Source organism: Pelobates fuscus, chromosome 1, assembly GCF_036172605.1.
Source record: "Pelobates fuscus isolate aPelFus1 chromosome 1, aPelFus1.pri, whole genome shotgun sequence".
In the NCBI taxonomy this organism is placed as follows: Eukaryota; Metazoa; Chordata; class Amphibia; order Anura; family Pelobatidae; genus Pelobates; species Pelobates fuscus.
The window spans coordinates 81240241-81312329 of record NC_086317.1 but is presented as its reverse complement, the minus strand read 5'-3'; the positions used below and the strand labels follow the sequence as shown (position 1 = coordinate 81312329).

The 72089-nt window shown below is 41.2% G+C and overlaps 1 protein-coding gene across 1 annotated transcript; it reads left to right on the top strand.

Annotated features, from left to right (window-relative positions):
• The first annotated feature begins 39089 nt into the window (after positions 1-39089).
• Positions 39090-70343, top strand: PRPF8 (pre-mRNA processing factor 8). Its single transcript, XM_063449930.1, has 43 exons — positions 39090-39191; positions 41840-41950; positions 42468-42636; positions 47857-48021; positions 49358-49576; positions 50516-50728; positions 50807-50932; positions 51043-51148; positions 51272-51462; positions 51546-51665; positions 51746-51935; positions 52628-52747; positions 52941-53075; positions 53168-53297; positions 53448-53644; positions 53882-54088; positions 54165-54328; positions 54690-54816; positions 54901-55093; positions 55688-55875; positions 56515-56753; positions 56997-57143; positions 57689-57899; positions 57989-58105; positions 58217-58464; positions 58986-59165; positions 59243-59378; positions 59465-59634; positions 60050-60179; positions 60273-60419; positions 60888-61048; positions 61352-61543; positions 61650-61887; positions 62265-62393; positions 63176-63289; positions 63426-63599; positions 64013-64206; positions 64463-64702; positions 65550-65691; positions 65974-66114; positions 68096-68235; positions 68424-68626; positions 69948-70343. Exons 2-43 carry the CDS (start codon positions 41851-41853, stop codon positions 70100-70102), a joined length of 7008 nt encoding a protein of 2335 aa, XP_063306000.1. The 5' UTR covers positions 39090-39191; positions 41840-41850; the 3' UTR covers positions 70103-70343.
• Positions 70344-72089: the final 1746 nt, after the last annotated feature.

The following is a 72089-nucleotide window of genomic DNA, read 5'->3' as shown; positions in this document are numbered from 1 at the left end:
GTTCTTCGGATCCCAGGTTTGACGCCATGGAACATAGGATGGATCAGATGGCTTTGGCACTACAGGCACTTTTGTCTCGTGCTAGTAATCCACCTGAGGAGACACGTACTCCTTCTATCTCTCCTGCAGTCTCAGGTCTAGAGGTAGCCACTGTAGGTGCTTCTTCCCGTATTACCCCACCAGTACGTTATGGCGGGTCACCGGAGAAGTGTCGTGGCTTTCTAAACCAGATTAGCATCCATTTCGAATTACAACCCCGCTCTTATCCTACAGATAGAGCAAAGGTTGGATTTATTATTACTCTGCTCATTGAAAAAGCTTTGAGATGGGCCAATCCTTTATGGGAGAATGATAACCCACTAGTCTATAATTATAATGCCTTTGTAGCTGCGTTTAGAAGAACTTTTGACCCTCCTGGCAGAAAGGTCAATGCAGCTAGATTAATGTTGCGCCTTAAACAGGACAATCGAACACTTGTGGATTATGCACTAGAGTTCAGATCCCTGGCGGCAGAAGTTAAGTGGAACGAACAGGCTTATATAGATGTGTTTTTGAATGGGTTATCAGATGTAATTCTTGACGAGGTCGCTACTAGAGAACTCCCTGAAAATTTGGAGGATTTAATTTCTTTTATATCTCGTATTGATGAACGCTTAAGAGAGAGGCAGAACACTCGAGATAGGACCCGTAGACCCTCCTTTAAACTAGCGCCTACCTTTCAAATCTCTGAGTTCGAAGACTTACGTATTCCTGAACCTATGCAGATAGGCAGTACTCATCTCACTGAAAGGGAGAGACAGTACAGGAGAAGGGAGGGTTTATGTATGTATTGTGGAGTCAGGGGTCATTTACGCCTAAATTGTCCCAATCGTTCGGGAAACGCTCGCACCTAAGTTCCTCTAGAGGACAGGCCTTGGGTGTTTCTACTTTGTCCTCTATTCACAACTACAAGGAGCTCAGGCTTGTGTTACCCGTTTCTTTAAAGTGGGAGAAGGGAGTAGTTAAGACTATGGCACTAATCGATTCTGGAGCTGCTGAGAGCTTTATAGATCAGGGTTTTGCTGCCAAGCATGCTATTCCATCCCAGTTAAAAGAGACACCTCTGGCTGTCGAGGCCATCGATGGTAGACCGTTACTTGAGCCTGTTATTTTCCATGAGACCATACCGATTAACTTGACTGTTGGCATTCTGCATAAAGAGGATATATCCTTAATGCTCATTTCTTCTCCGTCTATTCCCATAGTCCTGGGGTACTCCTGGCTGAGGAGACACAACCCTATTATTAATTGGGAATCAGGGGAGATAGTTTCGTGGGGAGAGAATTGTCAAGAAAAATGCTTGCGGAAGGTCTTACCTCTTGGATTAACTAATACATCGAATACCTCTGACAATCCTACAGAGACACAAATTCCGCCTCAGTATCTAGATTTAAAGGCAGTATTTGACAAAAAGAAAGCCGATACCTTACCCCCACACAGGTCCTTTGATTGCAAAATTAACCTACTCCCTGGTACCATGCCTCCCAGAGGTCATGTATACCCATTATCTATAAAGGAGAACTCAGTCCTAGAGGAATATATTCACGAGAACTTAGACAAGGGATTCATCAGGAGGTCCTCCTCCCCTGCCGGGGCTGGATTTTTTTTTGTTAAAAAGAAAGATGGTTCTTTGAGACCTTGTATTGATTATCGAGGCTTGAATAAGATAACCATTAAAAATGCCTACCCGATTCCCTTGATCACCGAACTCTTCGATCGTTTGAAGGGCTCTACAATTTTCACCAAGTTAGACCTCAGAGGGGCATATAACTTGGTGAGAATCCAGCAGGGACATGAGTGGATGACGGCATTCAATACTCGATATGGCCACTATGAATATACTGTCATGCCTTTTGGGTTATGCAATGCGCCAGCGGTATTCCAAGATCTGATTAATGAGGTTCTTAGGGAATTTCAGCAAGAGTGCGTCATTGTATACCTAGATGATATACTCATTCATTCTAGTGACATTGAGATTCATCACAAGCAAGTCAGGAGGGTTTTGCACAAGCTTCTCCAGCATGGCTTGTACTGCAAGTTGGAGAAATGTAGCTTTGATCAAACCCAGGTAACCTTTCTCGGCTATGTGATCTCTGGGGAGGGATTTAAGATGGATCCGGATAAGCTCCAATCCATTCTAGAGTGGCCTTTACCCACAGGTCTTAAAGCCATACAGAGATTTATTGGTTTTTCCAATTATTATAGGCGCTTTATTAAGGGCTATTCTTCCATTATTGCACCTATCACTAACATGACCAAACAGGGGGCTGACACTAAGAATTGGACTACTGAAGCTCTCCTTGCGTTCAAGACTCTCAAGGAGCTTTTCGCTTCCGCTCCCATTTTAGTTCACCCTGACACTTCTCTGCCTTTTTTGCTCGAGGTAGACGCATCAGAGACTGGTTTAGGTGCTGTTCTATCTCAAAGGTTGGGTGTTGATAAACCATTACATCCATGTGGATTTTTCTCTAAAAAATTGACCGGTACTGAAAGCAGGTATGACATTGGTGACAGAGAATTACTAGCGGTTATCAAGGCTTTGAAAGAATGGAGACATTTATTGGAAGGTACATTACATCCTGTTACCATCCTGACAGACCACAAGAACTTGTCCTATATCGGAGAGGCCAAGCGTCTGTCCTCCAGGCAGGCTCGTTGGTCGTTGTTTCTTACCCATTTCAATTACGTTCTGACTTACAGACCTGGGTCAAAGAATTCTAAAGCCGATGCGCTATCTCGCCAATATGAACCCTCTGCTTCAGTTGAACCACTTTTGTCTTCCATTGTACCCAAATGCAATATTATTGCTAATACCAGTCTCAAAATTCATTCTCCGCTACTTGACCAGATCTTGAAGTCACAACATCTAGCTCCCGGAAACACTCCTGAGGGAAGAAACTTTGTTCCTCCTGAACTTCAACTGGAGCTCTTACAATGTTTTCATGAAAGTAAAATAGCTGGTCATCCTGGTATTCGCAAGACATACTCTCTGATATCCAAGGATTTCTGGTGGCCTTCACTTCGAAAGGATATTGAGGAGTTCGTCGCAGCTTGTGAGACTTGTGCCAAGACTAAACTACCTCATGCATCCCCATGTGGCCTATTACACCCCTTGGACATTCCTGAGAAACCTTGGTCCTGTTTGTCCATAGACTTTATCGTTGATTTGCCTGCTTCCAAAAGACAGACTGTTATTCTCACGGTGGTGGATAGATTTACTAAGATGGCCCATTTCGTGCCATTACCTAAACTTCCGACTTCTCCTGAATTGGCGGAGATTTTTGCGAGAGAAGTTTTTCGCCTACATGGGATTCCTTCAGAGATTGTTTCTGATAGAGGTTCTCAATTTGTCTCACGTTTCTGGAGATCCTTTTGTTCTCAAATGGGCATCAAATTGAACTTTTCCTCTGCCTATCACCCTCAGTCTAACGGAGCTGCTGAACGTACTAATCAAAAGATCGAACAGTATCTGCGTTGCTTTGTTTCCGAACACCAGGACGATTGGGTCGGTCTGATTCCTTGGGCGGAGTTCGCACACAATAACCTTGTTTGCGATTCAACTCGCTCTAGCCCTTTCTTCATGAACTATGGCTTTCATCCTTCGATTTTTCCTTCGGTTTCCTCTTCTCAGGGGATACCGTCGGTTGATGATCATGTCGCCAACCTGAAGAAATTATGGGATCAGACTCGACAAATTCTATTACATAGTTCCTCGCTGTTCAAGAAACACGCTGACAAACATAGAAGAGCGGCTCCTGTTTTTGTTCCTGGAGATAGGGTATGGTTGAGTACTAAGAATATTCGCCTAAAAGTTCCGTCCATGAAATTTGCTCCTCGCTACATAGGTCCTTACAGGGTTCTCACTCGTATCAATCCGGTTGCGTATCGCCTTGCTCTGCCACCTGCCTTACGCATTCCTAACTCTTTTCATGTCTCCTTGTTGAAACCCCTCATTTGCAACAAATTCTCCTCTAAGGTCCCCTCGCCTCGTCCTGTTCAGGTGGAGGGTCGGGAGGAGTACGAGGTCAGCTCCATCATTGACTCCAGAATTTCAAGGGGAAAATTGCAATATCTGGTCAACTGGAGGGGATATGGTCCTGAGGAGAGGAGTTGGGTACCTCAGGAGGACGTCCATGCTTCTCGCCTTCGCAGAGCATTTCACCTCCGCTTCCCATCTCGCCCCGGTTCATTCCGCCCGGTGGGCGTATCTGAGAGGGGGGGTACTGTCAGGGTACCTGAGGCCTCTACCTCTAAGGGAGGTAGAGACTTGGTGGTGTATCCGTCCAGGCGAGCTGTTTCCTCCGTTCCTCGCGGTTCATCCAGTCACTTAAACACCGGCCGCGAGGAATCCACGTCCTTTTCTAGCAGGACGCTCAATACGTGACGTCATGACGCTAGCACGAGCAATCTGTCACTCAAGTGTCCGATATCCAATCGGTACTTGTCAGAGGCGTGATTTCCATCCAGAGCCAGGGTATTTAAGCTTACTCCTTACTTCAGCTCATTGCCCTGTCGTGGTTCTAGCTTGTCTAGTCACTCAGTGCTCTGGTATTCTAGTTTGCTCTTTTGGTTTTGACTCGGCTCGTTGTACTACCCTGTTTCTCTGTTATCCCTTGACCCGGCTTGTCTCTCGCTTATCTGTCTTCCCGTTCCCTCGACCTCGGCTTGTCTCTCACTATTCTTTACTCTCGGTACGTTAGTCCGGCCATTCTAAGGCCCGGTATACGTACCTTTCCACTCTTTGTACTCTGCGTGTTGGATCCCTGTCCCGATCCTGACAACAAGTTCAAGTACAACCTTTCACCTATCTCAAGCACATGCACAATGGGAGGAAGTGAAATACGTTCATTTCCACCCAGAGCTCAAAGGAAGCAGAGTGGGAATAGAGGAACAGCTCAGCCCAACTTGGAGCCAACATTGTATGCTCTCTGGACCACAAGGAAGCCATACTCCTTACGAAAGGTAATCAAAAAGGATGGTGGTTAAAACATTAACTTTCTGTATGTTTCTGTCAGTTTTTATATATGTATGTCTAAGTGGCAGTGTATGTATGTGCATGGCTGTCAGAATGTGTATGTTTGTCAGTGTGTCTGTCTGTCTGTCTGTCTGTCTGGTAGTGTGTATTGGTATATATGTGTGTGTGTGTGTGTGTGTGTGTGTGTGTGTGTCAGTAAGTATCCCTGTGTTTGGCAGTTTGTTTCTGGATGCATGTGTTTATCTGTGAGTATGTCTGGAATGTATATATGTGCGTCATTGGTATCAATGTGTTAGGATGCATGTGTGGGAATATAGGTGGGGGCCCAGCCCCTGGGTTTTAAAGGTACCACAAGTGTGCTGATGTCACCCCTGCCTACAGGGCAGCCAATGGAGAAATTTTAGACATGCCAATTTTAAAACGTTGACACATGACATAATATGCCATGCCTTGTTCAGCTGCACATCCAGTCGTCAATAAAGGGGGAGAATGGGAACTGCAGATATAATGACAGACACATCTTTTTTTATAACACATACTTATCAGTAGTTCTTACATTTTCAGAAGAACATAACCCTCATAAATATGCACGTACATAGCGGCATACAAATCCAAATACACAATTATTTACTTATAGGCTCATACCCTCACACATGCATTTATAAATATAGAGGCACGCATACCAGCACAGTACATATGTACATATACAGTACATATGTATAAACTGTTATATTAAAAATATAAATCCACACATTTGGGTATTTATTCACTAACATTGAATTTTTGTGAATTGAAAAGCAGATTAGAACATTTAGGCTAAAATAAGTGTAGCGGAGCTCCAATACCTAGCATAGATATCTCCGCTGTATAATCATTGTAGCTGAAGAAGCAGTAAAATATCCAAGACAAAATCCCCCAGCAACTGGACTACACACAGTTCAGGGAGTCAACTGAGCTTTATTTCACCACACACGGTTTTTATGCACTGACCCCTACATGGGGTCTCTCATACAACATTTCAGGGGTTCCCCTCCCAAGACCTCTGAGAAATAATTGCATGAGAAAAACTCTTTAATTTAATTATCTCTCAGGTACAGAAAAATCTCTAATCATTCCAAACACCCCACAAACACATTTGAATATTTCAGAACCCCACAACAGGTTCATCATCGAATAGCTGGGATCTGAGCGCACACTTTGCCAAAATATCACTCAGGTCCCTTCATTGGTTTCTTTCCCTTAGATCTACCACAGGAGCGCAGTGGGTGGGAAGGCAAAACAGATCAAGTGCCGATACGCAAGGTAGAAGCATGAGAGTCTTCTCCCACTGTGTCTCTCGTCTGGGTGAAGTGTCACAGCAAGGGTGCATAATTCATTGTTGCACTATGGAATATTGTCATTTAAGGTAATTTGTGTAGTGCATAAATGAACTAGCTGCTTGGTAGAGGTGGTCTTGTCAATTTCTGAAGGGGTTAATTTGATTGTATGGGAGGTCAGAGCTTACAACCCAAGTTCCCCTTTGAAGCTGGGACCCCAACAGAGCTATTCTGTAAGGTTCAAGAAGTCACACATAAGTAACCTGGAAGTCTGGTCTCAGTACAAACCAACTCCTTCACTTGCCATACGTATTGATTGCCCTTTAGATAAGGACAGAGGCGGCTCTAGACTTTTGGAGGCCTTAGGCGAAAATCAAATAAGAGGCCCCCCCCCCACGCGCGCTAAAAATAAAAATAATAAGCAGGCGATATTAAAATTAACTGTATAAATTGCATATTTTAAGGCAAACATTAATAAACCTCATAATCTCACTATTCACAAACTTATTTTTGTTATTAAATTATTCTACAAAATACCTATACACAAACATTGGGTATATATATAAAAGGTTTGTGGCTGACTACTTAGTTATTCTTGTTGATGTCTCCTAAAAATGAAATAAAGTTGTCAACAGAGTATTAAAAGAACACTACAGTATCAGGAACACAAATGTGTTTTCCTGACCCTACTGTGTTGAACTATTTAGTTTAGGATCCGCCCAATTGGCTAACATAATCTAAACTGATGATCTCAGTCAATCACAATGCTTTCCCATTGGATTGGCTAAGATCTTCAATTTTGATGTCAGCCAAGGAGTCAAGTCAGGGGCGACTGCCATGGTTAAATATCATCTCCTAATAGAGCGTGCAGGTGCTGAACGTCAGTGCAGCACTAACCCAGAAAGTACTTGTACTGTCAGACTAAGGAGTAGTCATTGGAGGTGCTCCTCGGTTGTAATGTAAACACTGCCATTTCTCTGAAAAGGCAGTGTTTACATGAAAATGCCTGCAGGGATAAAGGGACCTTTCCTTTATTTTCCATGAGCTCTCTTTCCCTTCCCATTTAATTTATTTTCCATGTGCTCTTTCCCTTCCCATTTAATTTATCTTCCATGTGCTCTTTCCCTTCCCATTTAATTTATCTTCCATGTGCTCTTTCCCTTCTCCTGTCATTTATTTTCCATGGTCTCTTTCCCTTCTCCTTTTTTATTTTCCATGGTCTCTTTCCCTTCCCCTTTAATTTATTTTCCATGTGCTCTTTCCCTTCTCCTTTAATTTATTTTCCATGTGTTCTTTCCCCTCCCCTTTAATTTATTTTCCTTTGCTCTCCTTCTTTCCCTTCCCCTTTAATTTATTTTCCATGTGCTCTTTCCCCTCCCCTTTAATTTATTTTCCTTTGCTCTCCTTCTTCCCTTCCCCTTTAATTTATTTTCCTTTGCTCTCCTTCTTCCCTTCCCCTTTAATTTATTTTCCATGTGCTCTTTCCCTTCTCCTTTAATTTATTTTCCATGTGCTCTTTTCCTTCTCCTTTAATTTATTTTCCATGTGCTCTTTCCCTTCCCCTTTAATTTATTTTCCTTTGCTCTCCTTCTTCCCTTCTCCTTTAATTTATTTTCCTTTGCTCTCCTTCTTCCCTTCTCCTTTAATTTATTTTCCTTTGCTCTCCTTCTTCCCTTCTCCTTTAATTTATTTTCCTTTGCTCTCCTTCTTCCCTTCTCCTTTAATTTATTTTCCTTTGCTCTCCTTCTTCCCTTCTCCTTTAATTTATTTTCCTTTGCTCTCCTTCTTCCCTTCTCCTTTAATTTAGTTTTCTTTGCTCTCCTTCTTCCCTTCTCCTTTAATATATTTTCCTTTGCTCTCCTTCTTCCCTTCTCCTTTAATATATTTTCCTTTGCTCTCCTTCTTCCCTTCGCCTTTAATATATTTTCCTTTGCTCTCCTTCTTCCCTTCTCCTTTAATTTATTTTCCTTTGCTCTCCTTCTTCCCTTCTCCTTTAATTTATTTTCCTTTGCTCTCCTTCTTCCCTTCTCCTTTAATTTATTTTCCTTTGCTCTCCTTCTTCCCTTCTCCTTTAATTTAGTTTTCTTTGCTCTCCTTCTTCCCTTCTCCTTTAATTTATTTTCCTTTGCTCTCCTTCTTCCCTTCTCCTTTAATTTATTTTCCTTTGCTCTCCTTCTTCCCTTCCCCTTTAATTTATTTTCCATGTGCTCTTTCCCTTCTCCTTTAATTTATTTTCCATGTGCTCTTTCCCTTCCCCTTTAATTTATTTTCCATGTGCTCTTTCCCCTCCCCTTTAATTTATTTTCCTTTGCTCTCCTTCTTCCCTTCTCCTTTAATTTATTTTCCTTTGCTCTCCTTCTTCCCTTCTCCTTTAATTTATTTTCCTTTGCTCTCCTTCTTCCCTTCTCCTTTAATTTATTTTCCTTTGCTCTCCTTCTTCCCTTCTCCTTTAATTTATTTTCCTTTGCTCTCCTTCTTCCCTTCTCCTTTAATTTATTTTCCTTTGCTCTCCTTCTTCCCTTCTCCTTTAATTTATTTTCCTTTGCTCTCCTTCTTCCCTTCTCCTTTAATATATTTTCCTTTGCTCTCCTTCTTCCCTTCTCCTTTAATTTATTTTCCTTTGCTCTCCTTCTTCCCTTCTCCTTTAATTTATTTTCCTTTGCTCTCCTTCTTCCCTTCTCCTTTAATTTATTTTCCTTTGCTCTCCTTCTTCCCTTCTCCTTTAATTTATTTTCCTTTGCTCTCCTTCTTCCCTTCTCCTTTAATTTAGTTTTCTTTGCTCTCCTTCTTCCCTTCTCCTTTAATTTATTTTCCTTTGCTCTCCTTCTTTCCCTTCCCCTTTAATTTATTTTCCATGTGCTCTTTCCCCTCCCCTTTAATTTATTTTCCTTTGCTCTCCTTCTTCCCTTCCCCTTTAATTTATTTTCCTTTGCTCTCCTTCTTCCCTTCCCCTTTAATTTATTTTCCATGTGCTCTTTTCCTTCTCCTTTAATTTATTTTCCATGTGCTCTTTCCCTTCCCCTTTAATTTATTTTCCTTTGCTCTCCTTCTTCCCTTCTCCTTTAATTTATTTTCCTTTGCTCTCCTTCTTCACTTCTCCTTTAATATATTTTCCTTTGCTCTCCTTCTTCCCTTCTCCTTTAATTTATTTTCCTTTGCTCTCCTTCTTCCCTTCTCCTTTAATTTATTTTCCTTTGCTCTCCTTCTTCCCTTCTCCTTTAATTTAGTTTTCTTTGCTCTCCTTCTTCCCTTCTCCTTTAATTTAGTTTTCTTTGCTCTCCTTCTTCCCTTCTCCTTTAATATATTTTCCTTTGCTCTCCTTCTTCCCTTCTCCTTTAATATATTTTCCTTTGCTCTCCTTCTTCCCTTCTCCTTTAATTTATTTTCCTTTGCTCTCCTTCTTCCCTTCTCCTTTAATTTATTTTCCTTTGCTCTCCTTCTTCCCTTCTCCTTTAATTTATTTTCCTTTGCTCTCCTTCTTCCCTTCTCCTTTAATTTATTTTCCTTTGCTCTCCTTCTTCCCTTCTCCTTTAATTTATTTTCCTTTGCTCTCCTTCTTCCCTTCTCCTTTAATATATTTTCCTTTGCTCTCCTTCTTCCCTTCTCCTTTAATTTATTTTCCTTTGCTCTCCTTCTTCCCTTCTCCTTTAATTTATTTTCCTTTGCTCTCCTTCTTCCCTTCTCCTTTAATTTATTTTCCTTTGCTCTCCTTCTTCCCTTCTCCTTTAATTTAGTTTTCTTTGCTCTCCTTCTTCCCTTCTCCTTTAATTTATTTTCCTTTGCTCTCCTTCTTTCCCTTCCCCTTTAATTTATTTTCCATGTGCTCTTTCCCCTCCCCTTTAATTTATTTTCCTTTGCTCTCCTTCTTCCCTTCCCCTTTAATTTATTTTCCTTTGCTCTCCTTCTTCCCTTCCCCTTTAATTTATTTTCCATGTGCTCTTTCCCTTCTCCTTTAATTTATTTTCCATGTGCTCTTTTCCTTCTCCTTTAATTTATTTTCCATGTGCTCTTTCCCTTCCCCTTTAATTTATTTTCCTTTGCTCTCCTTCTTCCCTTCTCCTTTAATTTATTTTCCTTTGCTCTCCTTCTTCACTTCTCCTTTAATATATTTTCCTTTGCTCTCCTTCTTCCCTTCTCCTTTAATTTATTTTCCTTTGCTCTCCTTCTTCCCTTCTCCTTTAATTTATTTTCCTTTGCTCTCCTTCTTCCCTTCTCCTTTAATTTAGTTTTCTTTGCTCTCCTTCTTCCCTTCTCCTTTAATATATTTTCCTTTGCTCTCCTTCTTCCCTTCTCCTTTAATATATTTTCCTTTGCTCTCCTTCTTCCCTTCTCCTTTAATTTATTTTCCTTTGCTCTCCTTCTTCCCTTCTCCTTTAATTTATTTTCCTTTGCTCTCCTTCTTCCCTTCTCCTTTAATTTATTTTCCTTTGCTCTCCTTCTTCCCTTCTCCTTTAATTTATTTTCCTTTGCTCTCCTTCTTCCCTTCTCCTTTAATTTATTTTCCTTTGCTCTCCTTCTTCCCTTCTCCTTTAATTTATTTTCCTTTGCTCTCCTTCTTCCCTTCTCCTTTAATTTATTTTCCTTTGCTCTCCTTCTTCCCTTCTCCTTTAATTTATTTTCCTTTGCTCTCCTTCTTCCCTTCTCCTTTAATTTATTTTCCTTTGCTCTCCTTCTTCCCTTCTCCTTTAATTTATTTTCCTTTGCTCTCCTTCTTCCCTTCTCCTTTAATATATTTTCCTTTGCTCTCCTTCTTCCCTTCTCCTTTAATTTATTTTCCTTTGCTCTCCTTCTTCCCTTCTCCTTTAATTTATTTTCCTTTGCTCTCCTTCTTCCCTTCTCCTTTAATTTATTTTCCTTTGCTCTCCTTCTTCCCTTCTCCTTTAATTTATTTTCCTTTGCTCTCCTTCTTCCCTTCTCCTTTAATTTAGTTTTCTTTGCTCTCCTTCTTCCCTTCTCCTTTAATTTATTTTCCTTTGCTCTCCTTCTTCCCTTCTCCTTTAATATATTTTTCTTTGCTCTCCTTCTTCCCTTCTCCTTTAATTTATTTTCCTTTGCTCTCCTTCTTCCCTTCTCCTTTAATTTATTTTCCTTTGCTCTCCTTCTTCCCTTCTCCTTTAATTTATTTTCCTTTGCTCTCCTTCTTCCCTTCTCCTTTAATTTATTTTCCTTTGCTCTCCTTCTTCCCTTCTCCTTTAATTTAGTTTTCTTTGCTCTCCTTCTTCCCTTCTCCTTTAATTTATTTTCCTTTGCTCTCCTTCTTCCCTTCTCCTTTAATTTATTTTCCTTTGCTCTCCTTCTTCCCTTCTCCTTTAATTTATTTTCCTTTGCTCTCCTTCTTCCCTTCTCCTTTAATTTATTTTCCTTTGCTCTCCTTCTTCCCTTCTCCTTTAATTTAGTTTTCTTTGCTCTCCTTACCTTTTCCTCTGCTCTCCTGAGTCCTTCCGTTCAGTTATCTCCGTTTTCTCTCTTCTCCTCTGCTCTCTTTTCTTCTTCAGCAGCAGCTACTCTTCTCGGTACCGCAGGCGGGGGATGCAGGGAGGGGTTACGTTGTGACGTTGTGACGTCATCACCATCGGCATCGCGGATTGGCCGATTACCAGCTAGTGTGCAGGAGGAGGGGAGGGGACTCACTCCTGCACGGGAAACCCATGTGAGAGGGTTTCATCTTCTAATATCGCCGGCGCCGCGGCAATCTTGATGCGGCCGCTGGCCGACATTAAAGTATTTCAATAATATTTATTTTATTTTTTTCTGGGAAAGAACGCCCTGCAGCAACTCTCTAATTAGGCGGTTTAGGCGGCCGCGAGGCCTTAGGCGGCCGCCTAAACCGCCTAATTAGAGAGCCGCCTCTGGATAAGGAGTCCTCTGATATGAACAAGCCTTGTGTTCCAATATCCCAACCAAAAGAGACATTCATACCTACCCACAGATTCATACTCAAGCTTCCTTTTTATCATATATTTTTTTATCATATTTAGAATGGGACAAGCACAATCTTCCAATCAAGCCCAAACATGATTTGTGCACAAAGGGACCACACAGATGGGGGTTCGGTAGACGAACAGGGGGGTACACAGCCGAACAAAGGGAATAAAAAGTATATAGCAAGCATCCTTTCTGCTACAATAAGTACAAAACAAAATATACAACTCTGCTATATGCACCTATTTGTTATTTCAGTTTTGCACTTTGGTTTTCAATTTATTACAGTTTGCTGTTTATGCAGATTATGTTTATATGCAGTTTTGGCATTTGAATATAGCTAGGTGTATTTGTGTGTAGTATTGGTATTTGAATGTAGGGGTGTGTTTGTTGGGTTGCCATTTGATTGTAATTGTGTATTTGAATGTAGTGTTATTGTTTGATTGCAGGGGTGTATTTGTATGTAGTTTTTTATCTTTAACTGCTCAGATGTATGCACATATATACATACAAAGCCACACAAACACAGGTCTATACACACTGACACACACATACACACACGAAAGTTATATTTTCCATATGTTTAGCCGTTTCCATATCTTTTGGGTTCAGAAGGCTGGATTCCCCAGGGTCTAGTGGATCTGGCTGCTGGGTGTCTGGGGTTGGTGCCGGCTCTCCTTCCTCCTCCAATCCCATGTGGCTCTTACTGTAAAGTAGGAGTAAAGTGACCTATACTCACTTCCTCCCAGCACTACTGATTTGACAGGGACCTGGTTTCGCTGATCAGAGATGCCCATTGGGTGGTCTAAACTGTGAGGGCTACAAAATGGCCCCGATGCAGCCGTACCACCTGCACCGGTAGTAGTTCTGCCTTTATCTGTATACATTGCTGAAGTAAGGGGCTAGCCCAACACCTGAGAAACAGCCCCATATTATTACCCCTCCTCCACCAAACTTTACAGTTGGCACATTGCAGTCAGGCCGGTAACGTTCTCCTTGTATCCACCAAACTCAGACTTGCTCATCAGACAGCCAAACAGAGAAGCATAATTCATCACTCAACAGAATGTTTCCACTGCTCCAGAGTCCAGTGGCAGCGTGCTTACACCACTCGATCCGATGCTTGGAATTGTACTTTATGATGTGAGGTTTGCATGCAGCTGCTTGACCATATTAGCTCATTCCATTAAGCTTTCGCCACACAGTTTTTGTGCTGATATTATTGCCAGTTGAAGTTTGAAACTCTTCAGCTATGGAATCAGAGTTGGCAACTTTTATGCACCACGCGCCTCAGCATTAAGTCACCCCACTCTGTGACTTAACATTTTTCCGCTTTGTTGCTGAGTTATTGCAGAGGTGGACTCTTACCACAGTACCACGAACTCGCTGAACTCTTCAGAACGACCAATTGTATTCACAAATATTTGGAAATGTAGATGGCAAGGTGCTTGATTTTATACATCTGTGGCAATGGGTCTGATTGAAACACCTGAATTCAATCATTAAGAGGTGTGTCCCAAAACCTGACACTTGTAGGGCCCTGAACATATCATGCAATACCATACCGGGTACCACTCATCAATGCAGCCAGATACTAGGGCCTGCAGGAGCTCATCACTCCAAAGGTAACGGCCCATTAATACGATACTACCCAACGTTAAGGCACTTTCCCTTGACAAACCACCACACTGCTAGACTTAAAATTGTAATCTCTTAGATGCTTTTCATTAACGGAGTATTATACATGCCGATGGAATAATGAAAATACACTGGTTATACAAATGTTTGTAATCATCTTTCTCCTCCCCCTTGCAATACTTCCCCTAACTTCACTCCCTCTGCTGTTCTATGTTCATTCGCACCCGCTACATTGGAAGAGGTTTCTGCTCTGCTCCAGTCCTCCCGCCCCACCACCTGCTCCCTAGATCCAATTCCCTCGCATCTCATCCGTACTCTGTCTTCTTCTCTTTCTCCACCTCTCACTAAAATTCTCAATCTCTCTCTTTCCTCTGGTATATTTCCATCGCCCTTCAAACATGCAACTGTAACCCCAATTCTAAAGAAGCCCAATCTTGACCCTAACTCCCCATTCAACTATCGTCCTATCTCGCTACTGCCTTTTGCATCCAAGATCCTTGAAAGAATTGTGTATGCGAGATTGACAGACTTTCTCGAATCAAACTCTCTGCTAGACCTGCTTCAGTCTGGTTTCCGCGCTAAGCACTCTGTGGAAACAGCACTGACCAAAGTATCCAATGATCTACTCGCTGCAAAATCTCGTGGTCACTACTCTATCCTAATTCTCCTTGACCTGTCTGCGGCTTTTGACACTGTTGATCATCAACAGCTTTTTCTCATCCTTAGCAATATCGGTCTACAAGATATTGCTCTCTCCTGGTGCTCCTCCTACCTCTCCCAGCGCTCTTTCAGTGTTTATTTCTCTGGCTCTGCTTCTTCTCCCCAACTCCTCTCTGTTGGTGTCCCTCAAGGTTCAGTCCTTGGTCCCCTACTGTTCTCCATCTATACTGCCTCCCTTGGTAAACTCATTAGCTCCTTTGGCTTCCAATATCATTTCTATGCAGATGACACGCAAATCTACCTGTCCTCTCCTGATCTCTCCCTGTTTCTCTTGACTAGTGTCTCTGACTGCCTCCCTGCTGTTTCTAACTGGATGGCTGCCCATTTCCTTAAACTAAACTTGACCAAAACTGAAATTCTGGTCTTTCCTCCCTCAAGTGTTGTTACTCCTGTGTCTGTCTCCCTCCAAGTCAATAGTGCTACCATCAGCTCCACCACGCAGGCTCACTGCCTAGGTGTTCTCTTGACTCCGACCTCTCCTTCAAGCCTCATGTTCACTCTATCGCCAAATCCTGTCATTTCCATCTCAAAAACATTGCGCGCATCTGCCCCTACTTAACGCCAGATGCGACTAAGGTGTTGGTCAATTCCACTGTACTTTCTCGCCTTGACTACTGTAATCCGCTTCTCAGTGGTCTTACGTGCTCCCAACTTGCGCCGTTACAGTCCATAATGAATGCGGTGGCGAGGCTCATCTTCCTGTCCGCCCGCACCTCCCATGCCTCACCCTTCTGTCAGTCCCTACATTGGCTTCCTATAAAATATAGAGCTCAATTTAAAATTCTGGTTCTTGCTTTCAAATGTCTACATAATGCTGCTCCCACCTATCTTTACACAAGTATGTCCCGTCTAGGCCCTTACGATCTGCTGAAGACTTACGTCTATCTTCTGTCCGTACTCCCGCCTCTGATGCTCGCCTTCAAGACTTCTCGAGGGCTGCACCATTCCTGTGGAACTTGCTTCCCTCCTCCGTTAGATGCTCACCCAGTCTCCACTCCTTCAAAAAAATCATTAAAAACCCACTTCTTCATAAAAGCGTATCAATTAAACTCTTAATAGCTCCTAACTGATTCCTCTTCTGCAACTGTCACTAGTCTAATACTATCCTTACCTTTTGTGTCATTTTACCCCACTCCCTCTAGCATGTAAGCTCATTGAGCAGGGCCCTCAACCCCTCTGTTCCTGTGTGTCCAACTTGTCTGGTTACAATTACATGTCTGTTCGTCCACCCAATGTAAAGCGCTGCGGAATTTGACGGCGCTCTATAAATAATATAAGAATAATAATAAGAAGATGAATCTAGGTTCTCGTTTTCAACGTTAATTCTTTACTGCAACGGAACATGTGCTCAATTTATGCATGCTACACTTGTTTCATCCTGTATACAATGCCTGAGCTTGTGACTGCTATGGTAGCACAACAAGCACTGTTGTACTGTTATGCACGACATTATATAAATAAATAAAAAATACAAAAAATTAAAAAAGAGGTGTGTCACAATACTTTTGTCTATATAGTGTATATAAAGCCAATAGAGGCCAGGAATAAGAGAACAATTGGCAGTCATATCAGGCAGACAACACTGTGCTGCCTGTTACTTATAGTTTTAACCCCTTAAGGACTGGACTGTTTTTGCGATGTTGTACATTTGCGACCAGGCATCTTTTTACACTTTTGTGGTGTTTGTGCTTAGCTGTAATTTTCCGCTCTCTCATTTACTGTTCCCATACAAATTATATATTGGGTTTTTTTTTAGGACAAAAGGGGATTTCTGTACATACCATTATTTATATAATCTCATGTAATTTAATTTTTAAAAAATGAAAAAATATGATGAAAAATTGAAAAAAAATACATGTTTTTTGACTTTTATGTGAAAAATCTTTTACTCATCTACAAAAGCGAATGAAAAAACTGCTAAATAGATTCAAAATTTTGTCCTGAGTTTAAAAATACCCAGTGTTTACATGCTTTTTGCAATTTTTTGCATGTTATAGGGCTATAAGTACAAGTAGGATATTGCGGTTTCAAAACATACATTTTTAAAATGTATCAATAGTGACATTGTAACACTATTATCTGTCATAAATCGCTGAATAACACCCCACATGTACATATTTTTTTTAAAGTAGACAACCCAGGGTATTCAATATGGGGTATGTCCAGACTTTTTTAGTAGCCACTTAGTCGCAAACACTGGCCAAAGTTAACGTTCATATTTGTTTGTGTGTGAAAAAAGTAAAAAACTAAATTGAACGCTAATTTTGGCCAGTGTTTGTGACTAAGTGGTTACTAAAAAAGACTGGACATACCCCATTTGCAATACCTTGGGTTGTCTTCTTTTGCAAATGGTATGCCATCATGGGGGTAATTCTCATTCTTGGGCTACCATACATCATACATCAAAGGCAACGTAACCAACCTGGCCATTTTCAATGTAAAAATATTTGACCCATATATTTGACCCTGTAACTTTCAAAACCGCTATAAAACCTCTACATGGGGTGTACTGTTATACTCAGGAGACTTTGCTGAACACAAATATTGGTGTTTCAAAACTGGAAAATGTATCACAACAATTATATCATCAGTAAAAGAGCTGTTTGTGTGTGAAAAATGCAAAAAAAGTAACTTTCACTGACAATATCATCACTGTGATATGTTTTACTGTTTTGAATCACTAATATTTGTGTTCAGCGAAGTCTCCCGAGTAAAACAGTACCCCCCATGTACTGGTTTTAGGGTGTCGTAGAACGTTACAGGGTAAAATACAGTGATAGCAAATTAAATTCTCTGGACTTTCGGCCTGGGTTGGCAGGCAGGTCCCTTAAATTGCAATCAATAAAATAACTTAATTATGTAAAAATATTACATAAATACGCACGTAGAATTTAAATATATATGCATATTTATATATTTGAAGTCTACGTGTATATTTATATAATTATTTATGTAATTTTGTATATGGACATAATAGTTTGTATTCTTTTTATTTATTTATATATACATAGATATATATACAATTTCATTCTAAGTGTATTTTGATATAAATATATATAAATATCAAAATACAGTTAGAATAAAATTTCGTATAGATATATAATTTTTTTTACATTTTTATTATTATTTTTACATGTTTAATTTAATTTAAATTACTTATTATTTGTATTTTATAATAATATATATATACAATATATATAGTTATTATATATTATATATATACGTGTGTAATTTAATTATACGTGTATTTTTATATTAATATATGTACATATTTAAGGGACACTATAGTCACCTGAACAACTTTAGCTTAATGAAGCAGTTTTGGTGTATAGAACATGCCCCTACAGCCTCACTGCTCAATCCTTTGCCATTTCGGAGTTAAATCCCTTTGTTTATGAACCCTAGTCACACCTCCCTGCATGTGACTTGCACAGCCTTCCATAAACACTTCCTGTATAGAGAGCCCTTTTTAGGATTTCTTTATTGCAAGTTCTGTTTAATTAAGATTTTCTTATCCCCTGCTATGCTAATAGCTTGCTAGACCCTGCAAGACCCTGATTAAAGTTCAATTTTAGAGATTGAGATACAATTATTTAAGGTAAATTACATCTGTTTGAAAGTGAAACCAGTTTTTTTTTTTCATGCAGGCTCTGTCAATCATAGCCAGGGGAGGTGTGGCTAGGGCTGCATAAACAGAAACAAAGTGATTTAACTCCTAAATGACATTGAATTGAGCAGTGAAATTGCAGGGGAATGATCTATACACTAAAACTGCTTTATTTAGCTAAAGTAATTTAGGTGACTATAGTGTTCCTTTAATATAAAAATACACTTAGTATGACATTATATATATATGATATATAGACATATATTATATAAATATAATATATGTCTATATATCATATATATATATATATATATATACACACATATATAATTATTATTTTTTTATTAACTTTAACTTCATTTTTTTCTTTGATTTTACACTTGCAGGGAGACTGCCTGTCAGCACAGACAGTCCCCGTGCAGGCAGACACATGGACACCTATTGTGACCATGTGGTCGCTCTGTTGAGCGATCACATGGCCCCAGGGGTCCTAATTCGCCATGGGGAGACTGTCTGGGCTGCAGGCAGTCTCCCCACAACGGGAGCACCGCCGATCGCCGCCGGGGGAACGACGGCGATCGGGTAATTACATCTTAAAGTTAGGACGGTTCAGGACCGTCATCGGTCGGCAATGGAAAAATGCCGATGACGGTCCTGAACCGTCCTCCGTCCTTAAGGGGTTAATAACTTTTTTGTCAATCTTCCTTTTATTGTGGCATTGAAAAATAAAACAATACAGAAAGAAGAAACTTGAGTTATTTCTGTTGTAGATATATCAAGGATGCAGTAGTTATGCACAGTAAAGTACACTCCTGGGTTTTGTGTTTGAAACGCTGACCTACTTATATATGTGTTAAAAAGTGCAGTAATTTACTCTTATGCTTACCACTGAACTGTTAATGGCTGTATTTACCTGTGTGTAGGTGACATATTTTGTATCCTACTCATGATGATGTTTTATACTGCTACACAGGTTAAAGAGACACTATAGTCACCAGAACAACTACAGCTTATTGGATTTGTTCTGTTGAGTAGAATCATTACCTTTTCAGAAAAAATGCAGTGTTTACATTACAGCCTAGTGATAACTTCACTGGCCACTCCACAGATAGCGGCTAGAGATCCTTCCTGGGCCATGGCTGCCTAAAATGCATCCAAACATTCAGTATCTCCTCCCTCTGCATGCAGACACTGAACTTTCCTCATAGAGATTAATTGATTCAATTTATCTCTGAGGAGATGCTGATTGGCCAGGGCTGTGTTTGAATCATGCTGGCTCTGCCCCTGATCTGCCTCCTTGTCAGTCTCAGCCAATCCTATGGGGAAGCATTGTGATTGGATCAGGCTACCACTTCTGATGATGTCAGCAGACTGCTTGTTTTTCTGAGTCTAACAGCATGCAGAGCTACCGCTTCAGGCTTGAATACAGTAAGAATTTTACTATATTATGGAGGCATGAGGGGTCCGGGGGGAGGGGGGGGCTAGATGGTGGTTTTAACACTATAGGGTCAGGAATACATGTTTGTGTTCCTGACCCTATAGTGATCCTTTAACCTCTGTATTGTGTTATGTTACTGTGATATATCACTGAAAGTCAAAATAGGGGCAGGGCCAGACTGTCCAGCAAGCAGGCAGCTCTATTTTGCAACTCCTACAGCTATAGCCAGAGAACGGTGAATGAAGCAACACGGGAGGAGTGGTGAGTATTGTGGGAACATTTATTTGAATCAATGTTTCCCCACAGCTGGCTAAATTTTATGGCAAGACAGGAGGCAAATATTTGCTTTAACCTTCTTTACTGAACCTCCCAGCAGCAAAGAAATAGTTAAACATATAGAGAAAAAATCAACCAATCAGGACACATATTAGAACATAAGTCTGTCAGGCTCCTCCCAAATCCTCTTTCTTTGCTGCTTGCCTCCCAGGTGAGTCTATTCCAATTATAGCTCTCTAATATATATTATTGACCTGCCTTATTTAGTTTTTCCATATATTTTTTTTACTCCTTTAATTAACTTTCCCTGTCTGTTTTACTCCCATGAGGTAATATGTGAGTTTATTTTATCTCTGCCCTTTATCACAACAACCTTTCTCAGGTCAGCCCACTGTCCAGTCCCTTCCCTGTGACTTTATTTATCTCTGACTATTTATTTCTAAAGTAAAACCTTTACTAATCATTTTCCTTGGCGAAATTATCTTCAGACCACGCCACTGCAGTGGCTGCGGTCCGTTTTCCTCCTTCATGCCGGCGGCCATCTTCTGTTCGGCGGTTATATTTCCTGTTCGCGTAACTGCTCTCTGCTACTGGATTGCAGCTCTGTTAAACTGTGAGTATTCATTGCCCCCCGCTGGTACATTTTGTTATTACTCCTAACCAGGGCTGCCATCAGAAATTATGGGGCCCCTGACAAAGTTCAAGGTCTGGGCCCCTAGAGCCCACTCACGAGTCCGCACACAGGGCCATCCTTGAATCTGCCCACAAGGATGCTGTATGTGTGTAGAGTGAATGCAGAGTCTCTGTGTGTGTGTAGTCAATGCACAGTGTGTGTTTAGTGGATGCAGTGTGTGTAAAGTGGCCAAATGTAGTTCTGAGCTTTGCTAGCTGGGGATCTACAATTTGCAGGGCTGTATTTAGCACTCAGCAGTGTATGTGTGTTTGAATATAAACATGGTATTGAATGGAGCATGTGTGTATTTGAATGTTGGTGTTTGAATGCAAGCGTGCATTTGTCTGTAGTGTATACACACACACACCCTGACATACATGCAAATACACTGACACACAGTTACACATATTGGCACATAGTTACACACACATATATATTCAGGTTCACACTGACATAGATACATAGACATACAAACATATACACAGACACATTCAGGTGCAAACTGACACACAGACATGCACACACATAGGAGATACAGGCACATGCATTGACATACATGGAAATATACAGACATGGTTACACACACACACATCCACCCAGATACAGACACACAGATACATGCACACAGAGATACACACTCAGGTGCAATCTGGCACCCATATATACACACTAACACTCTGATACATACACACACACACACACACACGCAAATATACAGACACACTGAAAGATACAGACACACACACACACACACACACACACTCAGGTGCACATTGACACAGATACATACAGACACACATAAACAGATACACGTAAAAACTAAATATAAATAAAATATATGTGTAAAAATGTAGAAAAACAACAATAAAGTAATCAATTCTATGGGCAGATTAACACCAAATAAACACAGCTTTAGTTGAGAATCTCAGAAAACAAAGAAAGCGTGAGCGCTCCAGCAAAATATTATATATATATATATATATATATATATATATATATATAAAAATTATGTATTGCACTAATTAACACACTTTAAAAAATAAATGCAAACGACCGAAAATGGGCCATGCACATAATAAAATATAAGACAGGCTATGCAAGATAAAAACGTACACAACATGAACAGGCAGCGCCAAATAGAAAAGATATACATTACAACAAAGTTACCAAAACAAACTAACAATCTGTTTAACCCCTTAAAGGACACATGACATGTGTGACATGTCATGATTCCCTTTTATTCCAGAAGTTTGGTCCTTAAGGGGTTAAACATTTAAATAGAGCCACAACTAAAACTAAAATAAATGGGGAATATCAACTAAGTAGTGAAAATGATTGTGGACAAAAAGTGTACGTAAAAATCAAAAGCACAGACACTAGAAAACCATGAACATAAAAGCTGCAGCACTGCTATAAAAAAAAATCAAAGAATAAAACAATGACAAAAACATACACTCAGGTGCACACTACCAACCAGATACAAACAAACACATAGATACACACACTCTCAGGTACACATAGATACAGACAGACACACACACACACACACACATTTAGGTACACATAGATACACACACTGATAGATACATAGATACAGACAGACACACACATACACTCAGGTACACATAGATACAGACACACTGACACTTTTTTTTTAACCACCCTCCTGTTTCTTACCTTTAGGCTGCAGGAGGGTGGACTCTGCTGGCTGGGGCTGATGTGAGTGTGGGTCTGACTCTGTCCTCCTCTCCTCCCACCCTCATGTTTTTACCTTTAGGCTGCAGGAGGGTGGACTCTGCTGGCTGGGACTGATATGAGTGTGGGTCTGACTCTGTCCTCCTCTCCCCCCACCCTCATGTTTTTACCTTTAGGCTGCAGGAGGGTGGACTCTGCTGGCTGGGCCTGATGTGAGTGTGGGTCTGACTCTGTCCTCCTCTCCCCCCACCCTCATGTTTTTACCTTTAGGCTGCAAGAGGGTGGACTCTGCTGGCTGGGGCTGATGTGAGTGTGGGTCTGACTCTGTCCTCCTCTTCACACTCCCCAATGCTTCCTCCCACCCTCCTGTTTCTTACCTTTAGGCTGCAGGAGGGTGGACTCTGCTGGCTGGGAGCCTGGGGCTGATGTGGGTGTGGGTCTAACTGTCCTCCTCTCCTCTTCACACTCTCCGGTGCTTCCTCCCGCGTGGGTGTTAGCTGGGAGGAAGTGAGCTCACTTCCTCCCAGCACTGCTAGTGCCAGGATCCTTAAAGGGTCCCGGACTAGCTATTAAAAATCCACGGCACTGATCGGGCCCCTTCAGAGATATGCCCATCAGGTGGCCCTAAGTGCATGGGCCACCCAATGGGCCCCCTCAGGTAGTTCTGCCACTGCCAAAACACATGTATATAGCGATAACTGCTATATATATGAATGCACATTGGGAATGGGGGGGCTGGGTGCCTGGGCCCCCCAGGACCGCCGGGCCCATGACAACAGTCATGGTTGTCACCCCCTGATGGCGGCCCTGCTCCTAACTATTACAGAACACTTGCTTATCACACAGCCTATTTGTGTTTTATTTTCAGATTGCTCTCAAACTTACAAAACAGCTCTATGCCTATTAGAGGGTGACCCCCTCTTTCTTTTATTGAGGGTGATCCCCTTGTGCCTCTTTATTGAGGGTGACCCCCTTGTGCCTTATCTCTCAGGGTGAACCCCTTATATTTTTATTGATTGCACAGGTTACCCCTGTCATTATTATATTGACAGTTTAACTGCCATAATTGTGGATAAACCCCACTGAGTCCCCTTATAAAGCGACTGAATATTTTGACAGCTGTAGCTTTTACTTTGTTTCTGACAAGTTTGTTAATATATATATATATATATATATATATATATATATATATATATATATATAAATACAAAAAAAAAAAAGTTGTTTAATATACCTGTTGGTATACTGATTCTGTGGTGAACCCACTATTGTTTTTTACTGGTCATCATGTCGGACCAACCAGAACCTGCAATGTCTGCAGAACTAAAAGCCTGGCTTCAAGCTGCAATTGCAGACTCTATCCCCAAAGCCTTGGCAACGTTTCGTGACCAGACAGACACTACTGCCACCATCTCACAATTATCTGACTCTGAAAATTCCAGGGTCTCTGATCATGACGAAGCCCCACGTAAGCGCCCTTGGAAGGGTAACAGTGCTTCTGCTGGCAAATGCAAAGCCCCAGCAAAGACAGCTAAATTGTCTCATGCCAAACCAACTTTGACTTCAGAATCTCAACCCTTAAAGGGTTCAACCTCTGGCTATCACCTTCGAGTGATAGACGAATACAATGCATATCCAGATGAGGATCTCCCAGGTGACCCTTCCTCTTCTGAATTTGTTACGGAGACTTTTCTCCTACCCCAAAACCAGTCCTTTCAGGACACTGATCCTATGTCCACTACTAATTTAGACAATACTAAAGACGATATCCTACTGGATACCAATGGTTGTCCGCTATTTGACCCACGCTGCATCAGACACCCTCGTTCAGCAGAATGGACAGCCCCTGATCACATTGCCAAATATTGCAGATTATGGCTTCGTAAACCTTTAGAAAAGGAAATTAGAGCCAAATTAAGAGCAGAATGTCCACGGCCTATAATCCCTGATAAGGTGGCTGTCACCCCTGAACTTGACCCACTCCTGGTCACTTTTCTAAGTAAGACGGGTAAAGATCCCCGCAAAGGAATCGAAGTTGGCTTAAAAGCCACCCAAGACAAGCTAATGGATATAGCAGGCCCGCTTATCCAGATTTTTATAATCGCTAACGAGACGCTAGCAGGTGGCACATGGTGCGTGAATGGGCACAAAGAGCATTATGCCTGTTGGGCAACGCCAATGTAGCTATTTCCGTTGAACGACGTAAAGCCGTATTATATAAAATTGACGCCAAATTGGCAGAACTAGGCACCAAAGAAATTGGTCCAGAGGCTAACGGACTGTTATTTGGGGACAGGTTCATACGGGACCTGAATAAACACGTATCCATGTTTACCTCCCTCAACAAGGCGCAATGGAACCTTCGCAGGGTGTTCAGACCCCAGTGTTTTTCTGGGAGAGCTGGTCGCTACAGGGGCCAAACGACTGGCAGAGCTGCCTTCACAGGCTACAGGCCTCAACCAGCAGACTCATGGAATTCGGGCAATACCCGTTTCTACCACAAGCAGTTCTTTCCCTCTAGACGTTCCATCAGAGGACGTGGATATGCTTCCCTCCGGGGCCGCACTGCTTCAGGTAATCGACTTTCCTTATTATCAAGTTCCTATTGCAGGCCGGTTAACCCTTTTTTTCCAACAGTGGTCTCTATTAACTCAGGATCCATGGATCCTTCAAACTGTATCTGGTTTCCATATAGATTTTGCAAACGACCCTCTACCGGAGTCTCCCCCTCCACCTCTGCACATGTCTCAAGAGGACAATGCGACCTTGGAGGCCACGCTAAACGACCTTGTCGCCAAGAGCGCTATAGAACGTTCTCTGTCCCCTCACAGATTCATAAGCAACATATTTCTGGTCCGAAAACAGTCAGGAGACTTTCAACCAGTTATCAACCTGAAAGACCTAAACAATTTTATTGTTTACCAATATTTCAAAATGGAGGGTATCCACCTCCTTCGAGACCTACTCTGCGAGGGAGACTGGTTCTCCCGTTTGGACTTGACAGATGCTTACCTCACGGTTCCTTTAACACCGGCCCATCGCTGTTTCCTACAGTTCAGATGGCATCAAGACTTATGGCAGTTCACATGCCTCCCCTTCAGACTCTGTTCCGCACCTTGGTGTTTCACCAAGCTGATGAAACCGGTCATGGCCTTGCTACGCTCTCAGGGGATTCGCTCCATCATATATCTGGACGATATCCTCCTTATGGCTCGGGACCCAGGCACTCTACGCCTCCATACAGACATGACCACAGCTCTGTTAAAAAACTTGGGGTTCATGATCAATGTCCAAAAATCTGTCCTCACCCCGTCACAGATGGTTCAATTCCTTGGATTCCAAATAGATTCTCTTTTGGCTATCCTACAACTCCCTTCAGTAAAGATCAAGAACATCGAAAAAGACATCAGAAAAATTCTAGCCTCTTCGACTATCCGTCTTCGCATCTTAGCTCGCATAATCAGACTACTCTCCGCCTCGATTCAGGCGATCTTCCCAGCTCCTTTACATTACCGAGCAATGCAACGTCTGAAGACTCGCTCTTTACGTCACTCTGCATCTTACGATCAACAGATCTCCTTCACAGACGAAGTCCGACTCAAACTGAACTGGTGGCTACACCATATGGATGCATGGAACGGGAGAGCGATCTTCGGATCACAGCCAGATTACATCCTAGAATCAGAAGGCAGTCTTCTGGGCTGGGGTGCATCATGCGCAAACCTCTCTACCGGAGGTCCTTGCTCCCCATCAGAACGGGCATTGCACATCAATTGCCTCGAGTTGATTGCCGATTTCTTTGCAATTCGCAGTTTCGTAAAGGACTCTTACAATTGTTCCCTAGAGCTGAGAATGGACAACATCTCAGCTGTTCAATACGTGAATCGCTTAAGGGGATCCCGTTCCAAAATGCTCTCAGACCTCACAAAAGAATTATACCAATTTTCTCTGGACAGGAACATCTCCCTTCGAGCAGAGTATCTACCTGGTTCCGACAACTAAGTCGCAGATTGGTTCTCTCGACAACGGAAAGACTCCAGCGACTGCCAATTGGACCCATCCGTTTTTTACCGTCTCCATCTTCTTCGGGGTCCATTCAACCCCGACCTATTTGCGTCTCGTCTGAATTGACAGACGGACGCTTTTTTAGGTTGGTTGCCGGATCCAACCTCTCTGGCAGTAGATGCCTTCCTTCAATCTTGGCCAATGACTGGTGCTAATGCCTTCCCTCCATTCTCCATGATCCTTCGCACTCTCCATCATCTCAGGACTCAGGGGACCACAATAACACTGCTGACCCCTTCGTGGGTTACCCAACCATGGTTCCCCAATCTCTTGGAGATATCGGTGAATTATCCACAACTGCTACTTGCCACGCATGATCTTCTCAAAGATCCCGCAGGCAACGTTCACCCTCTCGCGTTGCAGGGTCATCTCCAGCTAGTGGCCTGGACTGTTTCAGGGGATCCTGGAATGTCGCAAGACTTTCAGAAACTGCTAGAGAACTCTTATGGGACTCAGGGGCCCCCGGGACTAGACGCTCTTACCTCTCAGTCTGGCGAGTTTGGCATCCCTGGTGCTTGGAAAGGGGTATTGATCCCGTTTCAGCTTGTTTGATTAACGTTATGAACTTTCTGTCCTCTCTTTTTGATCAAGGTAAATCCTACAGATCCATTAATGTGTTTCGTTCAGCAATTTCGGCAGCTCATGGCCCCATTGATAATACAGCAATAGGTAAACACCCCTCCATCTGTAGACTGTTGCATGGCATTCGTCTTGCTCGACCTCCTGTCCCAAAATATTCTCATTTTTGGGATGTTGCTCTTGTTTTGTCCTTCCTGGAGACTTGGCCACCCAATGAAGCACTCTCTCTACGGCAACTGTCGGCCAAATTAGCTCTTCTTCTCTGCTTTATTTATTTTAGAAGAGTGTCTGATATTCAGGCATTTGACGTTTCAACATTTCTCGCTGCACTAAAACTAATTCCTTAACGATTACTTACCCTTATTTTTCTGACAGACCGTCGCTCTGCGTTGCTCTTTGTGTCCAACACTACGTCGCTTCTACATCACCTCTACGTTCCCCTGTTTATCTCATTTGTGCGACCACACAAGCCAGTGTCTTGTCCCACAATTGCCTGCTGGATTAAATGGCTTCTCGATTTAGCGGGCATAGATTCCTCTTTTGGAGCTCATTCTGTCAGAGGTGCTGCTGTCTCTTCCGCCTTTATGGCTGGGGGATCCCTTGCAGACATCCTAAAATGCGCTGATTGGTCTAGAGAATCTACCTTCCTTACCTTTTATTTTCGACAATCGTCCCATGCTTCTTTCTCTTTAGTTTCCACACTTTAAAACAGCAAATATGAAGCCTCCTGTCTTGCCATAAAATTCGGGATTATGGGGCGTGGCTTGGAGGCCGAGAGACATGGCAGCTTAACCTGAGAGCTCCCCACAGGTTTATCAAGAATCCTCGTCCATCCGCTCCCTAACATCGCAAAATGGGTAAAACACACCGCGCATCACACGCCGGTAAGCCCAGCCGACGCATCCAAAGGCACTCCGGCTTCCTCGCTACACAAATACTTGAGGACCCCGGCGGATCTGGCTTCACAGGCCTCAACGGATTCCGGAGCCTCATGGGCCTCACGCCCACACTCCCCGAGTGCAGAGCCTAGCGCGGATTCCCCTAACTCCATCCCCCGCCCGGAGAACACACCGGACTGGGTGACCCTGATAAGGGCACTACCCACCAAGGCAGACCTCAAAGGAGTCACGGAGCTCCGGAAATCTATCACTGCGGAACTCCACTCCCTCCGCGAGGACCTCCAGGGCCTACATCAAAAAGTCTCCCAGCTAGAGGCAGACAATGACCACCTGACCGCCACACAGAATGCTACCACGAATACCTTGCAAGTACATGCGGCACAAGTGCGCCAAATGGCCCACCACCTTGAAGATTTGGACAATAGGGGGCGCAGACAAAATATCCGGGTAAGGGGGATACCGGAAGACATGGACCAAGACACCCCGATCCGTGCAACGCTCACGGGGCTGTTTAACAGAGGCTATGAAGAAGGCGCGTTCCTGAGCGCCAAAACACGTGTTAGGCAAGGCATAAGGCAGTTAGGACGGATAGAAGCTGGAGTGTTTTTCGAGTTACTAGATAGATAGATTGTAATTTGGGGATGGTATGCTGAGTGCTGGGCAATAGATAAGCTGTGGGGAGACTCTTAGCCTATACTTCTATTTTTAGCCCTGCAAACTAGCTCCTATACCGCTCCTGCTTTGATACAAGCCAGCAGACATTGGATGCCGTTTAGCCTCTCATTGTATTCAGGCAGAGCATCTCACAATACAGCATTTCTGTGTTTGAATCCAGTAGTGGCACACTATTTTACTGGGGTTCGTTTTAGAGTTGGAGGCTTGGAGACAATTTATGCACTTTAGGGATATTTATTAGCTGTTGCTTTTTCTATATCCCTACCATTATCCATGTTCCTCCTAATCTAAGCTGCAGTTTGTGTTTGCTATTAATTATCCACTGCTGCTACTATGTATCATATCCTCTAATCTATCTGATCCTAGTAAAAGTTTTTACTTTGTGATACACTGTAACACCTTGCTATCTCACTTGACCTTACAAGTCTATACAGTGTTTTTTGAGCGAGGTGCTTCAGTATTCTCTAGGGCACTGCTGTGTTCAGCAGTCACCCAAAGTGTATTCTCATGATTTAAGCACTCCCATGGGACCAATTTTCGTTGTGTTTACCGTATGACATATTCCGGTCACACACAGGTCCCATCTATTAGTTTATTCTCTATCCCGCCTATAACCTTTTTTAATTATATATAAGGTTTTTTCTTTACTATTTTATATTTGATGCTATTAAAAGCTAAGTTTTAACTTACATATATACATTTCCACCAAGGGGCGTCCAACTCCTACCAGTCCCTCCAGGTCTGGTTTCTTTTCATTTCCACTTACGTGAGGGTTATCCCCTATACTGGTCGCCCCAGACACACATTAAGCTGATACCCTTAGGGGCATCTAGCTTAAAATTCTCCGTTTATATCAAGTAACACCCTAACTCCCACACCGACTCACGGAGGGGACGAGTCCCCGATACCTCTGGGCTGGGTAGGAAGGTCAGAACTTATCCTGGGAACCGTAGAGGGTTTACTTTGTAATTTTGGTTGATAATACCTGTTTATTGTGCTGTCAATTTAAATTGTTGTTACTTGTTTACCTGTTTACCGGGCAACATACCGCACCACTCTCCGATGCCCGGCGGAGCGAAACATTACCCACTTTAGGCCAAGGGCCGCTAAAACTTTAGGACGAGGATGGAATATTCACCTACCACTCACACTTAAAGCCACAGGGGAGTCGAGGATTCCCGACAAGATCCGATTCGAGAGAGACCCGGGAGCGAGGGCACTGGGAGCCACGCGATCCCGTGCTCCCCGGGTAGGACCCGTACGGAAGCTCCCGGCTTCCTCCACTTTTCCCCATAGGACAGAGCGCCCAAAGATAGGCGGACAGGAATTGGCGGACCACTGGTGGACCCCGCCACACCTTGTCCTCTGACGCTCGTTCCTTATCAGCCACCTTCGAGTGACTGGATAAATCTTGTACATAGTTTCCCTACCTGTCTTCCCACCCCCCCCCGTCCCGCGCCTATCCTCCCCCCTACCACACCCCCACCCCCTCCCACCCTATACCCACCCACCCCCCCACCTGACAACCTGACTGAATCCCGACAAACACTACTAGGACCCAGCGGGTGCAACGACACCTACAAACCATACCATGACCGACAAGCCGCTATTACCAAGCGACCTCACTATCCTATCCATAAACGCCAAAGGGCTTAACAAACCGGAGAAAAGATCAGGGGCACTGAGGGACTTCCATTCACGGAAAGCATCAATAGTCATGATACAGGAGACTCACTTCAGGGAAGGAGACAGGCCCAAACTGACCAATCACCACTTCCCAACGGGGTTTTACAGTGATTTCCATGAAGGGAAATCCAGGGGTGTGGCGATACTGTTAAACAAAAATGTACCGTTTGTAGAGAAAGCAAGCATGACTGACCGGGACGGTAGATACCTTTTTGTAAAAGGCACAGTGGCCGACCATCTATACACCTTCGCCACACTATACGCACCAAACAACAAACATCACCGCTATCTCAAAACCACCTTACAGAAACTACACACATTCGCAGAAGGGGTCCTCATAATAGGGGGCGACTTAAACGTTGCTCTGGACCCGGTCTGGGACTGCTCCACGGGCACTTCCCACCTCCCCAGACAACACCTCAGAGCAATTAACTCCCTACTGACTAAACTTAGACTTGTTGACTGCTGGAGAGCACACCACCCGGATGAAAAGGACTACTCTCACCCCCACCAGACATACACCAGCATAGACTACTTTCTCACCACACACTATCACCTCCCCTTGGTACGGGACGCGAGGGTGGGGGTGGCGACCTGGTCGGACCATGCCCCCGTCACCCTCACCCTCCGGTCCCCACTCCTTAGACCTGCGGTAGCCAAATGGAGGCTGAACGAATACTTACAAGACCTGGCCGCACACTTCGGTAGGGCCCTGACTGACTACTTCCAGGACAATGCCCCCGAAGACACATCCCCGACGATCAGGTGGGAGGCACACAAAAGCATCATACGGGGACACTTCATACAGAAAGGTGCGGAACTCAAAAAACAGCGAGAAACCCGACTTGTAGAACTGATAGAGGACATACACAAGCATGACACATTACACAAACAGACACAATCCCCAGCCCACCAAACACGACTAATACAACTACGACGGGAACTGACCTCCCTGCTCCAGTCCAAACACCACAGGGAGGTACTCAGGCACAAGGCCTTTTTCTCCCTACACGGGAATAAAAGTGGAAAACTTTTAGCCAGAATGCTGATGAAACGGCGCCAGCTGACGTACATCAACAAAATCAGAGACAAACAGGGCTCAGTACGCCGTCTACCGACGGAAATCCTGCAAACGATGCAAGCCTACTACTCGGAACTCTATTCACTCCCCAGACCGCAACCAGGAGCGGCGAATTCCCGCCTAAAAGACTCCATCCAACATTACCTACAAACACACAAAATACCTACACTAGACCAACGGATAACGAACCAACTAGACGAACCCTTCTCAATCGAGGAACTGGCGCTGGCGATAAAATGTACCAAACCCGGCAAGAGCCCAGGCCCTGATGGCCTGCCTCTCTGCTATTACAAACATTTCGCAGACACACTATACCAACCGATGCTGGCCTAGTTTAATGCGATAAGGGAGGGCCATCACTTCCCCAAACAAGCATTGACGGCACACATAACCATCATCCCGAAAGAGGGCAAGGACGCAGAGCAATGTGGGAACTATAGGCCCATCTCCCTCATCAATTGTGATATTAAATTGATGGCAAAGATGTTAGCCATGCGCCTACAACCACACGTCCCCACGCTGATACACCCTGACCAGGTCGGGTTCGTAACTAACCGTGAAGCGAGGGACAACACCATCAGGACCCTCGCCCTCATGCACAACAAAAGCAAAAGCACCGGAGGCCTTCTACTGCTGTCCACTGACGCGGAGAAGGCCTTCGACAGGGTGGGATGGGATTACCTATTCCAGACCCTCGCTCAGGTGGGTCTGGGACCCCACATGCGAAGCTGGATCCATGTACGACAGACCCACGGCACACGTAATAGTGAATGGGGCGCTGACGGGTGAGTTCCCGATTTACAATGGCACCCGTCAGGGATGCCCATTATCCCCGCTGCTCTTCGTCCTTGCCCTTGAACCCTTTTTGACAGCCATCAGACAACACCATGACATCACAGGAATACAAACGGGGGACGCACACCATAAAGTGGCCGCCTATGCAGACGACCTCCTCTTTTATGTCACTAAACCAGAGATCTCCCTCCCCAATATACTGCAAGCCTTTAAGACGTTCGGAGCCATATCCAACCTAAAAATAAACTACTCCAAATCCTACAAAACACAAAATACGCTACCTAGGTACATGGCTATCCAAACAGAGAGAGGATCTATACAGGGAGAACTTTACCCCCATGCTAAATACATTCAAGAGAGAACTAGCTGAATGGTCCCACTCACATATTTCGTGGCTGGGTCAGATTCAGGTAATTAAAATGAATCTCCTCCCACGCCTACTCTACCTGTTTCAGACAATCCCCAAAGGATTTTTTAAGGCCCTACGCTCGGTGACAGGTAATTACATATGGAACGGGACGAGACCACAAATTAAATATCAGGCCCTCACTCTACCCAAGGAAATGGGAGGGCTGGCCATCCCTGACTTCTACCTATATTATACAGCAGGTCACTTACAGAGAGTCATGGAATGGACTAAGACCAACGTCCACAAACTGTGGAAGGTTGTAGAAGAGACGGAGATAGCTGGACCAGTGTCGACCCTACCGTGGTGCTCCGGGGGAGGCCTCGGCCGGGGATGCTCCTCATTAGCACAACATACCCTCCGGGTATGGCACAGAGCGTCTAGGGTACATGGTCTCACTCGGCACCCATCGCCCCTACTGCCCCTAACCCACAACCATGACTTTCCCCCAGGCCTCGACCCGAACGCCTTCAGAGACCTCATCCACCAACCCATCCCCAGATTACACCACATGTACACACACACCGGACGAAAGACACTTATCCACCTGACAGGGAACACCCCCCCACATTCCTACAAACCTTCAAATACAAACAACTATCAAACTACATAGACACCCTACCCGGGGGACGAACCCCCCGCTAGGACCCCGACCACCTTCGAAGAGTACTGCACCCACCCAGACCCACTGCCCCACAACATCTCTCTTATATATTCACTATTACAAAGGGAGACTCCGACAGAGACCCCTGCCTTCAAAGGCAAATGGGAAACTGCTCTGGGGAAGACATTTACTGAGACAGAGTGGGAAAAAATATGTTATCTCACACACCACTGCTCCACCTTCACCAAGACACAGGAGACGGCATTTAAACTATTGAGCCACTGGTACCGTACCCCACATAAACTCCATGCAATAGACCCATCACACTCCGACTTATGTTGGCGATGCAATGAGACAACGGGTACAACACTACATATATGGTGGGAATGCCATAGTATTAAACCATTCTGGAAGGACATACATGCCATCTTGGAAAAGTTCTCAGACGCACCCCCACCGCTAGACCCAGCGGCAATGTTACTACACCACACGACCATACCCAGATCCCGATACAAAAGATCCATGACCATAAGGATCCTCAACGTAGCCAAACAAACCATACCACAATACTGGAGACAGGATAGGCCCCCTCTCCTTAGGACATGGTTCAACCAAATGGAGGAGCTCAGAGCAATAGAAGAATTACACTCGGGAGCGACTAATACCACCACAAAATACATAGAGACATGGACACACTGGATCGTATCCACCACACAAGTAGACTTCACTGCCCGCCTAGACGCTGAGGACCCACCCGACAGAACTGATGCCCAAGACTGACCCCATCACCCTACCCACCTACTCTTTCACATAACCCACATCCTCCCCCGCCTCTCCCCTCTCTTTCCCCCCCCCCCCACCCCTCCCCACCCCATGCTTTCTCCTACCCACCATATTTGGGCTGCAGGCCTATACTCCGAAGGAACTGAGACACGGCTGACCACTTAACGGTGGGATCATGAACCCAAAAGACACCCACCACAAGAAACACAGTGACTTGGGGGTCACCGACACAATACTGATCGATCACCCCCCTCACTCAATGTAACATGGCCACACACACGCTAGACTTAGTCACTTCACAGGCACCAGATGAGAGGCCATACACAGGCTATCCGGGGGGGAAATGTAAGAAAGGCACTAGAAGCCAAGGTATTGATGAATGGGGACCTGCGAATCCGTCACTGAAGTGGGCCTGCGTGCCCAAATAACTGTTTATGTTTACATTCCTATTTTAGCACATGTTGTGCTCTACCTACAATACTATTGAAGAGACCTGCGAGTCTCACTGAGAATGATGTTTGTGTTTCAGTTGCGATACGCTTGAAGAGACCTGCGCGTCTCACTTTGAACATAAAAATATAATAAAAATATATTTACAAAAAAAAAAAATCGGGATTATTCTAGTTTTAGTGACTGAATAATCAAAATTTTATTAAAGACAGGAGGCGAATATTTTCCCACCCTCTTGGTATCCCACCCCAGATTTTTTTTTCAAGTCACATATACTCTTAATTTTTTTCTAGGTTTCTTGTGAGACTTTATATTAATCTGGCAGTTTTTTTCTGTTTGCTCTGGTTAGGTGCTTATTAATCTGCCTGGTTCTGACTATTTTATATTTTGCAATAGTTTATACTCGTAATATCCAAGGGGTAGATCTGTGTATGTAGATATCTTGCGGACACCCAGTCCAAGTGACCATACTTTCACGATCTTTCTCTGTCTTTTAGTGTGAAGTTTCTCTGCACGAGCCACGAAGACTACGTTCCATTGGTCTCTAGTATCGGCTGTGTTCTGGTTTATATGGTTGATGGATTACTCAAGTTTACACAGTTTTTTTTTTTTTTTTTTGTAAATCTTTATTTTTCGAATGTGAAAATGGTAAACATAAGCGTACGATCACAAAAGCCTGTACGTATCGGAACAGTAAATATCATGTGCATGGATGACTAGATTCGCTTCACAAACATTTTATAATTACAGTTGGTCTCAATGTTATAACGAGTAATACATGTCTCATAGTTGGTATGGTAAAGGGTACCTATTGCTAGTGTCACCTTTAGTATTTAAGGGGTGCGAGCTACGGGGAGAGGGTAGGATTGGCTAGGACGGAGTGCTATGTCCAACGTCTTGTCCTACGTCTCGAGGATGTGGGTTTATTATGAGGCCCTTCTGCGCTTAGGTCTAGGAGTAGACCATGGTGGTCTTGGTCGTGGGGTCCCTCTGTGGGTGCCCCTTCTAGTTCTGGGTCCGCTCTCATGTCCGTACCTGACTAAGGTGATTAGGTGCACCTGTGTGCATGGCATGTAAGGGGGTGTCTTAAGGAGCCCCTTTTTTTTTTTCCTATTGGTGGCTGCGTGTAGTCGCTAAATTAGTTCACAGCTATGGCTGGCGTGTCTAGGTGGTTCCAGGTTGCTACAGTATGACAGGATCAGGTCGAACTATTACTATCACTATGTTACTATTAACAACCTATTTGACGAGCCTGATGCCAGTCCGAGTGGTTATGTCGCCCTTGTTATCGGTTCCCTATAACCCCAGGGAGAGGGGGGGGGTGTCGTCGGAGCAAAGGTGTTGGGCTCCAGTGAGCCTCATTCGTACTGTAACAGCGTGAGAACGAGAGAAAATGAAGATAAAGAACGATATATGATTTAAAGATCAGGGTTAACTACACAAAACATTTAAGAGAAGTAAAATGTTCGAACTGAAGCCTATTCGGCTCGCGGTCTAGTTATGTCTCTCAGGTCTTGGGTTTGGCACCCCTGTCTCTTCTAGGAGTCGCGGTAATGTCATCTTCGGGTGTCCCAGGCTGAAGGTCTATTGGTGTCCCCGTATTCGCTGCGGTGGTTGGTAGTCCCAGGGCATTCATCAAGGCTGGGCCCTCCGTGGGTTCGGTGGCCTTGAAGTGCTTGCCGTCCTTGGTGATCCAGAGAGTTCCTGGGGTCGCCCATCTATAGGCTATACCCGCCGCTTGGAGTTGCTTGGTAATCGGGTGCATGCTTTTGCGCCATTGTAGTGTGGCTCTGCTCAAGTCCTGGAAGAAGGAAATTTTGCAGGTTTCGAAGTCGAGTGGGGTCTGCCCTTGAATCGCTGCCATTAGCCCCAGTTTGTCCGCCATTGATTGGCATCTTAGTATTACATCCCGAGGAGCTGAGGTGGGTGCTTGTGGGGACTTAGCTATCCTATAGATCCCGTCAAATTGGAACGTTTTTGCCTGCTTGGCTGGTAAAAGTGTGGCCGCCAGGCGTCTAGCGAAGTGCGGCAGTTCTTCCAGGGGCACAGATTCTGTCACCCCACGAATTTTAATATTTTTGCGGCGCCCTCTGTCATCCAGGAGATTAACTTGCCTGGCCATTGTCAATTGTGAAGTGTGTAAGTGCCGCACTTTCTCCCCTAGGGCTAGGTAGTTCTCCCTCAGTCCCTGGACCTCTACTTCGATTGCCTGTGTGCGCGTTGACACCGCGTGTACATCCAATTTGAGTACTGCGAGATCCGCCTCCCACATGTGTCTGAGGTTCTGCTGAAGGCCTGTCAACATGGCCTGTATGTCACCTTTGGAGGCCGGTGCGCTAGCGTCTGATGTCCATGTAGGTGTTGGGTACTGGGGACTGGGGTGTGGGTTGTCTTGTGTGTCCCCTTCCTCTGAAGGCTGTGGGGATGTGTCTCTGGGAGTTTGGGCCTTCACTGCGTTTGAGGCCTGTAGCATTTGGCCTATATCACGCTGTGGCTTTGTGGTGTTTTGGGGCGTTTTTTGCGTCTTGCGACCCATCTCACCTGAGCTCAGTGCGTCGGGGTACCAGTCCTCAAAGTCTGGGACGGTCCAGGGCCAGTGTGTACCCGAAATGGTCTGAGGTTGCCCTCTCGTCCTGCAGGCCTTGCCACCTCGGCGTTTAGTTTTGGAGCCGGGTGTCAGAAGGAACGGCATCGGCGGGTCGGTGTGGTACTCAGAGGTCAGTGCTCTGTTGTGTGGCTGAGGGTGATGTAGATTTTCCCCGGTTTCTGCGGATTGCAGTAGATTGCACCGGAGCTCCGATAGTGTGCGGCCGCTCCGGTCCGTGTCAGGCTCCGCCCCCCCAAGTTTACACAGTTGACTACACTTATGATCGGCTGCATCAGAAAGAGGATTTGGGGAGGAGCCTGACAGACTGTTATGTTCTAATATGTGTCCTGATTGGTTGATTTTTTTCTCACCTTAACACCTCACCTGAACATGCATAAATGGAGTGCTGCTGGGGGCCAAATTATACAATACACAAGATCCAGCGCACTCACCTATCCACTAAACAGCAACTTCAATGTTGACAGATTGTATTAGTTTTTTTAAAAACACCTAATCTAGGGAAAAAATAATGGGGGTCTAGTTACATTATTTGATCATACATTGCATAAGCCTGCCACAACAGTCAATAGGGTAGACCTAATGCTCATACGCGGCAATGCCGTGCAATAGACCTCCCCATAGGAACGCATTGAATAATGCTTTCAATACTTTCCTATGGGGATTTCAGCGATGCTGGAGGTCCTCACATAGCGAGAGGATGTCCAGCGACGCTATAGCACACTTTTCGTGTTCTATGAACACGGAAGTGTCCCCTAGTGGTTGTCTCGTAGACAGCCACTAAAAGAAGTGTTAGGAGGAGCTTACAGTCTATAAGAGGAGCTTACGGTGTATAGGAGGCGCTTACATTCTATAGGAGGAGCTTACAGTGTGTAGGAGGAGCTTACATTCTATAGGAGGAGCTTACAGTGTATAGGAGGCGCTTACAGTCTATAAGAGGAGCTTACAGTCTATAGGAGGAGCTTACATTCTGTAGGAGGAGCTTACATTCTGTAGGAGGAGCTTACAGTCTATAAGAGGAGCTTACAGTCTATATGAGGCGCTTACAGTCAATAAGAGGATCTTACAGTCTATAGGAGGCGCTTACAGTCTATAAGAAGAGCTTACAGTGTGTAGGAGGAGCTTACATTCTATAAGAGGAGCTTACAGTCTATAGGAGGAGCTTACATTCTGTAGGAGGAGCTTACAGTCTATTGGAGGATCTTACATTCTGTAGGAGGAGCTTACAGTCTATAAGAGGAGCTTACAGTCTATAGGAGGCGCTTACAGTGTGTAGGAGGAGCTTACATTCTGTAGGAGGAGCTTACAGTCTCTAGGAGGAGCTTACAGTCTATAAGAGGAGCTTACAGTGTATAGGAGGCGCTTACAGTCTATAGGAGGTGCTTACAGTGTGTAGGAGGAACTTACATTCTATAAGAGGAGCTTACAGTGTATGGGAGGCGCTTACAGTCTATAAGAGGAGCTTACATTCTATAGGAGGAGCTTACAGTCTATTGGAGGAGCTTACAGTCTATAGGAGGAGCTTACAGTCTATAGGAGGAGCTTACATTCTATAGGAGGAGCTTACAGTGTGTAGGAGGAGCTTACATTCTATAGGAGGAGCTTACAGTGTATAGGAGGCACTTACAGTCTATAAGAGGAGCTTACATTTTATAGGAGGAGCTTGCAGTCTATAGGAGGAGCTTAGTGTGTAGGAGGAGCTTACATTCTGTAGGAGGAGCTTACATTCTGTAGGAGGAGCTTACAGTCTATAAGAGGAGCTTACAGTGTGTAGGAGGAGCTTACAGTGTGTAGGAGGAGCTTAGTGTGTAGGAGGAGCTTACAGTCTGTAGGAGGAGCTTACAGTGTGTAGGAGGTGGGAGAGATAGAAAGCACCCATTAGCAGCACTGTGAGAGGGCCATTCCCCATCCTCTCACAGGACCCATGTCATGTAAACATGTACAGTTTCAATACGGGCACTAGCTGTCAGCACATAACTCAGCCGGTTCGTTTCCCATCCCTGAGCTGAGGGAAAAAAAAAACCCGCAAACACTTCCTGTTTCCCAGGACGTTTTCTTCCGGTGCGATCTTTGCGCGTCATTTCCTCCCTTCTCGCGTTCCGTCTTCCTATTGGATCGAAATAAGGGGCGCGCCAGTGACGTCACCACGCGCTCTCGTTCTCCTTCCGGGTTAGTACTTGGATCGTCTGCGGCGCGTTTGGCCGCCATTGTGCTCCCGAGGTAGAAGCGGCCAGTGCTGGGGAGAGCGATAGATCCGGAAACAGGTCGGTGTGCGAGGCTGCCGGGGGTGGGGATAGCAGCGCTCGCTGTCTGGGCGGGAGGTAAGGGCAGTCTCAGGGTAGCTGGGTGTAAGCGAGGCCGCGGGAGGATGGAGGCCTAGGACGCCAGCGTGTTACACCCAGACACCGGGGAGCCCCCTCACTGACCGCCTGGGAGACAGTAAATCCTGCCGGGTTGGGCACTGACTGTTATTGAATTCACATCCCAGGACTATAACATAGACCGGGCTCAGCCAACCATCAGCACTACACATGGTATGGACTAACTCCTTACTGCTGGCAAAGCATCATGGGAGATGTAGTCCTCAACATCTGGAGTGCCGGTGGTTGCCTGACTGTGTTGTAGATTCATGTTGCTGTGTTTAAAGCCACGGGTTCCCAACCCCTCAAGTACCCCCTACCAGTCCAGGATTTAGGGATTACCCTGTTCTGTATGAAGTGTCCGTGCCCCCCCCCCCCCTTTCTAAAAACACCTTAGACACAACTTGGTAACTTTTAAGGGGTATTTGGGGACTGGGTTGGGAACCCCTGGCTTTAAACACCGCAACATGAATCTACAACAGGCATTTCCACCTGCACTGTGAATGTTTACATGGTGTGTTCAATAAGAAAATGGCAACATTTCAATATTTGTGTATTAGTTTAAGCAGACTGTGATTGTCTATTGCTGTGACTTAGATGATGATTAGATCAAATTTTATGACCAATTTGTGCAGACATCCATATCATTCCAAAGGGTTCGCATACTTTTTCTTGCAACTATAAATGGTGATTTGGTGTGTAGTTTTAAATGAAAAGAAAACTAGTTTCACACGGTGACTTGTTGTGTAATTTATAAACACTGAGTTGCGCAGGGATTTCTGTGGAAGCATTCACTCCTTACAGGGCAGTTAGTTATCCTAAAGTGCAAGTGGTTTTGCCGTTTTTACTAAAAAAAATGTACATCTGTCAGATACAAAACAGTGATGTGCTGTTGGACTGTTCTTGGTGTTTCATTTTGATTTTGGATATATATATACAGTATAATTTGTTAAATGGTTTGTAGCAGAAAGTCGTGTTTGGGTTTTTGTTCTTCTGTAATTGTAACTGTCAGTGTTTATATACTGTTGATCGTCTTGAGATATGCAATGCCAATGCAGATATGTGTAAACTGGGAGCATGTGATCTGTCACTTACCATGTTCTGAGCTTTCAACATATTGCTGCATATTTTATCTTAAAATTTGTAAAAAAAAAAAAAAAATACTAAATGGGTCCTTTTAATCCAGAGAAAAATTAGCATTTGCTTCGGTGCACATCTTAATGTGCAGTTTAGGCATTGTATGGTTTTGCTAGTATTTTACATTTTGTTACTTTAATTTTACATTTTGAGTCTGATATAAGAGTTTTGGTAGATATATTGTGCCCTGTATCTTAACTATTTTATTGTCCAGTATATCTAATATTTATTTCGGTGCAGGACTCCTATGTCATGTGCAGAGCTTAAAATGTTAACCTATGCTACTAGCCAGACCTTAAAAGCTGCTTACTTTTGCAATTTATAGAAATACTCACCAGGAATAAACGTCTACTGGCCAGGACTAAATATTCACTTGCTAGTGGAGAGTAGAAATTTTAAGCCCTAAATATATATATATATATATATATATATATATATATATATTCCCATGCACTCATGCTTTAATGTTCCTCATATGCCGGGTGCCAAAGCCTGGGCTCCAAAGATACATGGAATGCCAAATAATAGATGCTCACCGGTCTTGTTAAAATCCAAAAGTTTTATTCAATCATATTTAAAATCTGTGACCAACGTTTCAGTCCCCGCTCGGGACTTTCCTCAGGGTCAGACAAAAAAATGATAGGACAACACATAGTACTTGCAATGTATGTCAATATGTAGCCATAACAATAATTAAGAGTGACTCACCCAGGTGCATGGTATCCTCGGCGTTTCCGCCGTATGTACTTCCGGGTGTGCGCATTAGGTATCAGCCCAGCTCCGCCCCTTTCCCCTACATGTCGGGGAGCCTGTAAATCAATGGAGAGGGGGTGCGGCATATCAACCGCGCGTGTAGCGTCGGCTATGCTTCCGGGTGTGCGCGTGCACTCAACCTGTGGCTCCACCCTCAGAAATGCACGTGACTCATATCGTCACATGACGCGTGTCGTATTGGTGACCGGCAAGTGGGGCGTTGCTAAGCAATGTAATGCGGACAATCCGCCGATAGTGCATTATAGAAACTCCATGTGTGAGTTGTATGAGTGAATATATGTGGATGAAAAAATGAGATATTATAAATGTAATATGACATAAAAAAAGAAACCCTGTAGAGGTTTATCTTGTGAAGGCATATGGCCTATTTGTATGGTGCCACTAGAAGCACATACCAATAATGTAGCTAGTGTATATAATATTTAAGTGCTATAGAAGATGACTTCCAGCCCCATTAACGGATGACTTACACACACAAACTCATAAAGACTAGGAGTTTGTATGGATATGCACAGCTCTTTATTTGAAAACCGGAGGATAATAATGCTCTTAAATATCAGCCTGTTACTACTCTGGGGAATCTGTATTTAATTTTCTGGCCTTCTTTTTAATGTATTTGTTTGTTTTCTTGTTACTCCTAGTTTGAAACACCATGGCCGGGGTGTTTCCATACAGACCAGGGGGTGCCCCCATGCCCGGCCCACCTGGTCTTCCTCCGGACTACATGTCTGAAGAAAAACTACAGGAGAAAGGTGAGTTCAATGGAAAGATGGAGCTTCTAAAATGCAAACGTTAGAGTCATTTAGTGGGAATTCAAAGTGAATTTCAGATTTAAGGTCAGGGAATGTATAGCTGTCTTAGAGAATTTTCCTAGTTTGGCTTTTTCAAACCATACATTTGAAATTCACTTTATTTTTAATTCTTATTTTAGTGAATAAACCTGATAATGTTTTTCTTCTGTCCTCATAATTTCCAGCTTTGTTTGAAAACATTATTTGCAAAGGCCATATTGTGATAGTCTTGCTATTTTAATATTCACATTCTCTATATATATATATTTATATTATATATTTTATTTTGAAACTTTTTTTTACTGAAGTGAGTGCTGTATATTATTTTGCTAATTATTGATTTAGCTTTGCTCAGTGATTTTCCTTTTCTGATAGACAATATCAAAGTAGGCCAACAGAACTAAAGTAACAACATATAAAGTGATTTGTGTTGGGAAAAGGAAATGCATTCATAAATTAAATCAAACGTTATTTGCAGCACGAAAATGGCAGCAGCTACAAGCCAAGCGTTATGCCGAGAAGAGAAAGTTTGGCTTTGTAGATGCACAGAAGGAAGATATGCCCCCAGAACATGTTCGTAAAATCATCCGTGACCATGGTGACATGACAAACAGAAAGTTCCGGCATGATAAACGAGTTTACCTTGGGTAAGAATGTGGGTTTTTTTTTTGTTTTTTTTTTACAAATCTACTCTTTGAAGTTCGAAATTTGAAAAATCCCCTGTAGTAAGAGTTATCACATTATCATTACATAAAGGGGAAACAGTTTGACAACTTACATTAAGATGGGTGCATGCAACGTCTTCTGAGTGATGTGATATTTTACTTGTATGGCATGATTGTGACCTCCCCAATTCTTGTCTGTTCTTAGTGTTTGATCAGATTTTTATAGTTAAAAAATTCAATAATATCTGTCTTAAGGACCAGAAACATCCACTTGAGGACCGATGACGGTACTGAACCATCATAACGGTAATATTTACCGGCGATTGGCGTTGCTCCCAACTCGGGGGGACAGCCTCAGACAGCCCCCCCCTCAGCAAATTAGGCCCCCACGGCCATGTTCTAACAGAGCGGTCACATGGCTACAATACGCGTCCGTCAATCTGCCAGTAGGAGGACTGCCTGAACTGACAGTCTCCCTGTATGTGTAAAATAATAATTACAAATATAATGTATGTATGTGTGTATATATATATATATGTATATATATGTGTGTATGTGTATATATGTATATGTATGTGTATGTATGTATATATATGTATATATATATGTGTGTGTGTGTGTGTATACACTATCTACCGTATTTATCGGCGTATAACACGCACCTCATTTTTAGAAAGAAATTCCAGGAAATTTCCCCCCCTCCCATAGTATTCCCCCCCCCCTCATCCCATAGTATTCCCCCCCCCTCATCCCATAGTATTCCCCCCCCCCTCATCCCATAGTATTCCCCCCTCATCCCATAGTGTTCCCCCCTCATCCCATAGTGTTCCCCCCTCATCCCATAGTGTTCCCCCCTTTCCATAGTGTTCCCCCCTTTCCATAGTGTTCCCCCCTTTCCATAGTGTTCCCCCCTTTCCATAGTGTTCCCCCCTTTCCATAGTGTTCCCCCCTTTCCATAGTGTTCCCCCCTTTCCATAGTGTTCCCCCCTTTCCATAGTGTTCCCCCCTTTCCATAGTGTTCCCCCCTTTCCATAGTGTTCCCCCCTTTCCATAGTGTTCCCCCCTTTCCATAGTGTTCCCCCCTTTCCATAGTGTTCCCCCCTTTCCATAGTGTTCCCCCCTTTCCATAGTGTTCCCCCCTTTCCATAGTGTTCCCCCCTTTCCATAGTGTTCCCCCCTTTCCATAGTGTTCCCCCCTTTCCATAGTGTTCCCCCCTTTCCATAGTATTCTCCTCCCCTCCCATAGTATTCTCCCCCCCTCCCCTCCCATAGTGTTCTCCCCCCCTCCCCTCCCATAGTGTTCTCTCCCCCTCCCCTCCCATAGTACTCTCCCCCTCCCCTCCCATAGTACTCTCCCCCTCCCCATCCATAGTACTCTCCCCCTCCCCTCCCATAGTACTCTCCCCCTCCCCTCCCATAGTACTCTCCCCCCATCCCCTCCCATAGTATTCTCCCCCCCTCCCCTCCCATAGTATTCTCCCCCCCTCCCCTCCCATAGTATTCTCCCCCCCTCCCCTCCCATAGTATTCTCCCCCCCTCCCCTCCCATAGTATTCTCCCCCCCTCCCCTCCCATAGTATTCTCCCCCCCTCCCCTCCCATAGTATTCTCCCCCCCTCCCCTCCCATAGTATTCTCCCCCCCTCCCCTCCCATAGTATTCTCCCCCCCTCCCCTCCCATAGTATTCTCCCCCCCTCCCCTCCCATAGTATTCTCCCCCCCTCCCATAGTATTCTCCCCCCCTCCCATAGTATTCTCCCCCCTCCCCTCCCATAGTATTCTCCCCCCCTCCCCTCCCATAGTATTCTCCCCCCTCCCCTCCCATAGTATTCTCCCCCCCTCCCCTCCCATAGTATTCCCCTCCCCTCCCATAGTGTACTTCCCCCCTCCCCTCCCATAGTGTACTTCCCCCCTCCCCTCCCATAGTGTACTTCCCCCCTCCCCTCCCATAGTGTACTTCCCCCCTCCCCTCCCATAGTGTACTTCCCCCCTCCCCTCCCATAGTGTACTTCCCCCCCTCCCCTCCCATAGTGTACTTCCCCCCTCCCCTCCCATAGTATTCTCCCCCCCTCCCCTCCCATAGTGTACTTCCCCCCTCCCTTCCCATAGTGTACCTCCACTCCCCTCCCATAGTGTACTTTCCCCTCCCCTCCCCTCCCATAGTGTACTTCCCCTCCCATAATTACTTACCTGTCCTGAAGCGTGGGCCGGCTTCACAGCTTGCACCGCGGTACAGGAACTTTAATTTCATGTTCCGGTTTCCGGCGGGACTGAAAGGAAGTGTGCACAATAGTGTGCACACTTCCTTTCAGTCCCGCCGGAAACCGGAACATGAAATTAAAGTTCCTGTACCGCGGTGCAAGCTGTGAAGCCGGCCCACGCTTCAGGACAGGTAAGTAATTATGGGATATCGGCGTATAACACGCACCCACGATTTTTTCCCCTATTTTCAGGGGGGAAAAGTGCGTGTTATACGCCGATAAATACGGTATATATTATAAAATACAAATAAGTAAAAATTATTCAACACTTTTATATATAATTTTATTCTAACTGTATTTTGATATTAATATATATTTATATTAAAACACACTTAGAATGAAATTTTATATATTTATATCTCCAGATACAGAAATAACCTCATAAATATGCACGTAGACTTCAAATATTTTTTTTGCATTTTCACACACAAATGGCACTTTCAAGACTTTAAATATACCACTATGTTACGTCACCTGTTGTCTGTATCATGGTGTACAATACATGTTTTATCCTTATTGTGAGAAAAATAAAGAATGGGGGAAAAAAAAGCCCTGGCCCTTAACCCCTTAAGGACGGAGGACGGTTCAGGACCGTCATCGGCATTTTTGCGTTGCCGACCGGTGACGGTCCTGAACCGTCCTAACCGTCCAATGTACTTACCCGATCGCCGTCGTTCCCCCGGCGGCGATCGGCGGTGCTCCCGGTGTGGGGAGACTGCCTGCAGCCCAGACAGTCTCCCCATGGCGGTTTAGGACCCCTGTGGCCATGTGATCGCCCAACAGGGCGACCACATGGTCACAATAGGTGTCCTAGTCTCTGCCTGCAGGGGGACTGCCTGTGCTGACAGGCAGTCTCCCTGCAACTGTAAAATCAGTGTAAAATCAAAAAAAAATTTAAAGTTATAGTTAATAAAAAAATAAATATTATTATATATGTGTATATATATGATATATAGACATATATTATACCTATATAATATATGTCTATATATCATATATATAATGTCATGCTAAGTGTATTTTTATATTAATATGTACATATATTAATATAAAAATACACTTATAATTAATTTACACACGTATATATAGAATATATATAATAACTATATATATATTGTATATATATAATTATAAAATACGAATAATAAATAAATTTAATTAAATTGAAAAAATTAAAAATAATAATAAAAATTAAAAAAAATTATATATCTATACGAAATTTTATTCTAACTGTATTTTGATATTAATATATATATATATATTTATATCAAAATACACTTAGAATGAAATTGTATATATATCTATGTATATATAAATAAATAAAAAGAATGCAAACTATTCATATGTCCATATACAAAATTACATAAATAATTATATAAATATATAAATATGCATATATACTTAAATTCTACGTGCGTATTTTTGTAATATTTTTACATAATTAAGTTATTTTATTGATTGCAATTTAAGGGACCTGCCTGCCAACCCAGGCCGAAAGTACAGAGAATTTAATTTGCTATCACTGTATTTTACACTGTAACGTTCTACGACACCCTAAAACCTGTACATGGGGGGTACTGTTTTACTCGGGAGACTTCGCTGAACACAAATATTAGTGATTCAAAACAGTAAAACATATCACAGCGATGATATTGTCAGTGAAAGTGACTTTTTTTGCATTTTTCACACACAAACAGCACTTTTACTGATGATATAATTGTTGTGATACATTTTCCAGTTTTTAAACACTAATATTTGTGTTCAGCAAAGTCTCCTGAGTAGAACAGGACCCCCCCATGTACAGGTTTTATAGCGTTTTTGAAAGTTACAGGGTCAAATATATGGGTCAAATATTTTTACATTGAAAATGGCCAGGTTGCTTACGTTGCCTTTGAGAGCGTATGGTAGCCCAGGAATGAGAATTACCCCCATGATGGCATACCATTTGCAAAAGAAGACAACCCAAGGTATTGCAAATGGGGTATGTCCAGTCTTTTTTAGTAACCACTTAGTCACAAACACTGGCCAAAATTAGCGTTCAATTTAGTTTTTTACTTTTTTCACACACAAACAAATATGAACGCTAACTTTGGCCAGTGTTTGCGACTAAGTGGCTACTAAAAAAGTCTGGACATACCCCATATTGAATACCCTGGGTTGTCTACTTTTAAAAAAATATGTACATGTGGGGTGTTATTTAGCAATTTATGACAGATAATAGTGTTACAATGTCACTATTGATACATTTTAAAAATGTATGTTTTGAAACCGCAATATCCTACTTGTACTTATAGCCCTATAACATGCAAAAAAATAGCAAAAAGCATGTAAACACTGGGTATTTTTGAACTCAGGACAACATTTTGAATCTATTTAGTAGTTTTTTTCATTCGCTTTTGTAGATGAGTAAAATATTTTTCACATAAAATTCAAAAAACGTGTATTTTTTTCAATTTTTCATCATATTTTTTCATTTTTTTTTAAATTAAATTACATGAGATTATATAAATAATGGTATGTAAAGAAAGCCCCTTTTGTCCTGAAAAAAACAATATATAATTTGTATGGGAACAGTAAATGAGAGAGCGGAAAATTACAGCTAAACACAAACACCACAAACGTGTCAAAAAGATGCCTGGTCGCAAATGTACAACATCGCAAAAAAAGTCCGGTCCTTAAGGGGTTAATGTACGACATGGCCAAAACAGTCCGGTCCTGAAGGGGGTTAAATAACACATATTAAAGTAATAATAATTTGTGTAAAAATACCTTTTGTTTTCATAATAAAGCAACACTGAACTTCATGAACGTATTCTGAAAATGAATTTTTGTAAAAAAAAAAAAAATATATATAAAAAAAATATATATATATATATATTCAATATTTTTGGCTTGCTGCCCTTAATTCACAGTAGTTACACTTTGCTCTTGTTTTCCTTCTTAGAGCTTTGAAGTACATGCCACATGCAGTCTTAAAATTGCTGGAGAACATGCCCATGCCCTGGGAGCAGATCCGGGATGTACCTGTTCTGTATCATATAACTGGTGCCATCTCATTTGTCAGTGAAATTCCATGGGTCATTGAACCAGTCTATATATCGCAGTGGGGGTAAGTAACTTATATTTACTATCAGATTGCCAATATTCTATTGTACTCTTGTAGTTTACTTATGAGTATTGTTTAAGCAACAGAGCTCTTTTACTAATGTTTATTGAGGAGTGAAGATTTGAGACTTTCTCCATATAGCTTAGAGGGCTACAAAGTGTTAGTTCACCTCAGTGATCTGCATATGTGTGCCTTGATGACGTTTAAAGGGATCAAATAGTGCCAGGAAATCAAAGCCGTTTTCCTGGCACTATAGGCTCCTGGAGTGCTTGCGCCCCCCGCTCCCATGGGGCTTACCTGAATCCAGCGCTGATGTCCCCCGCCCACATTCCTCCCTCGCCACCATCTGGCAGGGAGACCTAATGCGCAAGCGCGGCAATGGCCGCGCGCATTAGACCTCCCTATAGGAAAGGATTATTCAATGGTTTCCTATGGGGAAAATCTGACGCTGAAGGAATGCAAATTACCCCCATGATGGCATACCATTTGCAAAAGTAGTCAACCCAAGGTATTGCAAGTGGGGTATGTCCAGTCATTCTTAGTAGCCACTTAGTCACAAACACTGGACAGATATTGTTTTTTTTGCTTTTTTCACACAAAAACAAATATGAACGCTAACTTTGGCCAGGGTTTGTGACTTAGTGACTACTAAAAAAGACAACATACCCCACTTTCAATACCTTGGCTTGTCTACTTTTTCAAATGGTATGCCATTATGGGGGTAATTCTCATTCCTGGGCTACCACACAGTCTCAAAGGTAACATTACTAATCTGGCAAATTTCAATTTGAAAATGGAACGTTCTATATTTGACCCTGTAACTTTCCAAGACACCATAAAACCTGTTAATGGGGGGGTACTGTTGTACTCGTGAGACATCGCTGATTACAAATATGTGCATTTTTTGCAGTTAAACCTAACAGTATTATGACCTTAACAGCTGAAATGTCAGACGGAAATACAAATTTAAAAAAAATCTTATCTCACATTTTTTTTAAATTTTTTTCATAATAAATTATGTTCCATATATGAATAGTTAATGATAAATTAAAGCCATGTTTCTCCTGAACAAAATGATATATAATAAGTGTGGGTGCACTTAATGTGACAACTGTGAATTACGGTTGAACAGACATATAGCGCAAATTCCAATTTTTGTTTACGTTTTGTTTTGATCAGAATGTGAACTATTGACTCCGTCCTGAAGGGGTTAAGATTGTTATAAGTTGTCTTTTTCCTGTTGACGTTTGCAAACTTTCTTTTTTTTTTTTTTTTTTTTTTTATAAATCTCTTCTTATAAGTCCCATTCAGAGTTTATTAATTTCCATTCTTCTCACAGATCGATGTGGATTATGATGAGACGAGAGAAGAGAGATCGTAGACACTTTAAGAGAATGAGATTTCCTCCCTTTGATGATGAGGAACCTCCACTAGATTATGCTGATAACATCCTTGATGTTGAGCCGCTGGAAGCAATTCAGTTGGAGCTGGATAACGAGGAAGATGCTCCTGTCATGGACTGGTTCTATGACCATCAACCTCTAAGAGACAACAGAAAGTAAATGAACCTATCTTGGAATCTGAATGAAAGATGAAAGAAAAATATATCGAGATTTTCTATAAGACACCTTAGGGGCTCTGGACGCCAACATTGATTCATCATTAGTGCCGGCTCTTTACTTGCCGTTATAACGACTTGACCGACACTATAATCAGACATCGTCCACTAGGATAGGAGTTTACAGTCCTGAATGGGGATGAACTTCCCTCTGAATATAGAGTTACCATCACGTTCCTTCTGATAAGTACTTTAGCGGACCGATAATAGGGGGGTGCAGCAACAGAGCAGGTTTTTGGCTAAGGGGTGCCCTCGAAGGCACTAGAGATTTACTTTAATTTAGGTAGAAGGATTTAATATCATCTGTGTAAATATTGTACCATAGCATTTTCACAGTACCTATGGTGGTATGTTTTTCTGCCCTCCTACTGCTGTATTTCCAATTATAAGTATACAGTGATACAAAGTAGCTATAATCGTTTGCTAAACTTCACAAGTTGCTACTTATATCCATATACAGAGCTACTGAGAACATAAAACCATAACACAATAGTGTGACTAATATAATAGCAATAATTACCTAAACTAGCAAGGACTGTCCTCCTATATATATATTTTTTTCATCTTTTCTTTTATTCTTCTTCAATCACTTGATTATTTTAAAAGGATTTAATAAAAGTTATATTTTATACACTCCTCTCACTAAGAAATGACACACCATTTAGGTAGAAATGCACTCTTTTTATTTTCAGTGTTTTGTTTATTGTATTTGAATCTGATTCCAAGTCAGACCATTAGTACAAACCATACTGAGCAGTAACTAAATATTTTATTTGTATACATTAAAAAAAAAATAAAAAAATTTGGGGTTAATATTTATTTTAATCCTTGTGTTCCTTTACAGTGTCTAAGTGATTTATTTTATTTGTTACTTTGCAGGTATGTGAACGGGTCTACATACCAGCGATGGCAGTTTACTCTTCCAATGATGTCCACATTGTATCGACTAGCCAATCAGCTGCTCACAGATCTGGTGGATGATAACTACTTTTACCTGTTTGATTTGAAGGCCTTCTTCACCTCCAAGGCTTTGAACATGGCAATTCCTGGTGGACCAAAATTTGAGCCGTTGGTTCGCGACATTAACTTGCAGTGAGTGCAGTATTTTATTTAAAGGTATGCGTTTATTTTTTGTTTGTAACTCCTAGTAACGTGTATTGCTTCTTTCAGGGATGAAGACTGGAATGAATTCAATGATATCAATAAAATTATTATCAGACAGCCAATCAGAACAGAGTACAAGATTGCATTCCCTTATCTGTACAACAACCTTCCTCACCATGTGCACCTAACATGGTAAGTGAGAAAACTGATGCCCTGCAATACATGTATTGACAGTTGTTCTACTTACTGCTGTTAATGCATTTGTGAATAACCAATTTTGTCCTTTTATCTTGTTTTAAAAGGTATCACACCCCAAATGTAGTTTTCATTAAAACAGAAGATCCTGATCTGCCAGCTTTCTATTTTGATCCATTGATCAATCCCATTTCTCACAGACACTCTGTAAAGGTGAGTTTTGCTGCATTCTCTCTTCCTAAAACTCTGTTCTGGATGTCATAGAATGTTACATAGTGTAAAGTTTAGAATATATGACAATGTGCTGCTTAACTTCATTTCTTGGACATCTATTAGAGTCAAGAGCCACTGCCAGATGATGATGAAGAGTTTGAATTGCCAGAATATGTGGAGCCCTTCCTTAAGGACACACCGCTGTACAGTGACAATACAGCTAATGGTATTGCTTTGCTCTGGGCACCACGTCCCTTCAACCTAAGATCTGGCAGGACACGAAGAGCTGTTGATATACCTCTGGTGAAGAACTGGTAAGGATTAGTTAACATTTTAGCTGTCAATTGCATCAGTCAAGTTTATATGTAAAGTATATTTAATGAGCTTAATTATTTAGGTATCGAGAACATTGTCCCGCGGGCCAGCCTGTTAAAGTTCGAGTCTCCTACCAAAAGTTGCTGAAATACTATGTGCTCAATGCACTTAAGCATAGACCACCAAAGGCTCAAAAGAAGAGGTAAGTTTGGCGAGTTTATTAACTTAATCTCTTGCATACTTCCAGACCCTTTCACTAATGGATGGTCTTTTTCCCCACAGGTATCTCTTCCGTTCATTCAAAGCTACAAAATTCTTCCAATCGACCAAGCTGGACTGGGTAGAAGTTGGTCTGCAAGTTTGCCGGCAGGGATACAACATGCTGAATTTGCTAATTCACAGAAAGAACCTAAACTATCTTCACTTGGATTATAATTTCAACTTGAAACCAGTGAAAACGCTGACCACAAAGGTTCATATCAAGTTTCTTCCACTTTTTTGCTTTAAATTAGCTTGAGTAGATGAACACTTGTACTCCGGTTTTTTTTAGGTGTACAAATTCTTACATGAAGATTTTTTCATATAAATATTTCTTGTATATAAAAATATTTTTGGTATGGATTGCATTTGGTTGCTTGGAGAATAAGGATAAAGCTTCCTTCTCCAGATGGTGCAGAACATAATTAATAATTGTGTGCTCTTAAAACCCTACAGATTTGCGTCTTTGTGGTCTTTTGAGTTAAAAAAATATTATGTGTGGTGGTGTGTGAAAAGTATTAAGACAGTAAAATAGAATCAGAATCTGTCTTTAAAACATTCAACTATCTTTCAGCTTGATTAGCTCCCTTGTGTATGTAATACAATAAATACAATTTATGCTATAAGGCATAAATGGCTTCTGTCATACCCCAAACAACGTATGAGCTTTTGATTAAGCATATGATTTTATTTATACATTGTACTAGCAGTTATGCTAGCAAATTTATAGAATTGGAGAGAAAAAAACATCTAAAAATAGGTCTTTATCCCAATTGCCAGTCAACGTCTTGGCTTTTGAGTCCTACAGCTTGTTTTTCTGCAAAATGTTTTGCTTAAATTGTAATCATGGACCCTGGTTATATTAGGACTTGTATTTTAACCAGTGTTTATTTTATCCCCGTTTAGGAACGTAAGAAATCTCGGTTTGGAAATGCCTTCCATCTTTGTCGAGAAGTTCTTCGTTTGACTAAACTGGTTGTGGACAGCCATGTGCAGTACAGATTGGGAAACGTTGATGCATTTCAGGTAAGGCATTTTTATCCCTTACAGTGAATGAACCTCTAAATAATTTAATAGATTTGTTATGTGTTGGGATCTTTGGTTGATTTATTTATTTTACGTAATCCTGATGTCTTTTTGAAATGACAGTATTTTTAAGTGTTTGCTAATGGTGCCGCCCATAAAGTGGTGTTATTGAAATGGCTGTGTCTTCATATAGTTGTCAGATGGCTTGCAGTACATCTTTGCTCACGTGGGACAGCTTACTGGAATGTATAGATATAAATACAAACTCATGAGACAAATCCGAATGTGCAAAGACTTGAAACATCTCATATACTACAGGTTCAACACAGTGAGTATCTGATCATGTACTTTTTCTGCTCCGTGCCTCGCTCCCCCCAGTGGTCTGTTCTAATGTTCTAATGTAAATTATTTTTATTACAGGGGCCAGTTGGTAAAGGACCTGGATGTGGCTTTTGGGCGGCAGGATGGAGAGTCTGGCTCTTCTTTATGCGTGGAATTACCCCTTTGCTAGAAAGATGGCTTGGAAATTTGCTGGCCAGACAGTTTGAAGGTTAGCTGTTTTTAATGAGGATTCTTTTTTGTTTTGTTTTTCTGGACTGTTTTATTTTATTTTTTTTATTTACTTTTTAAATATCTATTACCCAATGCATTTTTTATTACATCACTTTGAAAGACTAATATTAAAATGTTAATTTTTCAGGTCGTCATTCCAAGGGTGTAGCAAAAACTGTGACAAAGCAGAGAGTGGAGTCTCACTTTGACCTTGAGCTCAGGGCAGCCGTTATGCATGACATTTTGGATATGATGCCAGAAGGCATTAAGCAAAACAAGGCCCGTACCATCCTGCAACATTTGAGTGAAGCATGGAGATGCTGGAAGGCGAATATTCCTTGGAAGGTAAATGCTAGGATGATGGAATATATCACACTCCACAAGGGAGAACAGCACACCAATGTTAATATTAAACACATTGTGTACAAATCAGTTTTTGTTTAGTGGTTATTTTTGATTGACTTAACTGTTTTCCCATTTACTTTTAAAAAATTAAAATATTTTGGTGTACGTTTTGTCCTTGTCAAGTCTAAATAGAGCACTTTACAGAAATTGCTTAAAGCCACCAATTTTTTTTTTTAGGTACCTGGTCTTCCAACTCCCATTGAAAACATGATTCTCCGCTATGTAAAGGCAAAAGCTGACTGGTGGACAAATACTGCACATTACAACAGAGAGCGTATTCGACGTGGAGCCACTGTGGACAAAACTGTGTGTAAGAAGAATTTGGGACGTCTAACCCGTCTATATCTGAAAGCAGAGCAGGAGAGACAGCACAACTACCTAAAGGTGATTTAATAAAAAGAATGCGTTCTAGTTAGCGGAATGATAATTCAAAGCTGACTCGTATTTTTATTTTTTTAAGGATGGACCTTACATCACAGCAGAAGAGGCGGTTGCTGTGTATACAACCACTGTGCACTGGCTGGAGAGCAGGAGATTCTCCCCTATCCCATTTCCTCCTCTCTCTTACAAACACGATACTAAACTACTTATTCTAGCTTTGGAGAGACTGAAGGAAGCATACAGGTAAATAAATCACTTGTCCTTGCAGATTTTTAAGTAATGGGGAAAAAATAAGTTTTGCAACAGGAGTTAAAAAAATTAATTTATGAACCATTGAAGATTTTTTTTTATTTTTTTCAAAAATGAAGTTTTAAATGAAACTGTAGGAAGAGAAAATTACCAAAGGGGATATTATTTTATTGGGGGGGAAAAAAAAAGTATAATATACCATAGCATTCTTAAATTATATCGAGCATATTTGAAATGCCACACAAAAAAGCTGACGATGCAGTGCATTCTCATTAGTATAAAATCGTCATGTGTCTTTAAGATTACACATTTACTTTTAGCCTCTTTTGTAATAAACAACCTTTTTCATTTCCAGTGTGAAGTCCCGTTTAAATCAATCACAGAGGGAAGAGTTGGGTTTAATTGAACAAGCTTATGACAATCCTCACGAAGCCCTGTCCAGGATCAAGCGTCACTTGCTCACTCAAAGAGCATTCAAGGAGGTAATTTCATAAAACAGTCTGTTTTATTATTTTTATAACCTTATACTTTGGTTTGCTAAATGCATGTGCCGTGTTCTTTATCAGGTGGGAATTGAGTTCATGGATCTCTACAGTCATTTGGTCCCAGTTTACGACGTAGAACCTCTGGAAAAGATCACTGATGCCTATTTAGATCAATACTTGTGGTATGAAGCGGACAAGAGACGACTGTTTCCTCCATGGATCAAACCTGCAGATACAGAGCCGCCTCCTTTGCTGGTGTATAAGTGGTGTCAAGGTTAGTTAAGCTTCCACAAGTTATCCTGGCAATGTTAACTATTTAACTGTTTTTATAGGATACATACTTTACAATTTGTATACTTTGCTCATTGCACCAAATCAGCATTTAATGCTATATATTTCCTTTCGAAAAAATCCATTACTTTCGATTTTCTTTATCTTATGTTCCCTGTAACTAGTTTATTGATTTAATGGTCCTGCAAGCTCACTATTTTTGCCCCTCAGTTTATTGAAAATTGGTAAATGAAAGGAAAGGCAGATTTAAACATCCTATTTTTAGCTCTCAGGACACATGTAGTGTTTGTAGAGAGGGCATTTGAGATTATTGGGGAGGGGGAATAATCTTGTGAATCCTAACTTGGTGGCATTGGCAGGTGGTACTGAGGAATTTTCTGAATGAGGAAGAAAGAGTGCGCTTTTAAATACAAAGCTGCCAAATGGTTTCTTCCAGCAATTGCTAACACCGTTTAATATGAAAATGCCTAAAAGTCAGCAAAGTGGGCATGATGTATAGTAGCATTTCCTGGTGAGCAGCAATGGCTGCAAATGTTCTTTTCAAGTAGTTTAACTTTTGTTCGTCAAATTTCTTTAGGTATAAACAACCTGCAAGATGTATGGGACACCACTGAAGGGGAATGCAATGTGATGCTTGAGTCCCGCTTTGAGAAGATGTATGAGAAGATTGATTTGACTCTGCTGAATCGTCTCCTACGTCTCATCGTTGATCACAACATTGCTGATTACATGACAGCCAAAAATAACGTGGTGATAAACTACAAGGTAACATTGTGTAGAATGAAAGCCTCATGCAGGATTCATAAGAATGCCTTGCTCTTTTTCGATAACCTCCGCACAAGTCTTTTTAAAAGTACAAAGATACAAGTAGTAATTTGTCTTGTGAGCATATCCTCATTAGTGGAATATCTGCATATAAATAAAAAGTATCTTTGTCAGTATTTTCAAAACCCTGATAACGCTTTGAATTTTTGACAATTTTACATTATTATTGTTATTGTTAACCTTTTAGATTCAGGATCCACTGGAAGAAAATTAAATCATAGTTATACTCCTCCTTTTTACTATCTATGGAATACTCAAAGATTGTTTGAATTTTAATTTCAGTAGGGACTGGTTTATCTTGTAATAAAGCCTCAAGCTGTGGCAATAAGGCCCTGTCTTGCTCCTCACAAGGCAATATCTCAGGAGACTCCTGCGGTATTGCAGGATCATTCATAGACATCACTGTTGTAGCATCATTTGAAGATGGTGTTTGTTTATGCTACATTCCTATGCCACTGCGCCCACAATGGTGTCGGAGCTCTTTTTTCATTCAGCAATTTTTTTTTCTGGATTTCTTTAGTGTTTTAAGCAGATTCAATGTTTGAGATCTGAGTGTCAATAAGGTATTTTCTTTTACAGGATATGAATCACACAAATTCCTATGGAATCATCCGTGGACTACAGTTTGCTTCCTTTATTGTTCAATACTATGGGCTGGTTATGGATCTTTTGGTACTTGGATTACACAGAGCCAGCGAAATGGCTGGGCCACCACAAATGCCAAATGACTTTCTTAGTTTCCAGGATGTGGCCACAGAGGCTGCTCACCCAATCAGACTGTACTGCAGATACATTGATCGTATTCACATCTTTTTCAGGTATGATCTACATCTGTAGTTCCCTTTTTGTAACAACTCCTAATCCATTTTGCATAAGTTCTCCAGAAACTCCGACCTTTATTCCTTTGTCTGCCTTAAAATCAACTACAGTTGTGCTCATTTATCCTGTATCAGCCCTCTTCTACATTTCTCTTAATTTTAATTTTCTGTTGTCTTTTTATACATGTGTAGTAGCTAATTACACCTATGGTTAAATAAACATCTTGATGTGTTTTTTGGTAGATTTTCAGCTGATGAAGCTCGGGATCTTATCCAGAGATACCTTACAGAGCATCCAGATCCCAATAATGAGAACATTGTGGGCTACAACAATAAAAAGTGTTGGCCAAGAGATGCCAGAATGCGTCTCATGAAACACGATGTCAACCTGTAAGTGTCAATTAAAGTATTTTTATTTGTATTTTTTGTTGGTGTGTTAAGCAGTAGATATGAATTCTAAACTTGCCAAACTTCACGTTGATGCAGACTCGTATCTAAATGACATTATAGGGAGATGATGTCTAACCTTCGTAACTACTATTCCCATGGCATTCGTCAAGTCTTAAAGTCCTACAGCTTTTTGTGGCCAGTGAAATACCCAATTTTCTTTTGGGACTGGGCTTAGATGTAGATGTTGGTAAACTTTATTAACCATAATGTTCAATAAATATTCACTGCTACAGAGGGATAAAACAATATATGCTTTAGTACAAACTGTTTGGACAAGAACAAGTTAAATAGAACAATAGGTAATTTGTAGCAAAAAAATAACTAAAACTTATCGCCCCAACCAAATATGACGGGCAGATTTTCCCTGTGTACTTCTACATAGATTTTGTTTGGATGATAAAAAGGAATCATTGTATGCCTAATTCGGTCATACATACATTACAATTGTCCCCTTTGCTTTACCTTTACTTTGTTTTGTTTTTTAGTGGAAGAGCTGTATTTTGGGACATCAAAAACCGCTTGCCTCGTTCAGTCACAACTGTACAATGGGAAAACAGCTTTGTGTCTGTGTACAGCAAAGATAATCCCAATCTGCTTTTCAACATGTGTGGCTTTGAATGTCGCATTCTTCCCAAATGTCGCACTAGCTATGAAGAATTTACACACAAGGATGGTGTCTGGAATCTGCAAAATGAGGCAAGATTGTCCAACTTTCATAACCTAATGCTATTGACTCTTAAGTTAGTTTTGTTTTTAGTTTTATGACGGTCGGTTCTGCTTTCTAGGTGACAAAAGAGCGCACTGCTCAGTGCTTCCTGAGAGTGGATGACGAATCCATGCAGCGATTCCACAACAGAGTCCGTCAGATTCTTATGGCCTCTGGTTCAACTACATTTACCAAGGTGTGTTCATTTTATTTATGGGTTTTGGGAGGGATTTTTTTCTGTCTCGATTAAAAAAACAAAAAAACTGTATGTGTAGCAATTATTCTAATGGACAAATTGTGCCTTCAGATTGTGAACAAGTGGAATACTGCACTGATTGGTCTGATGACGTATTTCCGTGAAGCTGTGGTAAACACACAAGAACTACTTGATCTGTTGGTGAAATGTGAAAATAAGATCCAAACAAGAATAAAAATTGGACTGAACTCCAAAATGCCCAGCAGATTTCCACCTGTTGTCTTCTACACCCCTAAGGAACTGGGAGGCTTGGGAATGCTGTCCATGGGACATGTGCTTATCCCACAGTCAGATCTCAGGTAATTTTATCAGTTTTATGAAATACACATCTTTCTTGTTTCTCTGTAAAGATTATGTGCATTAGGCGGCTGCGGGATAAGCTTCCAACAGTCCTTCTTTTAAGCTGTTTACGGTCATGTGGCCCAGCTTAAAATGTGGCATTTTTTAAAAAATCTTTAAAACAGTCTAGTTGTGTTTTTTTGCTTTTATATATATTCTCATTTCTTCTTTGTGTTGAATGTGTTTGCCCTTCTGTGGAATTGATTTTACTGATGGATTGTGCACAAATTTGATTGCCCACTGAAACAGAAAATTGGCATAGGCTTTGCCCGTTGTTGGCTTGACTGTTAAACAGTCAAAAGTTGTCCCTACTTTTCTTTGTGTTTGTTGAAAACAAGAACATTCAAGAAAAATAGAGATTCAGACAGGCACCCATGTAAGCACAGATTAATAAAGGATATGTTTGGTAATAGAGCCATTTTAATAATTGGTCATTGAATAAACAATTTTAGACTATTTTGTACATTTCTCTTTTGGATAGGTGGTCAAAGCAGACCGATGTTGGCATTACCCATTTCCGTTCTGGCATGAGTCACGAGGAGGATCAGCTGATTCCTAACTTGTACCGTTACATCCAGCCATGGGAAAGTGAATTCATTGACTCTCAACGAGTCTGGGCTGAATATGCCCTAAAGAGGCAAGAGGCTATTGCCCAAAACAGGTAAAAACTGCTCTATGTCTTGATTTAATAAATTTTGTGGATGACCCTGTTATTTACCTGCATGTCACTTATTTCAGACGTCTAACTCTGGAAGATTTGGAGGATTCTTGGGATAGAGGTATTCCACGTATTAACACTCTGTTCCAGAAGGACAGACATACCTTGGCGTATGACAAAGGCTGGAGAGTTCGTACAGATTTCAAACAGTACCAGGTAAAGCATGTCTAATTCTAGATGGTGGTTTCTGACTTCATGTTTTTCTTAGAATCCCATTGCTGATATAATCTTATGGTCTACAGGTACTAAAACAGAATCCATTCTGGTGGACACATCAGCGCCATGACGGAAAGTTATGGAATCTGAATAATTACCGAACAGATATGATCCAGGCTCTTGGTGGAGTTGAGGGAATTTTGGAGCACACCCTTTTCAAAGGCACATACTTTCCTACTTGGGAGGGTCTTTTCTGGTATGAAAAATATTGTTTAATCTGCAGCATTTTATCAGTTGTAAGGTCACCATCACCATTGTTAGGATATGTAACCCCGTGGGTGTGGATCAGTAACTGACTTTGGAGCAATAAATCTTTGATATACTGTAAAGAAAAGGTTCTGAATGTACTGTGCTATATGAATTGGCAATAGATTCATATTTTAAAAATGTCCTATACTTTTTTTTTTTTGGCTCGTCATGATAATCTATATGGCATTCTGGAATACCAACTCAACAAAGCCTGTAGCTTTCACAGATATGACTGGCACAATCTGTACGTTGTCTACCACTTAGTTGAAGATAATGTCCACTTTTAATATCTTTTGAATGTACCCGTGTCTTATTTTATTTGTAAACCTTATTTTTAATTGCTGTTTACTTGTTGTCATCAGGGAAAAAGCTAGCGGCTTTGAAGAATCTATGAAGTGGAAAAAGCTGACTAATGCTCAGAGGTCTGGTCTGAACCAGATTCCTAACAGAAGATTCACTCTCTGGTGGTCTCCCACAATCAACAGAGCAAATGTATGTGTGCCATCACAGCTGAGAAGTTTTGTTGTTTGTCTTATTATTTGAATTAATTCTTCATGCTCACATCATCCTGTCTCTCCCTGTTAGGTGTATGTTGGATTCCAGGTGCAATTGGATTTGACTGGTATTTTCATGCACGGCAAGATTCCAACATTAAAGATCTCCTTGATTCAGATCTTCAGGGCCCACTTGTGGCAAAAAATTCATGAGAGCATTGTCATGGATTTGTGTCAGGTGAGTAGCACTTTGAATCACTGTTGAACAATGGGAAATTGTTTTACAACTTAAAAAAACGCAAAAATCAAAACCCCCACCATATTCTATAAATCTGCAGTTTGACACAATGACCAAAGTCTATGTAATGCTTAGTGTCATCTGGTTTGATCATGCATTTGTATCTGAGTATTGTATTACTTAATGCATTATATATTGCTATAATTTCCAGTTTGTTTTTTTTTTGTTTTTTTTCTTTGCAGTACTATACATTTATTGTGTAGTTCTGGGCTGAATATTCTGTAACATACAGATGAAACATTTGTAGCATTTTTTTATAATCCGATTTTTATTTAATTTAGTATTAAAGATTAATGTGTGTAGGCCGATTTGTGAAAGTACATATGGCTCTGGAAATTATTGAGTAAAGCGTTATTTAAATAAATGTAGACTGTTTACTGAATCTAAAGTGTCAACTCTGTGTTTCAGGTATTTGACCAGGAACTGGATGCTCTTGAGATTGAGACTGTTCAGAAGGAGACCATCCACCCCAGGAAATCCTATAAGATGAATTCATCTTGTGCAGATATCCTGCTCTTTGCATCCTATAAATGGAATGTGTCCAGACCTTCCCTGCTTGCCGATTCGAAGTATGTGTATCATTTAGCTTGATTTCCTTTTTGTCAGTGCTTTAAACATAGCCTTATTCCTGTTTGGATTAAAAATTATTTTAAGTAACTCTTAACATCCCAGCATTGGCCTATAAATGCAACAGGGTGTGGAGCAAACACTGCTACTCTTTATTTTTGGTCAGAGTATAGAATTGTATATTTCATGCTGTAAAACTTCATATTCGTAGATAAACCAATTTCTGTGTTATAGGATTTAAAACACTTGACTCCAACTCTTGTTTTACTAGTGAGAAAAAAAAATTAATGTGTATTTTTCCCCAGGGATGTCATGGACAGCACCACCACCCAGAAGTACTGGATTGATATTCAGTTAAGATGGGGAGACTACGATTCTCATGATATTGAGCGATATGCCAGAGCCAAGTTCCTGGACTATACTACTGATAACATGAGTATCTACCCATCACCTACTGGTGTTCTCATTGCTATTGACCTGGCTTACAATCTGCACAGGTGAGATTTTCTTTCATCTATAATATGCAGGAGTGTGATTGTTGAGGGAGAGGGCTGTCATTATCTATGTAAATATTTAATTAATTTTACTCTTGAATACTTTCAGTGCCTATGGAAACTGGTTCCCTGGTGGTAAGCCTCTAATACAGCAAGCTATGGCAAAGATCATGAAAGCAAACCCTGCTCTGTATGTACTGCGTGAGCGTATCCGTAAGGGATTACAACTATACTCCTCAGAGCCCACTGAGCCTTACCTGTCCTCCCAGAACTACGGAGAGCTCTTCTCCAACCAGATCATCTGGTTTGTGGATGACACAAATGTGTACAGAGTGACCATCCACAAGGTATGTCTTTTTCTTTTCTTCAGAACACTATGTTGCCAATACTGAACTACATGCATAATCACCCCTTACTGTATATTTGATTTATGCCAGTTTACAAATTACTTGAGTTCTTTAGACAAGGGGTGCCCAAAAGGTAGATCCCCATATGTTGTAGAACTAGAACTCCTATGATGCTTTGCATGTCTTAAGAATGACACCGCATCGTGGAAGCTGTAGTTTTAAAACATCTGGGGATCTACATTTTGGGCACCCCTGCTTTAGACCATTCTATTGAGGGCAGTTATAATGCACATCATATAGTTATTTGTCAACTGCCTGTGCTCAACCTGGAATGCTTTCTTCCAAAAACTCAATTTTTACTAACCTTTTATTTTTAGACTTTTGAAGGGAACTTGACAACAAAGCCAATCAATGGAGCCATTTTCATCTTTAACCCCAGGACTGGACAGCTCTTCCTGAAAATCATTCACACATCTGTGTGGGCAGGACAAAAGCGTTTGGGTCAGGTATGTATAAAAACATACAAATTGGCCCCCATAAGAAATGACTTTATTGATCTCTTATAAATGTAATAATACTAATCCTCCTATTTAAATTGGAGAGCTGTTTAACTTTCAAAGCTCCTGCAGTGTCCCTTTTCTATGTGTGTATATGTAAATCGGGTTGTTTTTGAAACCCTAACGTACCTGCCAGATGACATTTATTAGACTGAGAAAAAGACTGAGTGTGAGGCTTTATAAGCAGTTTTTTACATAATTATTTAAACTTGTTGCCTAGAAGATAAATGGATTACCCATGTTTTTGGTCTTTGAGATAAAACAGGAATGTTATCCTCTAATTCAGAGGTTCCTAACGCAGTCCTCAACTACCCCCTCACAGTCCAGGATTTAGGGATTACCTAGATGCTTCTAATGTGTTTTTAGAAGACGGAAACAAACAAAACACTTTATACAGAACAGGCTAATCCCTAAATCCTGGACTGGTAGGGGGTACTTGAGGACTGGGTTGGGAACCCCTGCTCTAATTAATTGGTCAAATGGAATTAACTAAATGTAGTTAAAAAAAAAAAGTGAAAATTCGCTAGTAATGTTTTTCCAACTATTGCTATTTTTGTTCTAGGTTTCATTTCTTTTGTTCATAGTTTAGAAGGAAAACATGTGTAATTTATACAGATCTAAGTGTTGGACTCAAAACCCTTCGTTGCACCCTCTTGAAATGAATTTCTAGATGTTATTCTAGATCCTTTCACGGTACATTTAACTTAGTTTTTTGTTGTGTTTTTTTCTAGCTGGCAAAATGGAAAACTGCAGAAGAAGTGGCTGCTTTGATTCGATCACTGCCTGTGGAGGAACAGCCAAAGCAAATTATTGTTACAAGAAAAGGAATGTTGGATCCTCTTGAGGTAAGTTGTGTTAGAGGAATTTCAAAGAAAAGCAAAAACTCTTTTTATATAACCTCTAAAGGGAGTATCATTGGAATGTGTGTTATTGGGACCAGTATAGGTTTTTGGTTGTAACTTTTCCATATTTGAATTTAAGGTCCATTTGCTGGATTTCCCTAACATTGTAATCAAAGGATCTGAGCTGCAGCTGCCTTTCCAGGCATGTCTGAAGGTGGAGAAGTTTGGAGATCTGATTCTGAAGGCTACAGAGCCTCAGATGGTTCTCTTCAATCTCTATGATGACTGGCTGAAGACCATTTCTTCATACACGGTACATGTCAATCTGTTGCGTTACATTTAAGACCTTTTATGTGGTTGCATGAGTCAAAATACAATTTAGATTTTCCTTGTTTTCCAGAATATTAAGTCAGTGCTTTTTAAATTGTATTGCTAAGGGCAATAAATGTTGTTCAGGTCTTATCACTCTAATCGAATTATGTAATCTTTGAATTTTGGATGGTTGATCAACCTTGAAAGAACACTGTTAGTGTTCTCAGACTTCGCCGTTTTCATTATACGTTACTGTGAGCCCTTCGATTACTGCTTCCAGTTTATATATGCATCTGCTCTCTCATTTTAATATATTAGACATTATTCTACTGCAAAAAGTCTGTACTTTAGCTTTAATTTATTTATTTTTTTTAAATTCAATTGACAGTCCTAAACATTATATCTCCTGTACAGGCATTCTCTCGTTTGATTTTAATTTTGAGAGCCTTGCATGTCAATAATGACCGGGCAAAGGTCATTCTAAAACCAGACAAAACTACAATCACAGAACCCCATCACATCTGGCCCACACTAACCGACGAAGAATGGATTAAGGTTGAAGTGCAACTGAAGGATCTGATTTTGGCTGATTATGGCAAGAAAAATAAGTAAGGATCACGCTGTAATTAACTTTTGGTTGTTCATTACTGCTTACTTATGTAATCACCCTACGTATAGTCAATACTTTATCTAGTTCCTATTATTAAAGGACATTTTAAAAAGAATGTGATTTAAAATGTTTTGGACAGTCCATGAGGATAACTCTGTACCAAAGAAGTACCTTTCAGTAGCCAAATGCTGTGTACATTATGCAAGATAGCTTAACATGAACACTAACTTTGTTTTTTTTTTCTCTCTCCCCAGTGTGAACGTGGCTTCCCTAACACAGTCTGAGATCAGAGATATTATATTGGGTATGGAAATTTCAGCCCCATCCCAGCAGAGACAGCAGATTGCAGAGATTGAAAAGCAGACTAAGGAACAGTCTCAGCTCACTGCTACACAGACTCGTACTGTCAACAAACACGGAGATGAGATAATCACATCCACAACCAGCAACTACGAAACACAGACCTTCTCATCCAAGACAGAATGGCGTGTCAGGTAAATAGGCAGAGAATGGAGTAACATATTATGGGCAGTTTTTCTGTCTCTGTTGTAATCTAGTGTGACCGCTAGTACTGAATAGAGAAATTGCTGTATCCAGTATTTTCCCTCATTTACTGTAGAATTGTTCAGACTATCAGAGCAACTGAAATCCGTAATCCCAGCAAAAGTGACACAACTTGGTTATGGTCGATTTAAGTGCTAATTTGTAGCAGTACAGATTGTTCAGGGCACAAACATTAAGCTTTCAGTATACTAAACAGAATATTCCTATGCGTATATAATCCGTGGCGAGGAACTGTGCACAGAGTTAAATCAATGGTTTCAGGATTAGCCTGTGAAGATGTTACACACTTTATTGTAATAAACTTCACTTGTGCCAGAAACAAATTGTTCTGTGGAAAATGATGTTTGGTTACTGGTTTAATTTTGATCTTTTGTTTTGCCTTACTTAATGACATCGCTCAAGAAAGTATGTAGTGAGGGAATACTTCTCTGTGTAAAACAGACATAGATTAAATGTTTTGCACATGCCTCAGCCAGTCAGTAGTGCAAGCCCCTCAGTGAGGGAATACTGTTTTTTTTTTTTTTTTTTTTACACACACAAAACTGGTGTATTGAACCTAGTTCAGGTCGCCTTTTTGATTTAAAGACCTGACCGTCACCACATGTAGCACTGAATGGCTTGCAAAGTGCATATTATATCAAATGAACAATAATACACCGATGAGTAGTGATAATGTAGAGTGCAGACAAATGGGGGGAAAAAAATAAACAAAACCTACTCTAGATCTAGATTTTCTTTTTTTTTTCATTCTAATTGCTAAATGCTTTTTCCAAATAGGGCGATATCTGCAGCTAACCTTCACCTGAGAACCAATCACATTTATGTGTCTTCTGATGATATTAAAGAGACAGGGTACACCTATATATTGCCCAAGAATGTCCTGAAGAAGTTCATTTGCATTTCTGATCTTCGCGCTCAGGTCAGTGAGAATTCTGTAAAAACTCTGTTGTGAATAAATGTCTTTTGTGAGCTTGAACTGTGAAACACAAGATATGATCTGTGGAAATTCTTATTTACATGTAGTTTGATCTATCTTTAGTTCTTATCCAGGAACACCCACAAATGTACAAGTAATGTGTGACTGCCCTTGTGCTTATTTTTTGCAATGGTCTAAATGTGGTACCGTTGATTGTTCAGCTGTTTTTAATAGCTTGCCAAATTTCAAGGATTGATTTATGTTTTTGTCTATGTTCTTATGTAGATTGCGGGGTATCTGTATGGTGTGAGCCCACCTGATAACCCTCAAGTAAAGGAAATCCGGTGTATTGTTATGGTGCCACAATGGGGTACACATCAAACTGTACATCTGCCCAACCAATTGCCACAGCATGAGTATCTAAAGGTAAGATCGGATTCATAGGGTTGCATGAGGAATAGCAGTAATATTTTTTTTTTTTTTTTTTTTTTTTTTTTTTTTTTTTTTTTAGAATAATGCTTTTTAGAAAGTAGCAATTGCAAATTTTTGGATAAAGGTTGATGAAATTTTGTGTAACTTATTTCATGTAATACAATTATAAATACGTGAAATATAGAGATAAACCTATCAGGGAGAAGGTGTCAGGTTACTCTAAGGTAGGGGGGGGGGGGATAACCCCCAGAAAGAATAAACTAAAGTATAGAAAGGAGAAACAAAAAACCATTTAGTAGGTGAACCCCTCCGAATAGCGAGTAACCTTTTTAATAAGTATTATATATAAAATGTAGTGGAAATACTAAGTCTCAATATATAGTAGGAATAAGCAGAATAAGTATACCTTCTGCCTTTAATAGGAGAAATAAATTCCCCAAAGTTACATAAAGAAAATTGTGAGATTATAAAGGTAATCTTATCTAAATAAATATGCAGAAAACTTAAATGGACAAATATAATAAAAAATTCAAGTCCAATAGCCTCTCACTGTGAATCAGTGGTAGTTAGAAAACTGCAAGGAGTAGATACAAGGTTTGCAACAAATGTATTTACAAGCTGAAAGTTACATATGTTGCTTGTCTAATAAACCAAAAGGGGGAAGATGATTATTTTTCGTTCTGTGGTTTTGTTTGACGAACTGCATTTACTTTACTAAGAGGAGGGGAGCGGTGCCCTCGAAGGCACAGAGTAGGGAAGCTAGTCTTTCTTTTATTAGCTTTCTCTCCTTAGAAACTACTACGATCTTCTGCAGGGCTTTATGTTTTGCTACAATACATTTTATCTGTAATCATCTTCCCCCTTCTAGTTTATTAGAAAAGCAACAGTTTCTAACTACCACTGATTCACAGTGAGATTATTGAACTTTAATTATTTTTTTATTTTACTTTTACTTTTATTTTGTCAATTTACTTTTTCTGTATATTTATTTAGATAGTATTACTTTTATGATCTCACTCAATTTTCTTTATGTAACTTTGGGGGATTTAGTTCTCCCATTAAAGGCAGAAGTTATACTTATACTCCTACTATATATTGAGACTTAGTATTTCCACTACATTTTATATATAATACTTATTAAAAAGGTTACTCGCTATTCGGAGGGGTTCACCCTTTTGTTTCTCCTTTCTATACTTTAATTATAAATACGTATTTCAGTGGAGGGTTAAATTGAGCATTTTAAATAGAGGGTGAGAAAATACAGGGGTGGGGGTGAGACTGAGGGAGATTAGGGGACATACCCAGGAAGATGTAGAGGGGCTATTTGGATGAATAGGACCCACGTCTCGCATGAGGGACTTGTAGATGGAGAAAGCTGTTGTAGCTACAGCTCCAAATGGAATGTCTCTAATTTATATATATTTAAAATCCATGGCTGCCAATAACTTGAATAGAAGCTTTTGAGGCTTTCCATAAATCTTGTTGCATCAAACTTTAGACATTGTTTATGTTTATCTATAACTGAGCAGATGACTCTACGACTAGTCTATGTAATCTGTCACCATTTTGGAAGCTGTGCAGCTGCCCTTAAATGATGTGGATTTCCTATTTAGATTGAGATTGATGAATACATTCTTCCAGAGACCGTTAATGTGACAAATGTGTTCATGAGGTTGGTTGTTGATCATATCGGACTCCTACTTCTTGATAAATTAGAGAAATTAAACAAGATTTGTGCAGAAGTAGGTACGAATAGAAAGTAGAAATTGAAAAATCATCTGTGTATGTGAGGCAAGCAGATTCAAAAAGAGAGTGGGCAATTTGTTGGAAGTATTACAAGTATATTTTAGTTGCAAATGTTTGTGTGGAGAGTTTGAATTTGCTGACATCCCGGATAGAGTAATTCTTCATCTGCCCATCTTTTGAATTGCATGTAAAAAATTTTTAATTTTTTTTTTTTTCTTTCTCTCTTTAGGAAATGGAGCCTTTGGGATGGGTTCACACTCAGCCAAATGAGTCTCCACAGCTATCACCTCAAGACGTCACCACTCATGCCAAGATCATGGCAGATAATCCAGCATGGGATGGAGAAAAAACTATAATTATCACGTGCAGGTATATAAATTATTCCACAGGTTCCAATTGTAATGGAATATCAAGTGGCACTTTCTCTGTAAATCATTTTATCAATGTTTGACTACTCTTTTTCACTTTGAAATCTGGTAGCTTCCACATTTATCTTCCTTTCGTGTAGAACAGTGTAACCTTATTGGTACCTAACTAACAAAGTGGTTTGTTTCCAGTTTTACACCAGGCTCCTGCACACTGACTGCCTATAAACTGACACCCAGCGGGTATGAGTGGGGTAGACAGAATACAGACAAAGGGAACAATCCCAAAGGTTACCTGCCTTCTCATTATGAAAGAGTTCAGATGCTGCTTTCTGATCGCTTCCTTGGATTCTTCATGGTGCCAGGACAGTCATCTTGGAACTACAACTTCATGGGTAAGTGTAGGCTATTTCTCAGTAGAGTTGGACTTTTTCTAAACACAAATTGCTAAAGTGGAAATAAAGCATTTTAAGTTGCTTTGACCCTTGCTTGGGTGAATCCATCACTACAGCAGTGACATTTGCAAGTTTGCATTGTCATAAAAATACATCAATGTTCTATATGCTGCATAAAAGTAAACATATGTTGTAATATATATAATATATTTTTAATATAAAAAAAATCAAAATAATTCTTAAATTATTGTAGAAAGTTAGTTTAAATCAAGATTTTTTTTTTTAAATGCAATCAATTCCTAAGTCCCGTTAGTGACTCAAAAGTCCTGTATACTTTTCCCGCCAGTTTTTGACCCATATTTGGGGGGGGAGGGGGTTAGACTGGTCTCGTTATTGAAATGTTGTAGTCAGTCAGTCACTTGGCGGAAATTTATTTGAATTTGTGAAAAGAACGGAGGAGTTTATTGGATTCTGGCACCTGGAGGTTGACGTCTGCAAACAGGTCCTATGTTCCTTCCAATTATGATAAAACTAAAAAAATGTTTGGGATGAGTTTTTGCTTTCAATAGGCTATTATTAATGAGAATTAAGGAACTTTACTGAAATTTGATTTGATTGCCTCTTCATCATATAACTGTCTTTCAGGTGTAAGTTTAGTAAAGAGTGTGTATCAAAACCACATAGGAAGGGATAGTCCCAAAAACAAGTGTAGTGGTAGACAGTAATCATAAAATACAACCTGAACATAGGCGGATGTCAGAGTCTTATCTACAAAATATAAGTATAAAACCTAACATAGTGTATACTGTATAGTACAAATATGTATTGAATAAGAATGGACTACCACTCACATTTCACAGAGCCGTACCAGGATCTGTATTGCAGGCTCAAAGGTGCCAATTCAGGCTAACGAAACTACAAATACTACAGAATTTTTTCCTTGGAGTTTCGTTAGCCTGAATTGGCACCTTTGAGCCTGCAATACAGAGCCTGGTATGGCTCTGTGAAATGTGAGTGGTAGTCCATTCTTATTCAATACATATTTGTACTATACAGTATACACTATGTTATGTTTTATACTTATATTTTGTAGATAAGACTCTGACATCCGCCTATGTTCAGGTTGTATTTTATGATTACTGTCTACCACTACACTTGTTTTTGGGACTATCCCTTCCTATGTGGTTTTGATACACACTCTTTACTAATATTCACTCTGATTTAGTGTCTGGGAAACACTGTTGTATCAATCCCTGTTTTATATTTACCTCTGCTCCATCTTGAGAAGCGCCTACTCATTCTCTTCATTTTTTACTTTCAGGTGTAAGGCATGATCCAAACATGAAATATGAGTTGCAGCTTGCCAACCCTAAGGAGTTTTACCATGAAGTTCACCGCCCATCGCACTTTCTGAATTTTGCCCTGTTGCAGGAGGGTGAGGTGTATTCGGCTGACCGTGAAGATCTATACCAGTAAATCCTGTACATAAACACTTCTGTGGATGACTGTTGATATTCAACATAAAAAGGCTTTTAAGCATTTGTTTAGAATCCTTCTGCTATAATAGTGTCTTTTTGCAGCAATTTGTTTTTCTGTGTCCTTGTTCACTTTTTCTTTTATCTAATTTTGCTGCAGCCATGTAGAAATTCAATACAGTTTCTCAATATCTGAAGAAGATATTGTGTGTGTTAACGATGTCGATCCAATAAATGTTTTTATAAATATGATTGTGTTTTTGTTTATATTTTTTAATACCTTTTTTGCTTTCCTTTGCACTTCAAATAGATTCAATAGTAAAGTGTTGTTCTGGTGACTTTAGTTGCCTGGAATACTGATTTTTAGATGAGAATAATGGGATTTGCATATAACAAATCATGCAAAAATCACGATCCACTTTATCCCCATCTAAACGTATAACACAGCAGGTTTGGATGTCAACAATTTTCAAGTGGTTTAACTAAGAAGGGGCAACCTGCAGCCTGAACCAACCGTTGTGTGATGATTAAATTAATGTTTTTCTTTTAACATATTTTTGATTGTCATATTCTTTTGAAATCCATAAGAGTTAAACGTTGTGTGATGATTAAATTAATGTTTTTCTTTTAACATATTTTTGATTGTCATATTCTTTTGAAATCCATAAGAGTTAACAAGTTGAACATATGGCATTTATACTTGGTAACTAGGTTTATATGCCATTTATTACCCTTATTAACGCTGATGGATTTCAATACTATCTATATCAGGGGTAGGCAATCTTCAGTATTCCAGATGTTATGGGCTTTAGCTCCCATAATGCTTAACAGCCATAATTCTGGCAAAGTATCTAGAGAGATGTCAGCAACATATGATGTTCCAAACCCTGGTTCAAATGCTGATGTTACTTTAGCGCTCCTCCCCTGACATCATGGAATGTGTTGCAAACTGCCTCAATTCCATTTCTTACTGAATGTTTTCCCATTTTCTAAAACGTAATGTTTCGAAAACGTCTTTCCCCCTTCAAATTGTCCAGCTCCATCTATCTCTCTACACATTAATGGGATATCTATTACCCCAAGCCTCACAGTTCCTATTCAGTATGTAATGAATGCTGCTTCAAGGCTTATCTTCCTGGCTGACCACTACTCTCTTTGCCAATCATTACATTGTATTCCTTGTACCCTTCATGATCATTGTTGTACTGGTAACTTTAACCTACAAGGCCCTCAATAATTCCACTTCTCACTACATTTCTTGCTCGGCTATCAAATACATCCCTTCTTGTTCGCTTCACTGTGCAAGTGACCTGATCTCTCCTCATTCCCGCACTTGCCAACTCTCACGTGCAAGATTTTTCCTGGGCTGCTCCATTCCTATGGAATTCCCTTCTCAAGAGAAACCTGACTCTCCCCTAGCCTCCAGTCCTTTTAAAAAGTGACTGAAAACACACACTGCATTAGGAACTTCTACAATCTTGCTCCTCTCATTTCAATTGCCCTCCTCACTTCCCTCGTCTCCATAGCCCAGCTAACTCTCTCTCCTTCCACATATCACTCTTATCAGCTTATTTCGACACAAGCATTTTATCCATCAATTCCTCCTTATTTCTGACATGCTGTTATTCCTCATAGATTGTAAAATCGTGCAGGGCCTTATTTTTTATTTTTTAATTTTTTTAGAACGTATACATTTTTGAAAATTTTAAGGAATCAAGATGCAAGCTTTAAAAACAAACACTAAATTATACTAGATTATATTATTTCTGTTAAACATGCTTTCTGGAACATTTGTTTAATAGGCTGTTAAATTATTTCTTTTTCCGAAACCAAAAAAAAAGTCTGGACCGCAATATCTGATCAAGTGTAGAAGAAAAGAAATACTAACAATCAAATTACAAAAGGTTGGCACACTGCCTTTAAAGCTCTTTGCAATCAGGCAAGAAAACGTAACCGTGATTTAAAGGGACACTATAGTCACCAAAACA

Bases quoted from the DNA above. Each gene is read 5' to 3' on its own strand.
- PRPF8 (XM_063449930.1), top strand. From the start codon at position 41,851: ATGGCCGGGGTGTTTCCATACAGACCAGGGGGTGCCCCCATGCCCGGC. The intron at 59,166-59,242 runs GTAAAAACTGCT...CACTTATTTCAG, and splicing joins GAGGCTATTGCCCAAAACAG to ACGTCTAACTCTGGAAGATT. The intron at 66,115-68,095 runs GTAAGATCGGAT...TTCTCTCTTTAG, and splicing joins CACAGCATGAGTATCTAAAG to GAAATGGAGCCTTTGGGATG.